The sequence below is a fragment of the Zootermopsis nevadensis genome, unplaced genomic scaffold, assembly GCF_977971745.1.
Source record: "Zootermopsis nevadensis isolate Lab colony 2312 unplaced genomic scaffold, Znev_1.0 Znev_ptg000065l, whole genome shotgun sequence".
NCBI lineage: Eukaryota > Metazoa > Arthropoda > Insecta > Blattodea > Termopsidae > Zootermopsis > Zootermopsis nevadensis.
In genome coordinates this window covers 425540-497628 of record NW_028259196.1, presented here as the reverse complement: position 1 = coordinate 497628, position 72089 = coordinate 425540, and the positions used below count along the sequence as shown (strand labels likewise).

The 72089-nt window shown below is 38.8% G+C and overlaps 1 protein-coding gene across 1 annotated transcript; it reads right to left on the bottom strand.

Annotated features, from left to right (window-relative positions):
- Window positions 1-36808: 36808 nt before the first annotated feature.
- On the bottom strand, window positions 36809-56117 carry LOC147871104 (transformation/transcription domain-associated protein-like). The gene is made up of 12 exons (XM_087341197.1): window positions 56106-56117; window positions 55891-56042; window positions 55321-55418; window positions 54736-54821; window positions 54244-54465; window positions 53698-53897; window positions 50734-50823; window positions 46451-46583; window positions 42979-43140; window positions 42612-42750; window positions 42331-42506; window positions 36809-37933 (listed from the first exon to the last, which is right to left on the bottom strand). Exons 1-6 carry the CDS (start codon window positions 56115-56117, stop codon window positions 53847-53849), a joined length of 621 nt encoding a protein of 206 aa, XP_087197323.1. The 3' UTR covers window positions 36809-37933; window positions 42331-42506; window positions 42612-42750; window positions 42979-43140; window positions 46451-46583; window positions 50734-50823; window positions 53698-53846.
- Window positions 56118-72089: the final 15972 nt, after the last annotated feature.

Here is a 72089-nt window from a genome sequence, read left to right as displayed (position 1 = left end):
CTCCCGATCTGTAGGAATCTGAGAGACAAAACTTATGTCACTTTGAGGGAACGTATATGTAAATTTCCTGTCAGAGTCATGTCAATGTATGTGCAAGGGTTTGGAGGATAGAGACATTTAAATTTTTAGAGATTATTCGAAAGTCAATTTTTAAATTGCAAATATCTCCCGATCTGTATGAATCTGAGATACAAAACTTATGTCACTTTGAGGGATCATATATGTCAACTTCCTGTCAGAGTCACGTCAATGTATGTCCAAGGGTTTGGAGGATAGAGACATTTAAATTTTTAGAGATTATTCGAAAGTCAATTTTTAAAGGCATATATCTCCCGATCTGTAGGGATCTGAGAGATAAACCTTATGTCACTTTGAGGGAACGTATATGTCAACATCCTATCAGAGTCACGTCAATGTATGTCCAAGGGTTTGAAGGATAGAGACATATAAATTTTTAGAGATTAATCGAAAGTCAATTATTAAAAGGCAAATATCTCCCGATCTGTAGGAATCTGAGAGACAAAACGTATGTCACTTTGAGGGAACGCATATGTCAACGTCGTGTCAGAGTCACGTCAATGTAGGTCCAAGGATTTGTAGGCTAGAGACATTTGAATTTTTCGACATTATTCCAAAGTCAATTTTTTAAAGGCAAATATCTCCCGATCTGTAGAATCTGAGAGACAACTCTTATGTCACTTTGAGGGAACGCATATGTCAACTTCATGTCAGAGTCACGTCAATGTATGTCCAAGGGTTTGGAGGATAGAGACATTTCAATTTTTCGAGATTATTCGAAAGTCAATTTTTAAAAGGCAAATATCTCCCGATCTGTAGGAATCTGAGAGACAAACCTTATGTCACTTTGAGGGAACGTATATATCAACTTCCTGTCAGAGTCACGTCAACGTATGTCCAAGGGTTTGGAGGATAGAGACATTTTAATTTTACGAGATTATTCGAAAGTCAATTATTAAAAGGCAAATATCTCCCGATATGTAGGAATCTGTGAGACTAACCTTATGTCGCTTTGAGGGAACGTATATGTCAACTTCATATCAGAGTCTCGTCAATGTATGTCCAAAGGTTTGGAGGATAGAGACATTTGAATTTTTCGAGATTATTCGAAAGTCAATTTTTAAAAGGCAAATATCTCCCGATCTGTAGGCATCTGAGAGACAAGCCTTATTAAACTTTGAGGGAACGTATATGTCAACGTCCTGTCATAGACACGTAAATGTATGTCCAAGGGTTTGGAGGATAGAGACATTTAAATTTTTAGAGATTATTCGCAAGTCAATTTTTAAAAGGCAAATATCTCCCGATCTGTAGGAATCTGAGAGACAACCCTTATGTCACTTTGAGGGAACGCATATGTCAACTTCATGTCAGAGTCTCGTCAATGTATGTCCAAGGGTTTGGAGGATAGAGACATTCAAATTTTTAGAGATTATTCGAAAGTCAATTTTTAAAAGGCAAATATCTCCCGATCTGTAGGGATCTGAGAGACAAACCTTATGTCACTTTGAGGGAACGAACATGTCAACGTCCTGTCAGAGTCACGTCAATGTATGTCCAAGGGTTTGGAGGATAGATACATTTAAATTTTTAGAGATTAATCGAAAGTCAATTTTTAAAAGGCAAATATCTCCCGATCTGTAGGAATCTGCGAAACAAAACTTATGTCACTTTGAGGGAACGCATATGTCAACGTCCTGTCAGAGTCACGTCAATGTAGGTCCAAGGGTTTGGAGGATAGAGACATTTGAATTTTTCGACATTATTCGAAAGTCAATTTTTAAAAGGCAAATATCTCCCGTTCTGTATTAATCTGAGAGACAAACCTTAAGTCACTTTGAGGGAACGTACATGTCAACTTCATGTCATAGACACGTCAATGTATGTCCAAGGGTTTGGAGGATAGAGACATTTAAATGTTTCGAGCTTATTCAAAAGTCAATTTTTAAAAGCCAAATATTTCCCGATCTGTAGGAATCTGAGAGACAACCGTTATGTCACTTTGAGGGAACGCATATGTGAACTTCATGTCAGAGTCACGTCAATGTATGTCCAAGGGTTTGGAGGATAGAGACATTTAAATTTTTCGAGATTATTCGAAAGTCAATTTTTAAAGGGCAAATATCTCCCGATCTGTAGGAATCTGAGATACAAAACTTATGAAGCTTTGAGGGAATGTATATGTCAACTTCATGTCGCAGTGACGTCAATGTATGTAAAAGGGTTTCGAGGATAGAGACATTTAACTTTTTAGAGATTATTCGAAAGTCAATTTTTAAGATTCACTTATCTCCCGGTCTGTAGGAACCTGAGAGACAAAACTTATGTCACTTTGAGGGAACGTATATGTAAACGTCCTGTCAGTGTCACCTCAATGTATGTCCTAGGGTTTGGAGGATACAGACATTTTAATTTTTCGAGATTATTCGAAAGTCAATTTTTAAAGGCAAATATCTCCCGATCTTTAGGAATCAGAGACAAAACTTATGTCACTTTGAGGGAACGTATATGTCAACTTCATGTCATAGTCACGTCAATGTATGTCCAAGGGTTTGGAGGATAGAGACATTTAAATTTTTAGAGATTATTCGAAAGTCAATTTTTAAAAAGGCAAATATCTCCCGATCTGTAGGCATCTGAGAGACAAGCCTTATGTCACTTTGAGGGAACGTATATCTCAACTTCATGTCAGAGTCTCGTCAATGTATGTCCAAAGGTTTGCAGGATAGAGACATTAGAATTTTTCGAGATTATTCGAAAGTCAATTTTTAAAAGGCAAATATCTCCCGATCTCTAGGCATCTGAGAGACAAAACTTATGTCACTTTGAGGGAACTTATATGTCAATTTCCTGTCAGAGTCACGTCAATGTATGTCCTAGGGTTTGGAGGATAGAGACATTTAAATTTTTAGAGATTATTCGAAAGTCAATTTTTAAAGGGCAAATATCTCCCGATCTGTATGAATCTGAGATACAAAACTTATGTCACTTTGAGGGATCGTATATGTCAACTTCCTGTCAGAGTCACGTCAATGTATGTCCAAGGGTTTGAAGGATAGAGACATTTAAATTTTTAGAGATTATTCGAAAGTCAATATTTATAGGCAAATATCTCCCGATCTGTAGGGATCTGAGAGATAAACCTTATGTCACTTTGAGGGAACGTATATGTCAACGTCCTATCAGAGTCACGTCAATGTATGTCCAAGGGTTTGGAGGATAGAGACATTTAAATTTTTAGAGATTAATCGAAAGTCAATTTTTAAAAGGCAAATATCTCCCGATCTGTAGGAATCTGAGAGACAAAACGTATGTCACTTTGAGGGAACGCATATGTCAACGTCGTGTCAGAGTCACGTTAATGTAGGTCCAAGGGTTTGTAGGCTAGAGACATTTGAATTTTTCGACATTATTCCAAAGTCAATTTTTTAAAGGCAAATATCTCCCGATTAGTAGAATCTGAGAGACAACCCTTATGTCACTTTGAGGGAACGCATATGTCAAATACATGTCAAAGTCACGTCAATGTATGTCCAAGGGTTTGGAGGATAGAGACATTTAAATTTTTAGAGATTATTCGAAAGTCAATATTTATAGGCAAATATCTCCCGATCTGTAGGGATCTGAGAGATAAACCTTATGTCACTTTGAGGGAACGTATATGTCAACGTCCTATCAGAGTCACGTCAATGTATGTCCAAGGGTTTGGAGGATAGAGACATTTAAATTTTTAGAGATTAATCGAAAGTCAATTTTTAAAAGGCAAATATCTCCCGATCTGTAGGAATCTGAGAGACAAACCTAATGTCACTTTGAGGGAACATATATGTCAACGTCGTGTCAGAGTCACGTTAATGTAGGTCCAAGGGTTTGTAGGCTAGAGACATTTGAATTTTTCGACATTATTCCAAAGTCAATTTTTTAAAGGCAAATATCTCCCGATTAGTAGAATCTGAGAGACAACCCTTATGTCACTTTGAGGGAACGCATATGTCAACTTCATGTCAAAGTCACGTCAATGTATGTCCAAGGGTTTGGAGGATAGAGACATTTAAATTTTTCGAGATTATTCGAAAGTCAATTTTTAAAAGGCAAATATCTCCCGATCTTTAGGAATCTGAGAGACAAATCTTATGTCACTTTGAGGGAACGTATATGTCAACTTCCTGTCAGAGTCACGTCAACGTATGTCCAAGGGTTTGGAGGATAGAGACATTTAAATTTTACGAGATTATTCGAAAGTCAATTTTTAAAAGGCAAATATCTCCCGATATGTAGGAATCTGTGAGACTAACCTTGTGTCGCTTTGAGGGAACGTATATGTCAACTTCATATCAGAGTCTCGTCAATGTATGTCCAAAGGTGTGGTGGATAGAGACATTTGAATTTTTCGAGATTATTCGAAAGTCAATTATTAAAAGGCAAATATCTCCCGATCTGTAGGCATCTGAGAGACAAACCTTATTTAACTTTGAGGGAACGCAAATGTTAACTTCATGTCATAGTCACGTCAATGTATGGCCAAGGGTTTGGAGGATAGAGACATTTAAATTTTTAGAGTATATTCGAAAGTCAATTATTAATAGGCAAATATCTCCCGATCTGTAGAAATCTGAGAGACAAACCTTTTGTCACTTTGAGGGAACGTATATGTCAACGTCCTGTCAGAATCATGTCACTGTAGGTCCAAGGGTTTGGAGGATAGAGACATTTGAATTTTTTGACATTATTCGAAAGTCAATTTTTAAAAGGCAAATATCTCCCGATCTGTAGGAATCTGAGAGACAACCCTTATGTCACTTTGAGGGAACGTATATGTCAACGTTCTGTCAGAGTCACGTCAATGTATGTCCAAGGGTTTGAGGAAAGAGACATTTAAATTTTTAGAGATTATTCGAAAGTCAAATATTAATAGGCAAATATCTCCCGATCTGTAGGAATCTGAGAGACAAACCTTACGTCACTTTGAGGGAACGTATATGTCAACGTCCTGTCATAGACACGTAAATGTATGTCCAAGGGTTTGGAGGATAGAGACATTTAAATTTTTAGAGATTATTCGAAAGTCAATTTTTAAAAGGCAAATATCTCCCGATCTGTAGGAATCTGAGAGACAAACCTTATGTCACTTTGAGGGAACGTACATGTCAACTTCATGTCATAGACACGTCAATGTATGTCCAAGGGTTTGGAGGATAGAGACATTTAAATTTTTCGAGATTATTCGAAAGTCAATTTTTAAAGGCAAATATCTCCCGATCTGTAGGAATCTGAGAGACAAAACTTATGTCACTTTGAGGGAACGTATATGGCAACTTCCTGACAGAGTCACATCAATGTATGTCCAAGGGTTTGGAGGATAGAGACATTTAAATTTTTAGAGATTATTCGAAAGTCAATTCTTAAAGGGCAAATATCTCCCGATCTGTAGGAATCTGAGAGACAAAACTTATGTCACTTTGAGGGATCGTATATGTCAACTTCCTGTCAGAGTCACGTCAATGTATGTCCAAGGGTTTGGAGGATAGAGACATTTAAATTTTTAGAGATTATTCGAAAGTCAATTTTTGAAAAGGCAAATATCTCCCGATCTGTAGGCATCTGAGAGACAAACCTTATGTCACTTTAAGGAACGTATATGTAAACGTCCTGTCAGTGTCACGTCAATGTATGTCCAAGGGTTTGGAGGATAGAGACATTTTTATTTTTCGAGTTTATTCGAAAGTCAATTTGTGAAAAGGCAAATATCTCCAGATCTGTTGGAATCTCAGAGACAAAGCATATGTCACTTTGAGGGAACGCATATGTCAACTTCATGTCAGAGTCACGTCAATGTATGTCCAAGGGTTTGGATAGAGACATTTTAATTTTCGAGATTATTTAAAAGTCAATATTTAAAGGCAAATATCTCCCGATCTGTAGGAATCAGAGACAAAACATATGTCACTTTGAGAGAACGTATATGTCAACTTCATGTCATAGTCACGTCAATGTATGTCCAAGGGTTTGGAGGATAGAGACATTTAAATTTTTAGAGATTATTCGAAAGTCAATTTTTTAAAAGGCAAATATCTCCCGATCTGTAGGAATCTGAGAGACAAACCTAATGTCACTTTGAGGGAACGCAAATGTCAACTTCATGTCATAGTCACGTCAATGTATGGCGAAGGGTTTGGATGATAGAGACATTTAAATTTTTAGAGATTATTCGAAAGTCAATTATTAATAGGCAAATATCTCCCGATCTGTAGGAATCTGAGAGACAAACCTAATGTCACTTTGAGGGAACGCAAATGTCAACTTCATGTCATAGTCACGTCAATGTATGGCGAAGGGTTTGGATGATAGAGACATTTAAATTTTTAGAGATTATTCGAAAGTCAATTATTAATAGGCAAATATCTCTCGATCTGTAGGAATCTGAGAGACAAACCTTATGTCACTTTGAGGGAACGTATATGTCAACGTCCTGTCAGAGTCACGTCAATGTAGGTCCAAGGGTTTGGAGGATAGAGACATTTGAATTTTTCGACATTATTCGATAGTCAATTTTTAAAAGGCAAATATCTCCCGATCTGTAGGAATCTGAGAGACAAAACTTATGTCACTTTGAGGGAACGTATATGTCAACTTCATGTCATAGACACGTCAATGTATGTCCAAGGGGTTGGAGGATAGAGACATTTAAATTTGTAGAGATTATTCGAAAGTCAATTTTTAAAAGGCAAATATCTCCCGATCTGTAGGAATCTGAGAGACAAGACTTATATAACTTTGAGGGAACGTATATGTCAAATTCCTGCAAGAGTCACGTTAATGTATGTCCAAGGGTTTGGAGGATGGAGACATTTAAATTTTTATAAATTATTCGAAAGTCAATTTTTAAAAGGCAAATATCTCCCGAACTGTAGGAATCTGAGAGACAAAAAAGATGCCGCTTTGACGGGAATGTATATGTCAACTTCATGTCGCAGTGACGTCAATGTATGTCCAAGGGTTTGGAGGATAGAGACATTTAACTTTTTAGAGATTATTCGAAAGTCAACTTTTAACATTCAAATATCTCCCGGTCTGTAGGAATCTGAGAGACAAACCTTATGTCACTTTGAGGGAACGTATATGTCAACGTCCTGTCAGAGTCACGTCAATGTATGTCCAAGGGTTTGGAGGATAGAGACATTTAAATATTTCGAGAATATTCGAAAGTCAATTATTTATAGGCAAATATCTCTCGATCTGTAGGAATCTGAGAGACAAACCTTATGTCACTTTGAGGGAACGTATATGTCAACGTCCTGTCAGAGTCACGTCAATGTATGTCCAAGGGTTTGGAGGATAGAGACATTTAAATTTTTCGAGATTATTCGAAAGTCAATTTTTAAAGGGGAAATATCTCCCGATCTGTAGGAATCTGAGATACAAAACTTATGTCACTTTGTGGGATCGTATATGTCAACTTCCTGTCAGAGTCACGTCAATGTGTGTCCAAGGGTTTGGAGGATAGAGACATTTAAATTTTTAGGGATTATTCGAAAGTCAATTTTTAAAAGGCAAATATCTCCCGATCTGCAGGGATCTGAGAGATAAACCTTATGTCACTTTGAGGGAACGTATATGTCAACGTCCTGTCAGAGTCACGTCAATGTATGTCCAAGGGTTTGGAGGATAGAGATATTTAAATTTTTAGAGTTTAATCGAAAGTCAATTTTTAAAAGGCAAATATCTCCCGATCTGTAGGATTCTGAGAGACAAAACGTATGTCACTTTGAGGGAACGCATATGTCAACGTCCTGTCAGAGTCACGTCAATGTAGGTCCAAGGGTTTGGAGGATAGAGACATTTAAATTTTTCGAGATTATTCGAAAGTCAATTTGTGAAAAGGCAAATATCTCCCGATCTGTAGGAATCTCAGAGACAAACCTTATGTCACTTTGAGGGAACGCATATGTCAACTTCATGTCAGAGTCACGTCAATGTATGTCCAAGGGTTTGGAGGATAGAGACATTTAAATTTTTAGAGATTATTCGAAAGTCAATTTTTAAGAGACAAATATCTCCCGGTCTGTAGGAATCAGAGACAAAACTTATGTCACTTTGAGGGAACGTATATGTCAACTTCATGTCATAGTCACGTCAAGTTATGTCCAAGGGTTTGGAGGATAGAGACATTTAAATTTTTAGAGATTATATGAAAGTCAATTTTTGAAAAGGCAAATATCTCCCGATCTGTAGGCATCTGAGAGACAAACCTTACGTCACTTTGAGGGAACGTATACGTCAACTTCCTGTCAGAGTCACGTCAACGTATGTCCAAAGGTTTGCATGATAGAGACATTTGAATTTTTCGAGATTATTCGAAAGTCAACTTTTAAAAGGCAAATATCTCCCGATCTGTAGGAATCTGAGAGACAAACCTTATGTCACTTTGAGGGAACGTATATGTCAACTTCATGTCAGAGTCTCGTCAATGTATGTCCAAAGGTTTGCAGGATGGAGACATTTGAATTTTTCGAGATTATTCGAAATTCAATTTTTAAAAGGCAAATATCTCCCGATCTCTAGGCATCTGAGAAACAAACCTTATGTAACTTTGAGGGAACGCAATTGTCAACTTCATGTCATAGTCACGTCAATGTATGGCCAAGGGTTTGGAGGATAGAGACATTTAAATTTTTAGAGATTATTCGAAAGTCAATTATTAATAGGCAAATATCTCCCGATCTATAGGGATCTGAGAGATAAACCTTATGTCACTTTGAGGGAACGTATATGTCAACTTCATGTCAAGTCACGTCAACGTATGTCCAAGGGTTTGGAGGATAGAGACATTTAAATTTTTAGAGATTATTCGAAAGTCAATTTGTGAAAAGGCAAATATCTCCCGATCTGTAGGAATCTCAGAGACAAACCTTATGTCACTTTGAGGGAACGCATATGTCAACTTCATGTCAAGTCACGTCAACGTATGTCCAAGGGTTTGGAGGATAGAGACATTTAAATTTTTAGAGATTATTCGAAAGTCAATTTTAAAGGGCAAATATCTCCCGATCTGTAGGAATCTGAGAGACAAACCTTACGTCACTTTTAGGGAACGTATATGTCAACTTCCTGTCAGAGTCATGTCAACGTATGTCCCAGGGTTTGGAGGATAGAGACATTTTAATTTTACGAGATTATTCGAAAGTCAATTTTTAAAAGGCAAATATCTCCCGATCTGTAGGAATCTGAGAGACAAGACTTATATAACTTTGAGGGAACGTATATGTCAAATTCCTGCAAGAGTCACGTTAATGTATGTCCAAGGGTTTGGAGGATGGAGACATTTAAATTTTTATAAATTATTCGAAAGTCAATTTTTAAAGGCAAATATCTCCCGAACTGTAGGAATCTGACAGACAAAACTGATGCCGCTTTGACGGGAATGTATATGTCAACTTCATGTCGCAGTGACGTCAATGTATGTCCAAGGGTTTGGAGGATAGAGACATTTAACTTTTTAGAGATTATTCGAAAGTCAATTTTTAAGATTCAAATATCTCCCGGTCTGTAGGAATCTGAGAGACAAACCTTATGTCACTTTGAGGGAACGTATATGTCAACGTCCTGTCAGAGACACGTCAATGTATGTCCAAGGGTTTGGAGGATAGAGACATTTAAATTTTTCGAGAATATTCGAAAGTCAATTATTTATAGGCAAATATCTCTCGATCTGTAGGAATCTGAGAGACAAACCTTATGTCACTTTGAGGGAACGTATATGTCAACGTCCTGTCAGAGTCACGTCAATGTATGTCTAAGGGTTTGGAGGATAGAGACATTTAAATTTTTCGAGATTATTCGAAAGTCAATTTGTGAAAAGGCAAATATCTCCCGATCTGTAGGAATCTGAGAGACAAACCTTATGTCACTTTGAGGGAACGTATATGTCAACGTCCTGTCAGAGTCACGTCAATGTATGTTGAAGGGTTTGGAGGATAGAGACAATTAAATTTTTAGAGATTAATCGAAAGTCAATTTTTAAAAGGCAAATATCTCCCGATCTGTAGGATTCTGAGAGACAAAACGTATGTCACTTTGAGAGAACGCATATGTCAACGTCCTGTCAGAGTCACGTCAATGTAGGTCCAAGGGTTTGGAGGATAGAGACATTTGAATTTTTCGAGATTATTCGAAAGTCAATTTATAAAATGCAAATATCTCCCGATCTCTAGGCATCTGAGAAACAAACCTTATGTAACTTTGAGGGAACGCAATTGTCAACTTCATGTCATAGTCTTGTCAATGTATGTCCAAGGGTTTCGAGGATAGAGACATTTAATTTTTTAGAGATTATTCGAAAGTCAATTATTAATAGGCAAATATCTCCCGATCTGTAGGAATCTGAGAGACAAACCTTATGTCACTTTGAGGGAACGTATATGTCAACGTCCTGTCAGAGTCACGTCACTGTAGGTCCAAGGGTTTGGAGGACAGAGATATTTGAATTTTTCGACATTATTCGAAAGTCAATTTTTAAAAGGCAAATATCTTCCGATCTGTAGGAATCTGAGAGACAAACCTGATGTCACTTTGAGGGAACGTACATGTCAACTTCATGTCATAGACACGTCAATGTATGTCCAAGGGTTTGGAGAATAGAGACATTTAAATTTTTAGAGATTATTCGAAAGCCAATTTTAAAAGGCAAATATCTCCCGATCTGTAGAATCTGAGAGACAACCCTTATGTTACTTTGAGGGAACGCAAATGTCAACTTCATGTCAGAGTCACGTCATTGTATGTCCAAGGGTTTGGAGGATAGAGACATTTAAATTTTTAGAGATTATTCGAAAGTCAATTTTTAAAAGGCAAATATCTCCCGATCTGTAGGAATCTGAGAGACAAACCTTATGTCACTAATAGGGAACGTATATGTCAACTTCCTGACAGAGTCACGTCAACATATATCCAAGGGTTTGGAGGATAGAGACATTTGAATTTTTTGACATTATTCGAAAGTCAATTTTTAAAAAAGCAAATATCTCCCGATATGCAGGAATCTGAGAGACAACACTTATGTCACTTTGAGGGAACGCATATGTCAACTTCATGTCAGAGTCACGTCATTGTATGTCCAAGGGTTTGGAGGATAGAGACATTTAAATTTTTCGAGATTATTCGAAAGTCAATTTTTTAAAGGCAAATATCTCCCGATCTGTAGGAATCTGAGAGACAAAACATATGTCACTTTGAGGGAACGTATATGTAAACGTCCTGTCAGTGTCACGTCAATGTAGGTCCTAGGGTTTGGAGGATACAGACATTTAAATTTTTCGAGATTATTCGAAAGTCAATTTGTGAAAAGGCAAATATCTCCCGATCTGTAGGAATCTCAGAGACAACACTTATGTCACTTTGAGGGAACGCATATGTCAACTTCATGTCAGAGTCACGTCATTGTATGTCCAAGGGTTTGGAGGATAGAGACATTTAAATTTTTCGATATTATTCGAAAGTCAATTTTTAAGATTGAAATATCTCCCGGTCTGTAGGAATCTGAGAGACGAAACTTATGTCACTTTGAGGGAACGTATATGTAAACGTCCTGTCAGTGTCACGTCAATGTAGGTCCTAGGGTTTGGAGGATACAGACATTTAAATTTTTCGAGATTATTCGAAAGTCAATTTGTGAAAAGGCAAATATCTCCCGATCTGTAGGAATCTCAGAGACAAACCTTATGTCACTTTGAGGGAACGCATATGTCAACTTCATGTCAGAGTCACGTCAATGTATGTCCAAGGGTTTGGATAGAGACATTTTAATTTTTCAAGATTATTCGAAAGTCAATTTTTAAAGGCAAATATCTCCCGATCTGTAGGAATCAGAGACAAAACTTATGTCACTTTGAGGGAACGTATGTGTCAACTTCATGTCATAGTCACGTCAAGGTATGTCCAAGGGTTTGGAGGATAGAGACATTTAAATTTTTAGAGATTATTCGAAAGTCAATTTTTGAAAAGGCAAATATCACCCGGTCTATAGGTATCTGAGAGACAAACCTTATGTAACTTTGAGGGAACGCAGTTGTCAACTTCATGTCATAGTTACGTCAATGTATGGCCAAGGGTTTAGAGGATAGAGACATTTAAATTTTTAGAGATTATTCGAAAGTCAATTTTTAAAGGGCAAATATCTCTCGATCTGTAGGAATCTGAGAGACAAAACTTATGACACTTTGAGGGATCGTATATTTCAACTTCCTTGCAGAGTCACGTCAATGTATGTCCAAGGGTTTGGAGGATAGAGACATTTAAATTTTTAGAGATTATTCGAAAGTCAATTATTAAAAGGCAAATATCTCCCGATCTGAATAAATCTGAGACACAAAACTTATATCACTTTGAGGGAACGTATATGTCAACTTCCTGTCAGAGTCACTTCAATGTATGTCCAAGGGATTGGAGGATAGGGACATTTAAATTTTTAGAGATTATTCGAAAGTCAATTTTTAAAAGGCAAATATCTCCGGATCTGTTAGAATCTGAGAGACAAAACTTATATAACTTTGAGGGAACGTATATGTAAAATTCCTGTCAGAGTCAGGTCAATGTATGTCTTAGGGTTTGGAGGATAGAGACATTTAAATTTTTATAGATTATTCGAAAGTCAATTTTTAAAATTGAAATATCTCCCGATTGTAGGAATCTGAGAGACAAAACGTATGTCACTTTGAGGAAACGCATATGTCAACGTCCTGTCAGAGTCACGTCATTGTAGGTAAAAGGGTTTGGAGGATAGAGACATTTGAATTTTTCGACATATTCGAAAGTCAATTTTTAAAAGGCAAATATCTCCCGATTTGTAGGAATCTGAGAGACAAACCTTATGTCACATTGAGGGAACGTACATGTCAACTTCATGTCATAGACACGTCAATGTATGTCCAAGGGTTTGGAGGATAGAGACATTTAAATTTTTAGAGATTATTCCAAAGTCAATATTTAAAAGGCAAATATCTCCCGATCAGTAGAATCTGAGAGACAACCCTTATGTCACTTTGAGGGAACGCAAATGTCAACTTCATATCAGAGTCACGTCATTGTATGTCCAAGGGTTTGGAGGATAGAGACATTTAAATATTTCGAGATTATTCGAAAGTCAATTATTAAAATGCAAATATCTCCCGACCTGTAGGAATCTGAGAGACAAACCTAATGTCACTTTTAGGGAACGTATATGTCAACTTCCTGTCAGAGTCACGTCAACGTATGTCCAAGGGTTTGGAGGATAGAGACATTTAAATTTTACGAGATTATTCCAAAGTCAATTTTTAAAAGGCAAATATCTCCCGATCTGTAGGAATCTGTGAGACAAACCTTATGTCACTTTGAGGGAACGTATATGTCAACTTCAAATCAGAGTCTCGACAATGTATGTCCAAAGGTTTGGAGGATAGAGACATTTGAATTTTTCGAGATTATTCGAAAGTCAATTTTTAAAAGGCAAATATCTCCCGATCTGTAGGCATCTGAGAGACAAACCTTATTTAACTTTGAGGGAACGCAAATGTTAACTTCATGTCATGGTCACGTCAATGTATGGCCAAGGGTTTGGATTATAGAGACATTTAAATTTTTAGGGATTATTCGAAAGTCAATTATTAATAGGAAAATATCTCCCGATCTGTAGGAATCTGAGAGACAAAACTTATGTCACTTTGAGGGAACGTATATGGCAACTTCCTGTCAAGTCACGTCAACGTATGTCCAAGGGTTTGGAGGATAGAGACATTTAAATTTTTAGAGATTATTCGAAAGTCAATTTTAAAGGGCAAATATCTCCCGATCTGTAGGAATCTGAGATACAACCCTTATGTCACTTTGAGGGATCGTATATGTCAACTTCCTGTCAGAGTCACGTCAATGTATGTCCAAGGGTTTGGAGGATAGAGACATTTAAATTTTTATAGATTATTCGAAAGTCAATTTTTAAAAGGGAAATATCTCCCGATCTGTAGGTATCTGAGAGACAAAAGTTATGCCGCTTTCTAGGGAATGTATATGTCAACTTCATGTCGCAGTGACTTCAATGTATGTCCAAGGGTTTGGAGGATAGAGACATTTAACTTTTTAGAGATTATTCGAAAGTCAATTTTTAAGATTCAAATATCTCCCGGTCTTTAGGAATCTGAGAGACAAAACTTATGCCATTTTGAGGGAACGTATATGTAAACGTCCTGTCAGTGTCACGTCAATGTATGTCCTAGGGTTTAGAGGATACAGACATTTTATTTTTTAGAGATTATTCGAAAGTCAATTATTAAAGGGCAAATAACTCCCGATCTGTAGGAATCTGAGAGACAAAACTTATGTCACTTTGCGGGATCGTATATGTCAACTTCCTGTCAGAGTCACGTCAATGTATGTCCAAGGGTTTGGAGGATAGAGACATTTAAATTTTTAGAGATTACGCGAAAGTCAATTTTTAAAAGGCAAATATCTCCCGATCTGTAGGAATCTGAGAGACAAACCTTATGTCACTTTTAGGGAACGTATATGTCAACTTCCTGTCAGAGTCACGTCAACATATGTCCAAGGGTTTCGAGGAAATAGACATTTTAATTTTTCGAGATTATTCGAAAGTCAATTTTTAAAAGGCAAATATCTCCCGATCTGTAGGAATCTGTGAGACAAACCTTATGTCACTTTGAGGGAACGTATATGTCAACTTCATATCAGAGTCTCGTCAATGCATGTCCAAAGGTTTGGAGGATAGAGACATTTAAATTTTTAGAGATTATTCGAATGTCAATTTTTAAAAGGCAAATATCTCCCAATCTGTAGGAATCTGAGAGACAAAACTTATGTCACTTTGAGGGAACGCATATGTCAACTTCATGTCATAGTCACGTCAATGTATGGCCAAGGGTTTGGAGGATAGAGACATTTAAATTTTTAGAGATTATTCGAAAGTCAATTATTAATAGGCAAATATCTCCCGATCTGTAGGAATCTGAGAGACAAAGCTTATGTCACTTTGAGGGAACGCATGTGTCAACTTCCTGTCAGAGTCATGGCAATGTAGGTCAAAGGGTTTGGAGGATAGAGACATTTGAATTTTTTGACATTATTCGAAAGTCAATTTTTAAAAGAGCAAATATCTCCCGATCTGCAGGAATCTGAGAGACAACACTTATGTCACTTTGAGGGAACGCATATGTCAACTTCATGTCAGAGTCACGTCATTGTATGTCCAAGGGTTTGGAGGATAGAGACATTTAAATTTTTCGAGATTATTCGAAAGTCAATTTTTTAAAGGCAAATATCTCCCGATCTGTATGAATCTGAGAGACAAAACTTATGTCACTTTGAGGGAACGCATATGTGAACTTCATGTCAGAGTCACGTCAATGTATGTCCAAGGGTTTGGAGGATAGAGACATTTAAATTTTTCGAGATTATTCGAAAGTCAATTTTTAAGATTGAAATATCTCCCGGTCTGTAGGAATCTGAGAGACAAAACTTATGTCACTTTGAGGGAACGTATATGTAAACGTCCTGTCAGTATCACGTCAATGTAGGTCCTAGGGTTTGCAGGATACAGACATTTTAATTTTTCGATATTATTCGAAAGTCAATTTGTGAAAAGGCAAATATCTCCCGATCTGTAGGAATCTCAGAGACAAACCTTATGTCACTTTGAGGGAACGCATATGTCAACTTCATGTCAGAGTCACGTCAATGTATGTCCAAGGGTTTGGATAGAGACATTTTAATTTTTCGAGATTATTCGAAAGTCAATTTTTAAAGGCAAATATCTCCCGATCTGTAGGAATCAGAGACAAAACTTATGTCACTTTGAGGGAACGTATATGTCAACTTCATGTCATAGTCACGTCAAGGTATGTCCAAGGGTTTGGAGGATAGAGACATTTAAATTTTTAGAGATTATTCGAAAGTCAATTTTTGAAAAGGCAAATATCTCCCGGTCTGTACGCATCTGAGAGACAAACCTTATGTAACTTTGAGGGAACGCAGTTGTCAACTTCATGTCATAGTCACGTCAATGTATGGCCAAGGGTTTGGAGGATAGAGACATTTAAATTTTTAGAGATTATTCGAAAGTCAATTTTTAAAGGGCAAATATCTCTCGATCTGTAGGAATCTGAGAGACAAAACTTATGACACTTTGAGGGATCGTATATTTCAACTTCCTGTCATAGTCACGTCAATGTATGTCCAAGGGTTTGGAGGATAGAGACATTTAAATTTTTAGAGATTATTCGAAAGTCAATTTTTAAAAGGCAAATATCTCCCGATCTGAACAAATCTGAGAGACAAAACTTATATCACTTTGAGGGAACGTCTATGTCAACTTCCTGTCAGAGTCACGTCAATGTATGTCTTAGGGTTTGGAGGATAGAGACATTTAAATTTTTAAAGATTATTCGAAAGTCAATTTTTAAAAGGGAAATATCTCCCGATTGTAGGAATCTGAGAGACAAAACGTATGTCGCTTTGAGGAAACGCATATGTCAACGTCCTGTCAGAGTCACGTCATTGTAGGTCCAAAAGTTTGGAGGATAGAGACATTTGAATTTTTCGACATATTCGAAAGTCAATTTTTAAAAGGCAAATATCTCCCGATTTGTAGGAATCTGAGAGACAAACCTTATGTCACATTGAGGGAACGTACATGTCAACTTCATGTCATAGACACGTCAATGTATGTCCAAGGGTTTGGAGGATAGAGACATTTAAATTTTTAGAGATTATTCCAAAGTCAATATTTAAAAGGCAAATATCTCCCAATCTGTAGAATCTGAGAGACAACCCTTATCGTCACTTTGAGGGAACGCAAATGTCAACTTCATGTCAGAGTCACGTCATTGTATGTCCAAGGGTTTGGAGGATAGAGACATTTAAATTTTTCGAGATTATTCGAAAGTCAATTTTTAAAATGCAAATATCTCCCGATCTGTAGGAATCTGAGAGACAAACCTTATGTCACTTTTAGGGAACGTATATCTCAACTTCATGTCAGAGTCACGTCAATGTATGTCCAAGGGTTTGGAGGATAGAGACATTTTAATTTTACGAGATTATTCGAAAGTCAATTTTTAAAAGGCAAATATCTCCCGATCTATAGGAATCTGTGAGACAAACCTTATGTCACTTTGAGGGAACGTATATGTCAACTTCAAATCAGAGTCTCGTCAATGTATGTCCAAACGTTTGGAGGATAGAGACATTTGAATTTTTCGAGATTATTCGAAAGTCAATTATTAATAGGCAAATATCTCCCGATCTGTAGGAATCTGAGAGACAAAACTTATGTCACTTTGAGGGAACGTATATGGCAACTTCCTGTCAAGTCACGTCAACGTATGTCCAAGGGTTTGGAGGATAGAGACATTTAAATTTTTAGAGATTATTCGAAAGTCAATTTTAAAGGGCAAATATCTCCCGATCTGTAGGAATCTGAGATACAACCCTTATGTCACTTTGAGGGATCGTATATGTCAACTTCCTGTCAGAGTCACGTCAATGTATGTCCAAGGGTTTGGAGGATAGAGACATTTAAATTAATAGAGATTATTCGAAAGTCTATTTTTAAAAGGCAAATATCTCCCGATCTGTACAAATCTGAGAGACAAAACTTATATAACTTTGAGGGAACGTATATGTCAAATTCCTGTCAGAGTCACGTCAATGTATGTCCAAGGGTTTGGAGGATAGAGACATTTAAATTTTTATAGATTATTCGAAAGTCAATTTTTAAAAGGGAAATATCTCCCGATCTGTAGGAATCTGAGAGACAAAACTTATGCCGCTTTCTAGGGAATGTATATGTCAACTTCATGTCGCAGTGACGTCAATGTATGTCCAAGGGTTTGGAGGATAGAGACATTTAACTTTTTAGAGATTATTCGAAAGTCAATTTTTAAGATTCAAATATCTCCCGGTCTTTAGGAATCTGAGAGACAAAACTTATGTCACTTTGAGGGAACGTATATGTAAACGTCCTGTCAGTGTCACGTCAATGTATGTCCTAGGGTTTAGAGGATACAGACATTTTATTTTTTAGAGATTATTCGAAAGTCAATTCTTAAAGGGCAAATATCTCCCGATCTGTAGGAATCTGAGAGACAAAACTTATGTCACTTTGAGGGATCGTATATGTCAACTTCCTGTCAGAGTCACGTCAATGTATGTCCAAGGGTTTGGAGGATAGAGACATTTAAATTTTTAGAGATTATTCGAAAGTCAATTTTTAAAAGGCAAATATCTCCCGATCTGAACAAATCTGAGAGACAAAACTTATATCACTTTGAGGGAACGTATATGTCAACTTCCTGTCAGAGTCACGTCAATGTATGTCCAAGGGATTGGAGGATAGGGACATTTTAATTTTTCGAGATTATTCCAAAGTCAATTTTTAAAAGGCAAATATCTCCGGATCTGTAGGAATCTGAGAGACAAAACTTATATAACTTTGAGGGAACGTATATGTCAAATTCCTGTCAGAGTCACGTCAATGTATGTTTAAGGGTGGAGGATAGAGACATTTAAATTTTTAAAGATTATTCGGAAGTCAAATTTTAAAAGGGAAATATCTCCCGATTGTAGGAATCTGAGAGACAAAACGTATGCCACTTTGAGGAAACGCATATGTCAACGTCCTGTCAGAGTCACGTCATTGTAGGTCCAAGGGTTTGGAGGATAGAGACATTTGAATTTTTCGACATATTCGAAAGTCAATTTTTAAAAGGCAAATATCTCCCGATTTGTAGGAATCTGAGAGACAAACCTTATGTCACATTGAGGGAACGTACATGTCAACTTCATGTCATAGACACGTCAATGTATGTCCAAGGGTTTGGAGGATAGAGACATTTAAATTTTTAGAGATTATTCCAAAGTCAATATTTAAAAGGCAAATATCTCCCGATCTGTAGAATCTGAGAGACAACCCTTATGTCACTTTGAGGGAACGCAATTGTCAACTTCATGTCAGAGTCACGTCATTGTATGTCCAAGGGTTTGGAGGATAGAGACATTTAAATTTTTCGAGATTATTCGAAAGTCAATTTTTAAAATGCAAATATCTCCCGATCTGTACAAATCTGAGAGACAAAACTTATATAACTTTGAGGGAACGTATATGTCAAATTCCTGTCAGAGTCACGTCAATGTATGTCCAAGGGTTTGGAGAATAGAGACATTTAAATTTTTATAGATTATTCGAAAGTCAATTTTTAAAAGGGAAATATCTCCCGATCTGTAGGAATCTGAGAGACAAAACTTATGCCGCTTTCTAGGGAATGTATATGTCAACTTCATGTCGCAGTGACGTCAATGTATGTCCAAGGGTTTGGAGGATAGAGACATTTAAATTTTTCGAGATTATTCGAAAGTCAATTTTTTAAAGGCAAATATCTCCCGATCTGTAGGAATCTGAGAGACAAAACATATGTCACTTTGAGGGAACGTATATGTAAACGTCCTGTCAGTGTCACGTCAATGTAGGTCCTAGGGTTTGGAGGATACAGACATTTAAATTTTTCGAGATTATTCGAAAGTCAATTTGTGAAAAGGCAAATATCTCCCGATCTGTAGGAATCTCAGAGACAACACTTATGTCACTTTGAGGGAACGCATATGTCAACTTCATGTCAGAGTCACGTCATTGTATGTCCAAGGGTTTGGAGGATAGAGACATTTAAATTTTTCGATATTATTCGAAAGTCAATTTTTAAGATTGAAATATCTCCCGGTCTGTAGGAATCTGAGAGACGAAACTTATGTCACTTTGAGGGAACGTATATGTAAACGTCCTGTCAGTGTCACGTCAATGTAGGTCCTAGGGTTTGGAGGATACAGACATTTAAATTTTTCGAGATTATTCGAAAGTCAATTTGTGAAAAGGCAAATATCTCCCGATCTGTAGGAATCTCAGAGACAAACCTTATGTCACTTTGAGGGAACGCATATGTCAACTTCATGTCAGAGTCACGTCAATGTATGTCCAAGGGTTTGGATAGAGACATTTTAATTTTTCAAGATTATTCAAAAGTCAATTTTTAAAGGCAAATATCTCCCGATCTGTAGGAATCAGAGACAAAACTTATGTCACTTTGAGGGAACGTATGTGTCAACTTCATGTCATAGTCACGTCAAGGTATGTCCAAGGGTTTGGAGGATAGAGACATTTAAATTTTTAGAGATTATTCGAAAGTCAATTTTTGAAAAGGCAAATATCACCCGGTCTATAGGCATCTGAGAGACAAACCTTATGTAACTTTGAGGGAACGCAGTTGTCAACTTCATGTCATAGTTACGTCAATGTATGGCCAAGGGTTTAGAGGATAGAGACATTTAAATTTTTAGAGATTATTCGAAAGTCAATTTTTAAAGGGCAAATATCTCTCGATCTGTAGGAATCTGAGAGACAAAACTTATGACACTTTGAGGGATCGTATATTTCAACTTCCTTGCAGAGTCACGTCAATGTATGTCCAAGGGTTTGGAGGATAGAGACATTTAAATTTTTAGAGATTATTCGAAAGTCAATTATTAAAAGGCAAATATCTCCCGATCTGAACAAATCTGAGACACAAAACTTATATCACTTTGAGGGAACGTATATGTCAACTTCCTGTCAGAGTCACGTCAATGTATGTCCAAGGGATTGGAGGATAGGGACATTTAAATTTTTAGAGATTATTCGAAAGTCAATTTTTAAAAGGCAAATATCTCCGGATCTGTTAGAATCTGAGAGACAAAACTTATATAACTTTGAGGGAACGTATATGTAAAATTCCTGTCAGAGTCAGGTCAATGTATGTCTTAGGGTTTGGAGGATAGAGACATTTAAATTTTTATAGATTATTCGAAAGTCAATTTTTAAAATTGAAATATCTCCCGATTGTAGGAATCTGAGAGACAAAACGTATGTCACTTTGAGGAAACGCATATGTCAACGTCCTGTCAGAGTCACGTCATTGTAGGTAAAAGGGTTTGGAGGATAGAGACATTTGAATTTTTCGACATATTCGAAAGTCAATTTTTAAAAGGCAAATATCTCCCGATTTGTAGGAATCTGAGAGACAAACCTTATGTCACATTGAGGGAACGTACATGTCAACTTCATGTCATAGACACGTCAATGTATGTCCAAGGGTTTGGAGGATAGAGACATTTAAATTTTTAGAGATTATTCCAAAGTCAATATTTAAAAGGCAAATATCTCCCGATCAGTAGAATCTGAGAGACAACCCTTATGTCACTTTGAGGGAACGCAAATGTCAACTTCATATCAGAGTCACGTCATTGTATGTCCAAGGGTTTGGAGGATAGAGACATTTAAATATTTCGAGATTATTCGAAAGTCAATTATTAAAATGCAAATATCTCCCGACCTGTAGGAATCTGAGAGACAAACCTAATGTCACTTTTAGGGAACGTATATGTCAACTTCCTGTCAGAGTCACGTCAACGTATGTCCAAGGGTTTGGAGGATAGAGACATTTTAATTTTACGAGATTATTCCAAAGTCAATTTTTAAAAGGCAAATATCTCCCGATCTGTAGGAATCTGTGAGACAAACCTTATGTCACTTTGAGGGAACGTATATGTCAACTTCAAATCAGAGTCTCGACAATGTATGTCCAAAGGTTTGGAGGATAGAGACATTTGAATTTTTCGAGATTATTCGAAAGTCAATTTTTAAAAGGCAAATATCTCCCGATCTGTAGGCATCTGAGAGACAAACCTTATTTAACTTTGAGGGAACGCAAATGTTAACTTCATGTCATGGTCACGTCAATGTATGGCCAAGGGTTTGGATTATAGAGACATTTAAATTTTTAGGGATTATTCGAAAGTCAATTATTAATAGGCAAATATCTCCCGATCTGTAGGAATCTGAGAGACAAAACTTATGTCACTTTGAGGGAACGTATATGGCAACTTCCTGTCAAGTCACGTCAACGTATGTCCAAGGGTTTGGAGGATAGAGACATTTAAATTTTTAGAGATTATTCGAAAGTCAATTTTAAAGGGCAAATATCTCCCGATCTGTAGGAATCTGAGATACAACCCTTATGTCACTTTGAGGGATCGTATATGTCAACTTCCTGTCAGAGTCACGTCAATGTATGTCCAAGGGTTTGGAGGATAGAGACATTTAAATTTTTATAGATTATTCGAAAGTCAATTTTTAAAAGGGAAATATCTCCCGATCTGTAGGTATCTGAGAGACAAAAGTTATGCCGCTTTCTAGGGAATGTATATGTCAACTTCATGTCGCAGTGACTTCAATGTATGTCCAAGGGTTTGGAGGATAGAGACATTTAACTTTTTAGAGATTATTCGAAAGTCAATTTTTAAGATTCAAATATCTCCCGGTCTTTAGGAATCTGAGAGACAAAACTTATGCCACTTTGAGGGAACGTATATGTAAACGTCCTGTCAGTGTCACGTCAATGTATGTCCTAGGGTTTAGAGGATACAGACATTTTATTTTTTAGAGATTATTCGAAAGTCAATTATTAAAGGGCAAATAACTCCCGATCTGTAGGAATCTGAGAGACAAAACTTATGTCACTTTGCGGGATCGTATATGTCAACTTCCTGTCAGAGTCACGTCAATGTATGTCCAAGGGTTTGGAGGATAGAGACATTTAAATTTTTAGAGATTACGCGAAAGTCAATTTTTAAAAGGCAAATATCTCCCGATCTGTAGGAATCTGAGAGACAAACCTTATGTCACTTTTAGGGAACGTATATGTCAACTTCCTGTCAGAGTCACGTCAACATATGTCCAAGGGTTTCGAGGAAATAGACATTTTAATTTTTCGAGATTATTCGAAAGTCAATTTTTAAAAGGCAAATATCTCCCGATCTGTAGGAATCTGTGAGACAAACCTTATGTCACTTTGAGGGAACGTATATGTCAACTTCATATCAGAGTCTCGTCAATGCATGTCCAAAGGTTTGGAGGATAGAGACATTTAAATTTTTAGAGATTATTCGAATGTCAATTTTTAAAAGGCAAATATCTCCCAATCTGTAGGAATCTGAGAGACAAAACTTATGTCACTTTGAGGGAACGCATATGTCAACTTCATGTCATAGTCACGTCAATGTATGGCCAAGGGTTTGGAGGATAGAGACATTTAAATTTTTAGAGATTATTCGAAAGTCAATTATTAATAGGCAAATATCTCCCGATCTGTAGGAATCTGAGAGACAAAGCTTATGTCACTTTGAGGGAACGCATGTGTCAACTTCCTGTCAGAGTCATGGCAATGTAGGTCAAAGGGTTTGGAGGATAGAGACATTTGAATTTTTTGACATTATTCGAAAGTCAATTTTTAAAAGAGCAAATATCTCCCGATCTGCAGGAATCTGAGAGACAACACTTATGTCACTTTGAGGGAACGCATATGTCAACTTCATGTCAGAGTCACGTCATTGTATGTCCAAGGGTTTGGAGGATAGAGACATTTAAATTTTTCGAGATTATTCGAAAGTCAATTTTTTAAAGGCAAATATCTCCCGATCTGTATGAATCTGAGAGACAAAACTTATGTCACTTTGAGGGAACGCATATGTGAACTTCATGTCAGAGTCACGTCAATGTATGTCCAAGGGTTTGGAGGATAGAGACATTTAAATTTTTCGAGATTATTCGAAAGTCAATTTTTAAGATTGAAATATCTCCCGGTCTGTAGGAATCTGAGAGACAAAACTTATGTCACTTTGAGGGAACGTATATGTAAACGTCCTGTCAGTATCACGTCAATGTAGGTCCTAGGGTTTGCAGGATACAGACATTTTAATTTTTCGATATTATTCGAAAGTCAATTTGTGAAAAGGCAAATATCTCCCGATCTGTAGGAATCTCAGAGACAAACCTTATGTCACTTTGAGGGAACGCATATGTCAACTTCATGTCAGAGTCACGTCAATGTATGTCCAAGGGTTTGGATAGAGACATTTTAATTTTTCGAGATTATTCGAAAGTCAATTTTTAAAGGCAAATATCTCCCGATCTGTAGGAATCAGAGACAAAACTTATGTCACTTTGAGGGAACGTATATGTCAACTTCATGTCATAGTCACGTCAAGGTATGTCCAAGGGTTTGGAGGATAGAGACATTTAAATTTTTAGAGATTATTCGAAAGTCAATTTTTGAAAAGGCAAATATCTCCCGGTCTGTACGCATCTGAGAGACAAACCTTATTTAACTTTGAGGGAACGCAAATGTTAACTTCATGTCATGGTCACGTCAATGTATGGCCAAGGGTTTGGATTATAGAGACATTTAAATTTTTAGGGATTATTCGAAAGTCAATTATTAATAGGCAAATATCTCCCGATCTGTAGGAATCTGAGAGACAAAACTTATGTCACTTTGAGGGAACGTATATGGCAACTTCCTGTCAAGTCACGTCAACGTATGTCCAAGGGTTTGGAGGATAGAGACATTTAAATTTTTAGAGATTATTCGAAAGTCAATTTTAAAGGGCAAATATCTCCCGATCTGTAGGAATCTGAGATACAACCCTTATGTCACTTTGAGGGATCGTATATGTCAACTTCCTGTCAGAGTCACGTCAATGTATGTCCAAGGGTTTGGAGGATAGAGACATTTAAATTTTTATAGATTATTCGAAAGTCAATTTTTAAAAGGGAAATATCTCCCGATCTGTAGGTATCTGAGAGACAAAAGTTATGCCGCTTTCTAGGGAATGTATATGTCAACTTCATGTCGCAGTGACTTCAATGTATGTCCAAGGGTTTGGAGGATAGAGACATTTAACTTTTTAGAGATTATTCGAAAGTCAATTTTTAAGATTCAAATATCTCCCGGTCTTTAGGAATCTGAGAGACAAAACTTATGCCACTTTGAGGGAACGTATATGTAAACGTCCTGTCAGTGTCACGTCAATGTATGTCCTAGGGTTTAGAGGATACAGACATTTTATTTTTTAGAGATTATTCGAAAGTCAATTATTAAAGGGCAAATAACTCCCGATCTGTAGGAATCTGAGAGACAAAACTTATGTCACTTTGCGGGATCGTATATGTCAACTTCCTGTCAGAGTCACGTCAATGTATGTCCAAGGGTTTGGAGGATAGAGACATTTAAATTTTTAGAGATTACGCGAAAGTCAATTTTTAAAAGGCAAATATCTCCCGATCTGTAGGAATCTGAGAGACAAACCTTATGTCACTTTTAGGGAACGTATATGTCAACTTCCTGTCAGAGTCACGTCAACATATGTCCAAGGGTTTCGAGGAAATAGACATTTTAATTTTTCGAGATTATTCGAAAGTCAATTTTTAAAAGGCAAATATCTCCCGATCTGTAGGAATCTGTGAGACAAACCTTATGTCACTTTGAGGGAACGTATATGTCAACTTCATATCAGAGTCTCGTCAATGCATGTCCAAAGGTTTGGAGGATAGAGACATTTAAATTTTTAGAGATTATTCGAATGTCAATTTTTAAAAGGCAAATATCTCCCAATCTGTAGGAATCTGAGAGACAAAACTTATGTCACTTTGAGGGAACGCATATGTCAACTTCATGTCATAGTCACGTCAATGTATGGCCAAGGGTTTGGAGGATAGAGACATTTAAATTTTTAGAGATTATTCGAAAGTCAATTATTAATAGGCAAATATCTCCCGATCTGTAGGAATCTGAGAGACAAAGCTTATGTCACTTTGAGGGAACGCATGTGTCAACTTCCTGTCAGAGTCATGGCAATGTAGGTCAAAGGGTTTGGAGGATAGAGACATTTGAATTTTTTGACATTATTCGAAAGTCAATTTTTAAAAGAGCAAATATCTCCCGATCTGCAGGAATCTGAGAGACAACACTTATGTCACTTTGAGGGAACGCATATGTCAACTTCATGTCAGAGTCACGTCATTGTATGTCCAAGGGTTTGGAGGATAGAGACATTTAAATTTTTCGAGATTATTCGAAAGTCAATTTTTTAAAGGCAAATATCTCCCGATCTGTATGAATCTGAGAGACAAAACTTATGTCACTTTGAGGGAACGCATATGTGAACTTCATGTCAGAGTCACGTCAATGTATGTCCAAGGGTTTGGAGGATAGAGACATTTAAATTTTTCGAGATTATTCGAAAGTCAATTTTTAAGATTGAAATATCTCCCGGTCTGTAGGAATCTGAGAGACAAAACTTATGTCACTTTGAGGGAACGTATATGTAAACGTCCTGTCAGTATCACGTCAATGTAGGTCCTAGGGTTTGCAGGATACAGACATTTTAATTTTTCGATATTATTCGAAAGTCAATTTGTGAAAAGGCAAATATCTCCCGATCTGTAGGAATCTCAGAGACAAACCTTATGTCACTTTGAGGGAACGCATATGTCAACTTCATGTCAGAGTCACGTCAATGTATGTCCAAGGGTTTGGATAGAGACATTTTAATTTTTCGAGATTATTCGAAAGTCAATTTTTAAAGGCAAATATCTCCCGATCTGTAGGAATCAGAGACAAAACTTATGTCACTTTGAGGGAACGTATATGTCAACTTCATGTCATAGTCACGTCAAGGTATGTCCAAGGGTTTGGAGGATAGAGACATTTAAATTTTTAGAGATTATTCGAAAGTCAATTTTTGAAAAGGCAAATATCTCCCGGTCTGTACGCATCTGAGAGACAAACCTTATGACACTTTGAGGGATCGTATATTTCAACTTCCTGTCATAGTCACGTCAATGTATGTCCAAGGGTTTGGAGGATAGAGACATTTAAATTTTTAGAGATTATTCGAAAGTCAATTTTTAAAAGGGAAATATCTCCCGATTGTAGGAATCTGAGAGACAAAACGTATGTCGCTTTGAGGAAACGCATATGTCAACGTCCTGTCAGAGTCACGTCATTGTAGGTCCAAAAGTTTGGAGGATAGAGACATTTGAATTTTTCGACATATTCGAAAGTCAATTTTTAAAAGGCAAATATCTCCCGATTTGTAGGAATCTGAGAGACAAACCTTATGTCACATTGAGGGAACGTACATGTCAACTTCATGTCATAGACACGTCAATGTATGTCCAAGGGTTTGGAGGATAGAGACATTTAAATTTTTAGAGATTATTCCAAAGTCAATATTTAAAAGGCAAATATCTCCCAATCTGTAGAATCTGAGAGACAACCCTTATCGTCACTTTGAGGGAACGCAAATGTCAACTTCATGTCAGAGTCACGTCATTGTATGTCCAAGGGTTTGGAGGATAGAGACATTTAAATTTTTCGAGATTATTCGAAAGTCAATTTTTAAAATGCAAATATCTCCCGATCTGTAGGAATCTGAGAGACAAACCTTATGTCACTTTTAGGGAACGTATATCTCAACTTCATGTCAGAGTCACGTCAATGTATGTCCAAGGGTTTGGAGGATAGAGACATTTTAATTTTACGAGATTATTCGAAAGTCAATTTTTAAAAGGCAAATATCTCCCGATCTGTAGGAATCTGTGAGACAAACCTTATGTCACTTTGAGGGAACGTATATGTCAACTTCAAATCAGAGTCTCGTCAATGTATGTCCAAACGTTTGGAGGATAGAGACATTTGAATTTTTCGAGATTATTCGAAAGTCAATTATTAATAGGCAAATATCTCCCGATCTGTAGGAATCTGAGAGACAAAACTTATGTCACTTTGAGGGAACGTATATGGCAACTTCCTGTCAAGTCACGTCAACGTATGTCCAAGGGTTTGGAGGATAGAGACATTTAAATTTTTAGAGATTATTCGAAAGTCAATTTTAAAGGGCAAATATCTCCCGATCTGTAGGAATCTGAGATACAACCCTTATGTCACTTTGAGGGATCGTATATGTCAACTTCCTGTCAGAGTCACGTCAATGTATGTCCAAGGGTTTGGAGGATAGAGACATTTAAATTAATAGAGATTATTCGAAAGTCTATTTTTAAAAGGCAAATATCTCCCGATCTGTACAAATCTGAGAGACAAAACTTATATAACTTTGAGGGAACGTATATGTCAAATTCCTGTCAGAGTCACGTCAATGTATGTCCAAGGGTTTGGAGGATAGAGACATTTAAATTTTTATAGATTATTCGAAAGTCAATTTTTAAAAGGGAAATATCTCCCGATCTGTAGGAATCTGAGAGACAAAACTTATGCCGCTTTCTAGGGAATGTATATGTCAACTTCATGTCGCAGTGACGTCAATGTATGTCCAAGGGTTTGGAGGATAGAGACATTTAACTTTTTAGAGATTATTCGAAAGTCAATTTTTAAGATTCAAATATCTCCCGGTCTTTAGGAATCTGAGAGACAAAACTTATGTCACTTTGAGGGAACGTATATGTAAACGTCCTGTCAGTGTCACGTCAATGTATGTCCTAGGGTTTAGAGGATACAGACATTTTATTTTTTAGAGATTATTCGAAAGTCAATTCTTAAAGGGCAAATATCTCCCGATCTGTAGGAATCTGAGAGACAAAACTTATGTCACTTTGAGGGATCGTATATGTCAACTTCCTGTCAGAGTCACGTCAATGTATGTCCAAGGGTTTGGAGGATAGAGACATTTAAATTTTTAGAGATTATTCGAAAGTCAATTTTTAAAAGGCAAATATCTCCCGATCTGAACAAATCTGAGAGACAAAACTTATATCACTTTGAGGGAACGTATATGTCAACTTCCTGTCAGAGTCACGTCAATGTATGTCCAAGGGATTGGAGGATAGGGACATTTTAATTTTTCGAGATTATTCCAAAGTCAATTTTTAAAAGGCAAATATCTCCGGATCTGTAGGAATCTGAGAGACAAAACTTATATAACTTTGAGGGAACGTATATGTCAAATTCCTGTCAGAGTCACGTCAATGTATGTTTAAGGGTGGAGGATAGAGACATTTAAATTTTTAAAGATTATTCGGAAGTCAAATTTTAAAAGGGAAATATCTCCCGATTGTAGGAATCTGAGAGACAAAACGTATGCCACTTTGAGGAAACGCATATGTCAACGTCCTGTCAGAGTCACGTCATTGTAGGTCCAAGGGTTTGGAGGATAGAGACATTTGAATTTTTCGACATATTCGAAAGTCAATTTTTAAAAGGCAAATATCTCCCGATTTGTAGGAATCTGAGAGACAAACCTTATGTCACATTGAGGGAACGTACATGTCAACTTCATGTCATAGACACGTCAATGTATGTCCAAGGGTTTGGAGGATAGAGACATTTAAATTTTTAGAGATTATTCCAAAGTCAATATTTAAAAGGCAAATATCTCCCGATCTGTAGAATCTGAGAGACAACCCTTATGTCACTTTGAGGGAACGCAATTGTCAACTTCATGTCAGAGTCACGTCATTGTATGTCCAAGGGTTTGGAGGATAGAGACATTTAAATTTTTCGAGATTATTCGAAAGTCAATTTTTAAAATGCAAATATCTCCCGATCTGTACAAATCTGAGAGACAAAACTTATATAACTTTGAGGGAACGTATATGTCAAATTCCTGTCAGAGTCACGTCAATGTATGTCCAAGGGTTTGGAGAATAGAGACATTTAAATTTTTATAGATTATTCGAAAGTCAATTTTTAAAAGGGAAATATCTCCCGATCTGTAGGAATCTGAGAGACAAAACTTATGCCGCTTTCTAGGGAATGTATATGTCAACTTCATGTCGCAGTGACGTCAATGTATGTCCAAGGGTTTGGAGGATAGAGACATTTAACTTTTTAGAGATTATTCGAAAGTCAATTTTTAAGATTCAAATATCTCCCGGTCTTTAGGAATCTGAGAGACAAAACTTATGTCACTTTGAGGGAACGTATATGTAAACGTCCTGTCAGTGTCACGTCAATGTATGTCCTAGGGTTTAGAGGATACAGACATTTTATTTTTTAGAGATTATTCGAAAGTCAATTTTAAAGGGCAAATATCTCCCGATCTGTAGGAATCTGAGAGACAAAACTTATGTCACTTTGAGGGATCGTATATGTCAACTTCCTGTAAGAGTCACGTCAATGTATGTCTTAGGGGTGGAGGATAGAGACATTTAAATTTTTAAAGATTATTCCAAAGTCAATATTTAAAAGGCAAATATCTCCCGATCTGTAGAATCTGAGAGACAACCCTTATGTCACTTTGAGGGAACGCAAATGTCAACTTCATGTCAGAGTCACGTCATTGTATGTCCAAGGGTTTGGAGGATAGAGACATTTAAATTTTTCGAGATTATTCGAAAGTCAATTTTTAAAATGCAAATATCTCCCGATCTGTAGGAATCTGAGAGACAAACCTTATGTCACTTTTAGGGAACGTATATGTCAACTTCCTGTCAGAGTCACGTCAACGTATGTCCAAGGGTTTGGAGGATAGAGACATTTTAATTTTACGAGATTATTCGAAAGTCAATTTTTAAAAGGCAATTATCTCCCGATCTGTAAGAATCTGTGAGACAAACCTTATGTCACTTTGAGGGAACGTATATGTCAACTTCAAATCAGAGTCTCGTCAATGTATGTCCAAACGTTTGGAGGATAGAGACATTTGAATTTTTCGAGATTATTCGAAAGTCAATTATTAATAGGCAAATATCTCCCGATCTGTAGGAATCTGAGAGACAAAACTTATGTCACTTTGAGGGAACGTATATGGTAACTTCCTGTCAAGTCACGTCAACGTATGTCCAAGGGTTTGGAGGATAGAGACATTTAAATTTTTAGAGATTATTCGAAAGTCAATTTTAAAGGGCAAATATCTCCCGATCTGTAGGAATCTGAGATACAACCCTTATGTCACTTTGAGGGATCGTATATGTCAACTTCCTGTCAGAGTCACGTCAATGTATGTCCAAGGGTTTGGAGGATAGAGACATTTAAATTATTAGAGATTATTCGAAAGTCTATTTTTAAAAGGCAAATATCTCCCGATCTGTACAAATCTGAGAGACAAAACTTATATAACCTTGAGGGAAAGTATATGTCAAATTCCTGTCAGAGTCACGTTAATGTATGTCCAAGGGTTTGGAGGATAGAGACATTTAAATTTTTATAGATTATTCGAAAGTCAATTTTTAAAAGGGAAATATCTCCCGATCTGTAGGAATCTGAGAGACAAAACTTATGCCGCTTTCTAGGGAATGTATATGTCAACTTCATGTCGCAGTGACGTCAATGTATGTCCAAGGGTTTGGAGGATAGAGACATTTAACTTTTTAGAGATTATTCGAAAGTCAATTTTTAAGATTCAAATATCTCCCGGTCTTTAGGAATCTGAGAGACAAAACTTATGTCACTTTGAGGGAACGTATATGTAAACGTCCTGTCAGTGTCACGTCAATGTATGTCCTAGGGTTTAGAGGATACAGACATTTTATTTTTTAGAGATTATTCGAAAGTCAATTTTTAAAGGGCAAATATCTCCCGATCTGTAGGAATCTGAGAGACAAAACTTATGTCACTTTGAGGGATCGTATATGTCAACTTCCTGTCAGAGTCACGTCAATGTATGTCCAAGGGTTTGGAGGATAGAGACATTTACATTTTTAGAGATTATTCGAAAGTCAATTTTTAAAAGGCAAATATCTCCCGATCTGTACAAATCTGAGAGACAAAACTTATACCACTTTGAGGGAACGTATATGTCAACTTCCTGTCAGAGTCACGTCAATGCATGTCCTAGGGTTTGGAGGATAGGGACATTTAAATTTTTAGAGATTATTCGAAAGTCAATTTTTAAAAGGCAAATATCTCCCGATCTGTAGGAATCTGAGAGACAAACCTTATGTCACTTTGAGGGAACGTATATGTCAACGTCCTGTCATAGTCACGTCAATGTATGTCCAAGGGTTTGGAGGATAGAGACATTTAAATTTTTAGAGATTATTCGAAAGTCAATTTTTAAGATTTAAATATCTCCCGATCTGTAGGAATCCGAGAGACAAACCTTATGTCACTTTGAGGGAACGTATATGTCAACTTCCTGTCAGAGTTACGTCAATGTATGTCCAAGGGTTTGGAGGGTAGAAACATTTAAATTTTTAGAGATTATTCGAAAGTCAATTTTTAAACGGCAAATATCTCCCGATCTGTAGGAATCTGAGATACAAAATTTATGTCACTTTGAGGGATGGTATATGTCAACTTCCTGTCAGAGTCACGTCAATGTATGTCCAAAGGTTTGGAAGATAGAGACATTTAAATTTTAGAGATTATTCGAAAGTCAATTTTTAAAAGGCAAATATCTCCCGATCTGTAGGAATCTGAGAGACAAAACTTATGTCACTTTGAGGGAACGTATATGTCAACCTCATGTCAGAGTCACGTCAATGTATGTCCAAGGGTTTGGAGAATAGAGACATTTAAATTTTTAGAGATTATTAAAAAGTCAATTTTTGAAAAGGCAAATATCTCCCGATCTGTAGGCATCTGAGAGACAAAACTTATGTCACATTGAGGGAACGTTTATGTCAGAGTCATGTCATAGTCACGTCAATGTATGTCCAAGGGTTTGGAGGATAGAGACATTTTAATTTTTCGAGATTATTCGAAAGTCAATTTTTAAAAGGCAAATATCTCCCGATCTGTAGGAATCTGAGAGACAAGCCTTATGCCACCTTGAGAGAACTTATATGTCAACTTCATGTCAGAGTCTCGTCACTGTATGTCCAAGGGTTTGGAGGATAGAAATATTTGAATTTTTCGAGATTATTCGAAAGTCAATTTCTAAAAGGCAAATATCTCCCGATCTGTAGGCATCTGAGAGACAAACCTTATGTCACTTTGAGGGAACGCAAATGTCAACTTCATGTCATAGTCACGTCAATGTATGTCCAAGGGTTTGGAGGATAGAGACATTTAAATTTTTAGAGATTATTCGAAAGTCAATTATTAATAGGCAAATATCTCCCGATCTGTAGGAATCTGAGAGACAAAACTTATGTCACTTTGAGGGAACGTATATGTCAACGTCCTGTCAGAGTCACGTCAATGTATGTCCAAGGGTTTGGAGGATAGGGAGATTTGAATTTTTCGAGATTATTCGAAAGTCAATTTTTGAAAAGGCAAATATCTCCCGATCTGTAGGAATCTGAGAGACAAAACTTATGTCACTTTGAGGGAACGTATATGTCAACTTCATGCCAGATTTAAGTCATTGTATGTCCAAGGGTTTGGAGGATAGAGACATTTGAATTTTTAGAGATTATTCGAAAGTCAATTTTTGAAAAGGCAAATATCTCCCGATCTGTAGGAATCTTAGAGACAAAACTTATGTCACTTTGAGGGAACGTATATGTCAACTTCATGTCAGAGTCACGTCAATGTATGTCCAAGGGTTTGAAGGATAGAGACATTTTAATTTTTCACAGTTATTCGAAAGTCAATTTTTCAAAGGCATATATCTCGCGATGTGTAGGAATCTGTGAGACAAACCTCATATCAGTATGAGGACACTTATATGTCAACTTCATGTCAGAGTCACGTCAATGTATGTCCAAGGGTTTGAAGGATAGAGACATTTTAATTTTTCACGGTTATTCTAAAGTCAATTTTTCAAAGGCATTTATCTCGCGATGTGTAGGAATCTGAGAGAAAGAACTCATGTCACTGTGGGGTCACGTACATGTCAACTTCATGTCAGAGTCACGACAATGTACGTCCAAGGGTTTGCAGGATAGAGAACTTTTACTTTTTCGCGGGTATTCGAAAGTCAATTTTTCAAATTCATATATCTTCCGATCTGTAGGAAACTGAGAGACAAAACTCCTGCCGTGTCTTCAAACTGTTGGTAACGTATCTGAAACACGCGTGTCATTGCTAAATGTACCTCTGCCTTGTCTTCACGGTGGTACTGTCTTTTCTCAATCTCGTACGTCATAGGTAAATGTACTCTTGTCGTGTCTTATGGAATTCATCGGAATAAAGTATAAATATCACAAAACAACGCACTTGCATACAGCACACCAGCTCAAGGAACACAATACATCATCATACAGTAGCGTATGACACAATAAATTGCCATTTGAAATATTATAAATTCTGTGTGATGTGTGACTAATTTTTGTCTTAACAAACAAAATACGAGCTACAAAACATGCATGATGTGGGTGGGTGCGTGTTTGGGTTAATCTTCGTATGTATACATAGATTGGTAAATACATGAACGGATGGATAGATATGTAGATGGGTAAATAGATAAATAGGCAGACACATAGACAGGAGACAGAGAAACAGATACACAGAGAGAGAGAGATAGAGATATTCAGATAGATAGAATAGATAGATTATATAGGTAGAGAAACCGAGATATCTAAAGCCGGCCTGATAATCTTTTATACTCCTACTATTCTGTGGCCTGAGTGAACAACCGTCTGTCATCAAATGTTATATGAGTAAGGATCGCTTTTCACTACATCCTCGAAGCTAATTCTGAAAATACCTAAACCCCATCTCTAATGAGTATTTGTATTCATAACATATTAATAATATAATTGGCTTCTTTCTCTAAATAACTAAACTAAAATATTTAATCCAAGAATGTATTCCACACATACTCAAGTGTATCCACTCATGTAGCCAAAAATCTATTATGTCATATGAAAAAAGTAACGCAGTCCTCATACACGCCATGTGGGACGCTTGGCTGGAGAGGCAGTACAGTGTATACACAAAAGAATGGTGCGGTTTCAAACGTTAATAAAAAAATTATTTACCAACTTACATGTGCACAACATACACCGTCAGCGGCGGCAACTCTCAAAGTTTCTCATGCGTTCATTACAATCCTTCAATGTGTGCATCCTGGATCACACGACACACATCCACATGGTAATCAAACTCATCCCACACCAGCGCTGTGGAAAGACATGGTTGAGAAGCACTCGTACATTCCTATGAAAATGTCCAGTTGTAGAATGTAATCGTCATAATTGGTATTCAGTTGGGGTAACAACCAGCTTTCCAACATGTCCAGAAATGAGTCGCTGTCTAAGTTGCTTCAGCGAAGAAAGATGAGCCGTGCACTTTTTTGCTGGCCACCGCACAGAAAACGTTGACTTTTGGAGAGTCACGCTGGTGCTCGGTTCCCCAGATACGGACATCGTGTATGTTCACCTTGCCACTGATGTGGAATGTGGCTTCATCGGAGAAGATCAGTCTTTCGACGAACCCATCTTCCTCCATTTTAAACCGCATCTCCTCGCAAAAGCCTCGCCTTTTCACTTTGTCTGATGGTTTAAGGGCCTGCACCAATCGCAATCTTGTACGGTTTGGCATGTCCAATTCCATGCTTCCTCTAGCCACTGACTTGCGGGGACTTCGCTGAAACGCCTCACGAACTCTTTCAATGTTGTCATCAGTCATACGAGGTCGACCAGGACTCTTGCCTTTACACAAGCATCCAGTTTCTACAAACTGTCGGTACCACCTGCTTATGTTATTCTTGTGTGGTGCGTCTTTTTGAAACCGTGCACGAAACTCACGCTCTGGACACCTCAAAACGGAGCACACAGAAAGCCTTCTCCTGCTGCAACGCCATCTTTGAAACTGGCCACGCAGTAAGCATGAGAAACTTGGACAGTTGCCATGTTCACAGCACCTGTTACTACTAGACACTATATTATCTTCACATCAAATTTTATGTCTTCCCTTCGGGGTTTTTTTCATACCCAAAATCCGTATTCACTTGTAATTTCTAAGTCATCCCCGATTTTTACCACGATTAATACTTTATTTCTGGATCCTCTGCAAGTCCGCGGTTCAACTACCGACAGCGACACAATCAAGTTCGGTCCAATTCAATAATATACACAGAAGATACCGTGAATTTTTCCTTCGGGTAAAACCGGCTGGAACGTGATGCTGTCCACGTATCTCTATCTAGCTAGCTGTTAAAGATGCACGTACCTAAACCTTCAATAACCCATACGCCTTCATGCCGTAGTGCGTAATTAAACACGGACGCAACTTATATTTAAAAAGAAATTAGTCTATCCCGTGTAAGTAATAAGATGATGAGAAAGAGCGAGAAGATGAAGATTTGCAATTCGTTTTCCTTCAAGGATGGAAACAAGGACTTCATTAGATAAAACCTCTCAACTACGGGATACTGGCAAAAACTAAGCTACAAACTACTTCTACTACAACATTGAAGAGATAAATTTCACCCACCAGCGATGAACTGGAGGTTTCTTAGATGACGTCGTCGCTGGACATGGCAATCGTCCGTTGTTTCTCGTGTCGTCTGCTACAAGTTCACTCACGTTTCAGAGCTACGCGCTGCCTCCATTCACAAAGCAATGAGCAATTTTAGTTGACTTCTTTTTTTGGGGGGGGGAGGCTCTCTATGATTTCTGTATTATTTGATTTATATATAATATGAGCGACGTTCTTTGCAAATGACTTGACAATGCAAGCTTTCATAACTCTGAAAGAACAAGGGAATTAATAGAAAGTGTCGGATGCAAAGTTGAATTTTTGCCACCAAACTCGCTAGATTTAAATCCAATTGAGAACTTTTGGTTTGCCATCAATGCACACTTTAATTTGCTAGTACGCTACTATATAATTAATAATTATAATGTAACAAGTCATGGAAATTTTAGCTGCTGTTAAAATCTGATCTCATTGAAAGTCAACTCATATGCGAAAATTTAAAGACGAAATAGTGACATGTCGTTCTTCTACCTGTTATAAAGGGAGATGAAAACAGAGGTATACAAGCAAGTGTTACAGTTTTCGATGTTTCTACAATCGGAAAAAATAAAAGTACAAGTTATTTATTTATTTATTTATTTATTAAATAACATCTTGAACATATAACAATCTGAAAACTTCATTTAAAATCTCAGTGGCGGCGTTTCAATTATTTCGGCTTCAAAAAGCCTGTATTATTTTATTCACATGTTATTTGTATGTGATTTCGTTGTCCACTACGTCTCGTCCCTAATTTCAGTGTGGATCTCCCATCAATCCACACTTTAATGTCATAGTACTGATGCCTACGATACCATAAATCTCAATCACTTTCACTGAATGAACTTTGTCTGCGTCAGAGGTGGTTAAATTTGAACTGTACGTCTGTCCTGCAATATGATTGTAATCTAAGGGCAAAGCTATGTAAATAAAGAACGATAATGTAGTTTTCAGCCCCATGAAATTTTCCAAATTTAAAATCTTCCCCGCTTTATAGTTTGTGTTAGCAGACGCTTAAGTCACCTCAAAATTACTTAACTTGAAAAGCTAGCCGTTACTCAGATCATCAAAACAGAAAATCCCCACTTTTTAAAATCCTCAATATCTTCTATATATGCTTTAGCAAATCCCACCACTGCAACTTAACGCATGGTCTGTGACCTCACACCCTCAACATTTCTAATATTGTGGGCAAACTAACTGCGTCTTTGCTGGATTCCGCTGATATTCCGTTGCAGCGCAGCGGCTGGACTGCAGGGTCGATGATGTTGTTAGTGGTTAAGAATGCATGCAGCTACAACTCTACTCTAACCCGTCCATCCTCTGAGGGTAGGAAGAAGGCGAAAAAGAAGAAAAGAAAGAAGAAGAAGAGTAAATAGAAAGAATCTGAATTCATTTTGCTCAAGGGATGGAACAAGCAAAACATTAATTGGAGACTCAAAATTAAGGAACATTGGAAGGAGTTTAACCCCTGCACCCCAGGCGTTAGTCGTGTGTTAATTTAAAATTAAAGTAATTCGTTTCACTCGCCAGCAAAGATGGTAGAAACGAAATATGCCGGAGAGATGACCGCCGACACTGGCAACACGACAAGAGTGCAGCGTCCGGGTTCCCCGGAGCGTGTACACGCAACCGCACGGGTGAAAATGCCATGAAGATCCTCCTCTGAGTTTCGGAACCACGAAGATTCACTTGCCGTTCCCCTGAAACCAGACAGAATGTCCCATATAATGACAAGAATTTATATGTAGGGTCTGAAGCTCCATATTATTCATATTAACATTAATTACGATGATAGCAAACCAAATTTAAACATAACAGTGTGTTGTTCATTAATATTTACAACTTTTATTTATCAGACTAGAAGACAAAAGATTCTAAATTCATGGTCAACGTTATTTTGATTAGAACATACAAACAGCTTGGTTGAAAGTTATCTCCTAAACACAACACACTCTTTTCTGAAATGCTAGACTAATTATAGAAAAAGCACTCATTAAAAGCAGCTTCGGGGGGGGGGGGATGCGGGTATTATCTGTCCCGACACTACGCCTCGGCCTCGCAAGATAGAAATTTGTGCCTTACATCTTCAATCTGCGCGTAAATTGTTATCTCCTGTTCTCACTGTGGTGATTGTGATGATTAATTTTACCGACGTTTAGGAAATGATATTGCTACCTCCATCATAACAGCGATGATGGTGGGCCCTTATGATGACGCAACATCACAAAAGACATTCATAAAACATTTTTCGGTTATGATTATTTGCTCCCAAGCGATTTTGGACCTTACGGGATAACATTTATAAATAACCGTTGCCATGGTAACGCTGCTAAGAGATGTTGGGTCTAATCGGATAATTCTTATGATTATTATTGTTTACTACTTACATTTTTGCCGTCATTCTTAGCGGGCAATTTATTAGTCTTAAAATTTTGTCCGTTATACCCCATAAAATGGCATGATTCTTCTAAAATATGAACTTGAAATTACATTGAATAAAGCGATAGCTGTCTACATTTAATGTGTCTTAAAATATGCTTCAGAATACTAAAAAGGACGAGAAAGATCTCTAACGATTGTCTGTCGACGGGGAGAGATTCGAACCCGAAACCTATCGAGTAGGACAACTCAATATTTATTTCTTGTATGTTTACTTACCCACCTCTCCTGATCTGTGGAACTAACCCTGACCGATCATTAAACAGACTACGTGCATGATGAGGGACCATACATCAAAGGAAGACAGTGATTTCTATCTACACCAAGACATTCCAACAGCACCAGGTTCTAGCCAGTGTGCTCAACGGTTAAACGGGTACGGGGTTACTGCGACCTGCTGTAAACATCTGACCAGTTAACGACGTATTACGGAACAGAGAATGACGTCCACATGTTCATAATCCCATGCTCTGGCAAAACAGATACGGGTGTAATTTGTCAATATTCGATTTAAAAGAAATTGGATAATAATCATTTTATGCGGAAAAGTTTACAAAGATATGAGAGACTCAAACAAGGAACAGAAATGTGATTAGTCCGTGAAACATTAAACAAGAATAATCTCTTTTAAAATTGACATATTGCAGAGGATATAGAGTCTGGATGTAATGACTCATACGACCCGGATTTAAAGAAATCAGATATTATTCGTTCAAGTATCATGTGGAGTAACAAATATTTCCGAGGAATATATTTCTTCCATCCTCAGGGCTAAAGATTGGTGAGCATTAATGTTACATTCTATAACATTAGGTGTAACTGGGAGGATAATATTAAAATTGTTCTTACGGAAGTACTTTTCAAGGTTGCGAAATGGATTAATATAGCTCAGGAAAGACACCAGTGACGGGATTTTGTGAACACTAAGCTGAACTTTCCATTCAAGGCGGATAATTTTACTGGCTGAGCCTATTGTTAGCTTCTAACTCCCACCTCAGAAATTCGCAAGACTACCTTTGATGGTCATATCGATGGCAAAGCATGTAAAATTTAAAAAAGAAAGTTGTATGGCATCTGGTGTCATTTCAATAAAATAAATTCTTTCTAAAATAATTAATAATGCCATACACGCATACGATAAAAATAGAAATTAAAGTCTCACTGATTATTACAGAAATTTGGACATATAATAATAATAATAATATTTGCATTAAAGGGTTATTTTGATCTGGGACCATGCACAGCTACTGTATAACTCACAGTCGAACGCACGTATATGTACGATGGTGTCCGACGCTACCAGAAGCTTGCTGGAATATCGACTGGATACCGGCCCTGCGATACGACCTTAAGGTCAAAACGTGCCCCCCATTTCCAAACAACCATTCGCAGTCAATACTCTTCGTTTCTAACACGTACTACTAACATTACACAGGCCGATTTTCGTCAAATTCGATATTAACTGTATGTCACTATCTGTTACCTTCCATTGGTACTATCAGCCATGACCCTCGTTATTAATTTATGTATTAAAAGTACAAAGCCACGATTAAGAATATCCATAAATTTAAACTTGCATGCATCTAGGACAAAAAATTCTGAATGGATTAGGCATTGGACAAGGCAGGTAGCTCCAAAATTGACTTTCGATATTACGCCCGTGCGCACAGACATGTTTCATTTGTTACCATGCACTTGGGCAAACATTACACGGATCCCTAGGGTCAAATCAACAGGTCACGCCGCCATTGTGCCAATTCTTTCAAGTACTGCATAATTTTTTGAAAGCGTCTCCACGAACAGCGGAGAATTTTATGGAAGTGCATTAAGACGCACTCTTTCAACCAAGGTCATCAGTTCATGACACGAAATAACAGAAAAAGATAATTATTTGTCTGAATTCGATTCCACAAGGAATTTAATCCATGGTTACACGTGATATGAGCAATGCGACAAAGTTGGAGAATGTGTAATATTCCTAAGAATTCCATTCACGCGGTGCATTTATTGAGACTATCTGCTGGTTTCTTCCAGCTTAAAACATGTTTTCAAACACGGCAGCAATTTCTTTCTCGTACTGAACACGTACACGTGTTCAACTTATTAAATGGGACACGAAGTGCTGGAAACAGCGACTTTTTCAAGTTTTGCTATTATTCTCGAGACAATGTTCAATGGCGCAACAAATATTCGAGCTGAGGAACGACTGGATTTTAGAGCAACACACACCTGAACGCGGTCCTAAATTCGTCAGAATCTGTCGAGAATCGATGAACCAATTTACTGTAACCTGAGTGTCAACCCATCCTAATCTTCGGAACTTATTAAAAACACAGACAGACAGACAGAGAGAGAGAGAGATGCTTCAACTAAGTTAACAGTCCTATAATATTTCTTGATGATTTAGACAGGCGTAATACTTCGTTTCTCACTCTGTAAGACAATCCGAACTTGAAAACACTTAGGGAAAGAGATTCAAGAAGATTATTTACAAGCGAGTGGGGCGAAGTAATACTGATAAAGAAAAAGGTATGTAAACGGTACATTAAGCCTTCAACAGAGAATGCTAAATACCAATTAGTTCAATTCTGAAAGTTTACTTCAACGTATGTACCAAGTGTTTTAATTATGATGCCTTTTATATTTATGGATTTTCTATGATTCTCACTATAAACAACGATCATTTCCTTAAACAGCGTTAACCAGTTGATCTTCGTAATGGTGAAGTGTTGTGTTTTCTTCGCGGTACGGACTGAATTCTTTAATATTAATCAGACGAACTATGATTCGCGGAATAAACAGCGATCATTTCCTTAAACAGCGTTAACCAGTTGATCTTCGTAATGCTGAAGAGTTGTGTTTTCTTCGCGGTACGAACTGGATTCTTAAATATTATTCAGACGAACTATGATTCTCGGAATAAACAGCGATCATTTCCTTAAACAGCGTTAACCAGTTGATCTTCGTAATGGTGAAGTGTTGTGTTTTCTTCGCGGTACGGACTGAATTCTTTAATATTAATCAGACGAACTATGATTCTCGGAATAAACAGCTCACAAAACTAGTCGCGTCCTTGGCAGACGGCAAATCCAAGCAATACAGACTCCGTACGCAATACTCGGTCCACCTAACACCAACAGCATTTCCTTACGAAATTTATCCAACAGAAATGAAGTAAGGACGACCAGTCAGTTTTTAAAATTTCTGTGTTTATACACGAAGAGAACGGCCTTGACCAGTTAAACGACTGTCAGCTACACGATGACTGCCGTACATGTTTACAAGACAGACGCAAGAAACTGGTCTCATACCGCAAGTGTGCGTGTCCATCACCGGACACGCAACGTCTCTGCGATTGTCTGCATTTTCTCCTTTTCCAATCTTTCCCATCAACAATTCTCAAATGATCTGTAACTTTTCCTTTCTGTTTCCAACTCATAAAAGAACTCGATTCCTTACCGTACGTAGGGGGTTTCAAACATTCTTTAATTTTTGACGATATCGGTACCTTCGCGAAATCCCATCCACGTAGACCAGGTTTTACTCAGACACTACATTACCGTCGAGACATACTAATTTCTAATTTCCCACAGAACACTATCTACGAAAGTCATTATAATTTTGAATCAACCTCGAAATAATACATCACCGTACTCACCCGAGTCCATCGCTCACAGGTGCCTCATCGTTTCAGACGTCTCGAGCCAGACGACGTCACAGAGCAGCGTCCAGGAGCGAGACGTGGAAAAATCTTCTGGTTCAGAGGTTCACGACGGCGATGAAGAATGATGATATCATAATCACCGTGAATGTGAAGAGGGCTCCGCCAATCACCTCAAAGCAGACATAATGACAAGAATTTATAATTACGTCGCTTCTGTACGTACGCTCTGAAACTCGATCAGTGGGCATTATCTGACAATTTCTCATTGTACTCACGGGAGTCCTTAGTTCGCTGCTGCTGTAATATAATTTTCGGGTTGTCGTGTTAGCGACCTCACGATGTAAACGGCCGTCATCCTCACCGCTCCGTAAACCTCAAGTCTTGAACGAGTGTCACGTGGTTGTTACCACTGACCTAGAAGGAGACGGAATGCGTGGGCAGAATCACAGAACAATCAAAACGTAAAATAAAATAATATCTCAGAATACTTAGTTCAGTATTGCAACGTCATTTCAGCCATCTTGTCTTGTGTGACGTAGGCCAAGTCACGTTGTATCGGTAACAGCACGCAATATAAGTTTTTCTCTCAACGTACTTTCAGAACTCTCTTCTTCAGAGGACGGAATATTTCATGCAACTCACCTTGAATGACTTAAGTAGGCTCGCGTTGTACAGGACGTAGCACCCGAGGACCCACAACAGGACACATGTACTCTCGCATGTGCGTTGTCACAGTCCTAGAGAAAAATATATAGACGATCTTATATCACTCCACTTTCTCCATGGAAAAGCGACGTAATTCACCTGTAAAGCCGCCAGACAGAAATGCCGATAAGTCAGGGTCGTTATCTATCCGACCAGGTTAAATCTGTATTCATTATGATAAGGTCAAATCCAGGAGTCAATTATAATCAATATTACAATTTTCATCGATTTGTGCTTACATTACACGTACAGTGAATGGCAAAAGAGGTGGAAATCCACACAATAAGAATTTATTATTATTATTTTCGCTTCAGATTTCAGGATTACATTTTCAATGGTGCAAGGGTTAATAAAATCTAACTCAAAGACGTTTGTAATTTCTAGAGAAAATCGGTTAGTATTTTCAATATCACGAAATCGCCTGCATTCTTTAGAGCCTCGTACTACCACCACGAAACCTTCAACAACTCTTTGGCTGTCGAATAAATCGAGAATTAAACCAAATACAAGCTGAGACGTAATATCAAAATGGCCGACTGAAGCCCCAACTTACGTAAAGACTGCGTACATACGCGCTGTACCGAAGCAGGAGACAGACAACCGGAAAAAACTCAACTTGTCCGTAGGAAACAAGTTTCGCGGAGCATGCTGGGAAAGGCAAAGATGAAAAACTCATCCAACGCGCGTCGGCAGAGATGACTAAGGGGCAGATAAAATTATACGTCCAGTAATAAAACACTAGAAGCGAAAATACTACGAGCAGCGAAAACTCAATGATTTAATCGAATGAAACTAAATCGCGGGACGGAGGGTCAGCCTCAGACTGTAAATGGTCGTAGAGAATAAAACAAAGCTTAAAAACATAAAATAAACGGCAGCGTCCTCTGTGCGGGAACATCGGGACCCACCACAAGCGCCGTCCCGCACAGAGGGCGCAAGTTATTATTTTGCTTTAAGAGGTTTGTTTTAAGTTCCTATGACCACTTAGCGGCTGCGGTTGAGCCCCCCTGTCGGTATTATTCCATATCAATTACTGCGCTTTCGCTGATGGTACAATTTTCGAATTTTGAGTGGTCCTTTCATTATACCTAATCTTACTATGCTCTTGCTATATCCCCTAGACAAGATCTGTTGCCAGGTCGGTTAGTCGAAAGACTTGGACGACTCGCCTCGCCCACAAGGTTCTGTTTTCCGTAGCGTGCGAGCGCAAAGCCAACGAGTTGGACTCGTCCGACTCGGGCGGTTCGTTGGAACCCGCCACCAGGCGCCCGGCGCCCAGGCCATTGTCCGGATCCGGGTCCGCGCCTCTGCTCGCTCAAGAAACAGCCTGGGCCTCCACCTCCCTTCGTGGGTCGCGGGGGTTAGGGCGCGGGGGTTAGGGCGCGGGGGTTAGGGCGCGGGGGTTAGGGCGCGGGGGTTATGGCGCGGGGGTTATGGCGCGGGGGTTATGGCGCGGGGGTTAGGGCGCGGGGGTTAGGGCGCGGGGGTTAGGGCGCGGGGGTTAGGGCGCGGGGGTTAGGGCGCGGGGGTTAGGGCGCGGGGGTTAGGGCGCGGGGGTTAGGGCGCGGGGGTTAGGGCGCGGGGGTTAGGGCGCGGGGGTTAGGGCGCGGGGGTTAGGGCGCGGGGGTTAGGGCGCGGGGGTTAGGGCGCGGGGGTTAGGGCGCGGGGGTTAGGGCGCGGGGGTTAGGGCGCGGGGGTTAGGGCGCGGGGGTTAGGGCGCGGGGGTTAGGGCGCGGGGGTTAGGGCGCGGGGGTTAGGGCGCGGGGTTTAGGGCGCGGGGTTTAGGGCGCGGGGATTAGGGCGCGGGGGTTAGGGCGCGGGGGTGAAATTTTTTTGGGGTGGCGGCCCCTCGTTTTGAATTCTGGTTGGGGATCCTATGTGGGATAATATGGGAATTTTTGGTGGGGAATCCTGCGGGATCGTGGGTTGCGACCGTGGGAAATTCTGTTGGAAATGTTTGGTGGCAGATTCTGCTAGATCTGGGTAGGGAATCCTTGGTGGGGATCCTAGGAAATCTGTGGGGAATACTAGGATGGTCATGGGGAGTCCTGGTAAATCCGAGGAATCCTGGAGGGGGTTATAGGGGATTCTAGAGGTGATTGTCTTCGGGGATCCTGCCGTGGTCCTAGAGGGCAGTGTCCCTGGAGTTCATCAGGGAATCCTTGGGTCCTAGGGGATGCTGTGGTTCCTGGGATATGGTGATGCTGAAAGGATCCTAAGGGGATGGTCCCGGGGGGGGGGCGATCTTGGGTAGGGGTGATCATGAGGGTTGGCCCAAAGAAGGGGATAGCCCTGGGAAGGGGTGCGACTGGGGTAGTGGCCCTGGGGTAAAGGGTGTGGCCCTAGGGTGGCTGGCTAGCAGAAATATTGGTGAGAAGATATAACCTTGAGATTTTTTAAGACCAGTATCTACGAAACTATTGGGCCGAATTTGTCGTGGCTTCCTTGACCTATACGTGACCTCATTTTGACATGAGTATGGTCAATCAGGTATTCACCGTTTGGCATAAATACGTATGACCTTGAGAATTTTAAAGACCTCTATCTGGCAAACTATTGGGGCGATCTTGTCTTGACTTTGTCATGACCTTGACCTAACAGTGACATCAATGTTACAAGAGAATAATCACTCTGATAACTGATGAAGATGTGAGGGCGAAATAATGTACAACAGTGGTCCCCAACGCGGTGCCCGCGTTGATACGGAAAGAGGTTATACTGAATAATAAAGGCCGTTCAACCATGAACATTATAAAATCAAAGCACAGTTCTCCACGTACTAATGCCCATCTTGACGATTGCGAGCAGCAACATCATCCTACTCTCCCAAATTTGTAAAACTGGCCGCTGAAATGCAGTGCCAAACATCACACTGACTTCCCACTTGGGTAATAATAATTGTACTTATAAAAGTACGTATTTTTGATTGCGTGGTTTCTTGTATCAATAAACGTCGTGTTCTTTTGTGTATTATTTGGTGTCCGTATCTTATTTGTCCAGAGAAAACAAAATTTGGCTTTGTTAATTGGTTGGTGCCCGCCACAATCTCATAAACTCTCAAATGTGCCCTTGGGCAAAAAAAAGGTTGGGGACCACTGACATGCCAAACATTATCATCAGTGCGTTTGGTGTAATCACGCACGTCTGCTGATATCGAAGTTTCAACGTTCCTACGTGCGGATATCCGTATATCCCATGTACACATAAGATCGAGATTAGATACATTTCTTTTGTACATTCATATTTATTTATGACGGACTTTGCTCGACTGTCTTAACTACCACGCACCGTGGGACATAGCCGCAGAGCTCGACCGTCCATGTACGACGCAGTGCGAAGAATGAAACAATAAGAGAAGGGGGGAACTCCAAATTAAAATATAAATAAACATCACGTACAAGCAGCTTACCGTGTCTCGTTTGTGTGCGGTAGTTGGCTGCCTGAGTCAAAGTCACACGGTGCGTAATATCTGACTGGCTAACTTCTTCGGTGCGTGCTACTTTCCGCGTTGCCTGACAGCACAAGTCCCTCGGCGATACCGACTACATAAGAATAAAATTAAGAATATATAAATACGCATGTGTATATAAATATGCATATATATTTTTGAGAGAATAAGAAATTTTGGTAGAATCAAAAAAGAGTAAAAACATAATATAATAAGAAATCACATAAAGTACGTTGCCGTGGCTTCTGTGTGCGCGCGCGAGTGCGGTGCATGCTACTTGGTCGGTCGAGTTCCGAGTCAATGTCCGGCGGTGCGTCGTAGTTTTCTGTAATGCTTGGCACCACAAACCCCTCGGCGATACCGACTTGATAAGAATAAAAAATAATATATATATGCATACATACGTTTTTATGTACGTATTTATATATATTTTTGCAAATAAGTGTTAGTGAGCTGTCAAGGGGAGGCTGCCCGTGCCTCTGGCGGCAGCCGAGGAGCCGACTGCCGGCCTGCGGACCCCGACGACCGGCGATTGCTGATTTACGGGTGGCTCAGAACGCAGTGCCGCGAGCGAGGCAGGCCTCGAAGAGGGGACAGATACAATGGTCGGCCGGTCGCCGGGAACTCTTTCGCGGGAAAGGCCCCATGGCCAGCCGGGCCGAGACCGTGAGAAGCAGAGATTGGGTGCTGCACAGACGGAGTCTCGCATGGACTGGGTGTCATTCAACGTTTCTGGTAGGTATAGAATGGGAAAAATTTCGACATTTTCATAATTTTTTTAATTTTTTTGAAAAAACTAAAATTGCTGGAAATTGTCAAAAAAAACAACACAAAACCCAAAAATTTTGAAATTTTTCAAAATTTTTTGAAGTTTACATTTTTCAAATTCTTTAAGCTTTCTGCGTCCTTTCAAAGTAAAGAACTATATTGAGGAGACTTTATGGCCTTACAATTTAATGACATTGCACATTAAACAACAAAGGTCCTAATACAGATCCTTGAAAGTTACCAGACAATAAATCAAAAGGAAATGACAAAACTTCAGAATAACGTACTTGCGAATGTCTGCTGGTTAGGTAACTAAGAAATCAATCATATATCCAGCAGACAGTTCATAGTCACCAAGTTTGTGCAAACGTAAGACATGCAAAACAACACTGATAAATGTTTTAATATTTGCCGTCAAATCACAATTTTTAATAAGATGATAAAATATAAAATATTTAAAATATCATTTCACGTTCCGCATCGAATGATCGATTTACAAATTGGAACGTCTCTTACGACATGTTTCGGTTATATTTAACCGTCTTCAGGTATAAATTAGATTGGTAAATTTAAAACTCGAATTACAATCCTTTACAATGTTATGCAGTTTATGAAAGATGTTCTTATCAGATTACTCTTATATATTAGAACGAAGGTATTGTTTTTTATATGGCGTGGTTCATCTGATGTTCAATATTAGTCTGTAAAGCAATGATTTAAAGAAAACATTAATAAATATGGAGTAATATAGAAAACAAAATGATAAAATCAACATAAAAGGCATCATGTACACATAAGATCGAGATTAGATACATTTCTTTTGTACATTCATGTATGTCTGAAGGTTGATATGGGTTGCCATTATCCACACATTGAAGGCAGATTCATATTTATTTATGACGGACTTTGCCACAGTACGTACGTGTTTGCCGTGTGGTATTCTACGTCCATACAGCATCCAGTTGATGTGATGTGTCCAGATGGGGGGGGGGAGGGAGGAGATCATAAATGCAGAGGGAGTTAAAGAGAGAAAAGTAATGCCGCACCAGCTTGGCCCAAAAGTTATATTCTGAGCAAAAAATTTCGAAAAGGAATTCCCACAGTGGCAAAGCGTGACTTTTTCAAAAGTGTTGGCCAAATCCCACTCCGGGATGGGGGTCAGGGGAGTTAAAACTTTGGTAGTTGAGTTTTTGGATCGTAATTTATCTTCCATGATGAACAATTAAGTGTTAGCAGTCGAGGTTTGGCTAGCATCTTAGCTTCGTAGGTCATGTAATCCTCTACTTACCCCCTCAAACCAGAACTATATTGTAAGATTTGAGGTTTCCACAGCAGATATTGTTTCTGTCATAATTGCGTTTGCGCAAATAGACTGGGAGCTTACGCCTGAATGAGGTACCCATCAACGCTTGTAGGGGAAGGTATTCCCATATGTCATTTCAGATAAATCCATTAAAACAGAACACCCAAGTTACTGCTATTCTTATGGGCACACACTCCAGAAGCATCTATACGTTAATGTGATTAAGTCAAGGTTCTTTACAATGTCTTCCGTGGTTTAATGCGTCACTGGGACATACGATTGTGTGGGTCGTATTAACCCGGCCAGTATCGCACTCCATTGCAGCACGCTGCCACTACAAACAGTCCTACATATCGGGTGGGATATCTAGTTGCTACAGGTTGCAGCGTGAACTTGTAACTTAATCAGTACACGAACTGTAAAGAAGTTCTTGACATAATCTCGCACAGTGCTAGGACAATGGATGTAAAATAAAATGTCGTACCTTTAGTTGTAACGAAGGTAACTGTTGCGAGCAGCGACAACTGGGACAATCATAATTAATAAGGAAGCTGGCCATGTCGTTGACCGATTGACTAACTAACTAGATGGCTTACCGAACCCGAAGGTTCATCACCGAACTAACCAAAGCTCTGTCCTGGGCCAACAAAATCCAGTCTCCTTCAAATCCTATCTCCCATAGATCCCGCCTGACATTATCCTCCCATCTACGTCTAGGTCTCCCCAGCGGTCTCTTCCCTTTAGGCTTCCAAACCAGTACCCGGTGCACACCTCTTGTCCCATCCATGCGCGCTACATGCCCAGCCCATCTCATTCTTCTCGACTTAATCAGCCTGACAATATTGGGGGAGGAGTACAGATTTTTAAGCTCGTCATTGTGCAGTTTTCTCCACGCCCCATCGTCTTCCCTCCTAGGCCCAAATATCCTCCTCAACACCCGATTCTCAAACACCTGCAATCTGTGTTCCTCCCTCTGAGTGAGAGACCATGTTTCGCACCCATACAAAACAACAGGCAGGATTATTGTTTTGTATACTTTAATTTTCAGGTTCTTAGAAATCAGACGGGAAGACAAAATATTTTGGACTGAGAAGTTGCAAGCATTTCCGGAATTTAGTCTCCTCCTAACTTCGTCGTGAGCATCATTTTGAATCGTTTTTGTTGTTCCCAGATATTTGAACTTTGTAACCCTTTCAAAGGATTTATGAGCCACCTTAATGTCTGTCGGGTACATCATCGTGTTCACAAAAGTCCGCCACCGGGGTCTATCCTGAGTCAGTTGCATCCAGTTCACTCCATTGAGACCCCATCTCCGTAAGATTCGTGTTAATGTTATCTTCCCACCTACGCCGAGGTGTTCCCTTCAGGCCTTGTAAACTTTCAACTCGCCCTAAAAACATCGGCTGAGGAGCTCGTCATGCATTTTTCTCTATTATCCGTCCCACCTTCATTTTGGGTCCAGACATCTTCCTCGACACTCTGTTCTCAGAGCTCCTCAGTCTATGTTCCTCCCTCAATGTGAAAGACCACGTTTTGCACCCATAAATACTTTGCACTCAATAATAGCAAGCATTCCCCGGATTTAATCTGCTGATGTAGGAGATAATGAGAGGGAGATTCTTCGATATTTATTCCTCTAAATCCGGAATAAAAATTTCTTTCAGCTCCCTAAAACGCTTTAATAATGTCCATGTATCAAGAGATGTAAAGTGTTAGAATTATTGTTCAGAATATAAACCCCACTTCTTAAGATCCATTAATTTTTATTAAGATTCTGGGATACGAAACACCTTTCATTCCTTTAAAATATTAATTGCCTACTGGAATATTCTTTTATTATCAATGTTGCCGTGAACAAACAGAAGTCAATCTAATGTTACTTGAAATTGTGTTAAAAAAGTTTAATTCTCTTACAAGAGTTCACAAATTCAGACGAAAACATTAAATGTGATGAACATTAATAATAAATAGGAATCCCTTATCTCAAACTTTGTTCAATTGTAAGAGACCATGACGTCCACCGTCAATGATCGATCTAATCAAAACTAAAACGGAGAGAGTGGAGGGCAGGAGCACAGATTTCTTAATAATTCTTTTATTAGATAAGAACTTGTGATATTCTATATTAGTAAGAATTGCCACAAACAACATATTCCCTCCACCTAACATTTACCTGGGCAATACTCGTTACAGCTGAATCTAAATGGTGACAAGCCGCTGCATCCAGTCTGTACAAAAAGTCATTATTTCAAGGTCACCAACTCTGAAATGACAAATGTTCGTGTAAAAGACAGATCAATGAAAATGTCACCTTATATTTTAAACTGCGACAGTAGCTCAGTCTCTTGTGTGGAAGGAAACAATCTTGGATGAAGATAAGTGCAAAATTCCTCTGACAGCATAGCCGAGTTTCCAGGAAATTCCAAAGTGCAATGTCTGTGACATTCCGCATGAAACCAGGTTCATTCAGAATGGAGTTGCCTCTTTCCACATCCTACGTCATTAGGAACCCTGCATATTCCAAACTGCATTACAACACTGATATTTAAACACCGCAACCTATCTGCTGTCACACCACAGCGACCAGAATGGCATATCCAGATCACATCAGGTGTTCCGAGTAAAGGTGACGATTCTGAAGAAAAAGTAACACACACATCGCGAAGACAAGTTTACTGCAATTACTGTCATCATCATTATTGCCATCTTCTTCCAAACATCTAATCTGCCATATGCAACTTCCGTGCTCATTCTTTCCCTTTCTGACTGCCTCACTAGAATCGTAACAAACTGGTAATATTACCAACTACAAAACATCAGTGCCTTCCTGGACAAACACGTAGTAACTAGTTTTAACACTTTTCTTAGTATTCAAATTGAGCTGAGTTGTTTTTTAAAGATTACGAGGACGAACAAGACCTCAAAACAATGTAGAAATACACGAATTCTGTCGGCCAATGTACAAACGTTCTAGGCTACGCTTCAGGAAGTTGTCAAATGTCACTTTCATAAATTACAAAGGGACCCTTTCCCCCCCCCCCCCCCAGTAACGTATCCAACGCAACGAATTATGGTCGTATTACGTAGGAAAATGGTGGGGACAAACGAAGTCAAATCAGACTACAAAACGATGAAGTAAAGCAAACGCGAAAAGCCGTTCAATATGACCTTCGTGACTGTGTGTTCGTAAATAATTTGTTTCGGCTACGGTAAAAAAAATGATCATTTCCTTGTTAACCAAAGCAACGCGCCATTCATTATGCTAAACTACGTTCAATTTTTCTGCTACCCTTTTTAAAACAATCCGCACACCTACGCCCACATCTTGGGGAAGATTTTTATTCGAAGTCTTGGTTACTCGTATGGTCACATTTCCAGCAATTACAGAACCAGCAGACAACTGCCTGCCTTCTCTCTGTCGCTCCACACCCAATTCACATAACATGATGGAAGGATGACTGTAAGTGCTAAAGAAACTGGCAGGGTGCTGGGGCCACCAACCCGGTCGCAAATACTTAGACACTCTGTACTGTGGACATGGGGATTCCCCACTAAGTAAAGGAGAGCCACCAAAAATTTCTTACTTTGAGGAAACATCTCTCCATGACACCAGCAGCAGCACTCTCAATGTAACAACTTTAACAAGTAGAAACACAACAAAATAAAGAAAGCAATTCTACAAAACAATATTTTGCATCTGACATTACGTCAATAAACAGTTTTACGAGATGAGTTTTAGTGCACGCTGATTACTGAATTGCCAGCATGTCTACATGAGAATTTCTGATTGTGGTCACAATGTTTATTAAGATCCCGGGACCCCTTCAACATCGTCATCGTATGTTGACTGACTACCCAATAACAAGATCAATAAAACGTGCAACAAACAAAGCTACGTTCTGCCTCCAAGAATCATACGCAAAGGAATCTTCACTCACAGACGGCTCGAACATCTAATATTTTAACAAACATCCTGCAAAAGAGCTGTACCACTTAAAGTCCTCTCCCTTCCATTTCAGCACAGATTCTTACAGTAGTAATACGTTTTAGAAATGAAAGGAGGGGAGACACGGGTTTCGTATTGTATGCATTTCCTTCCTGATTTCTGCCCTCTAAAAAAAATAACTGAGGGTTTCGTGGGTGCGATATGGGAGCCCAAGATGAGAGGAAGGAGGGGTTATGTAAAAATATATTTATGAGGGAGCAGCCAAGGTGGTCAACGAACACCAAACAGACATCATATATCATTTCATTTCCAGGTCAACAATCTTTAACCAAACTAAATGGTCAATAACTCTACATTCTTCCTATAAACAATCTGACTGACAAGACTAACAAATTAGTCTTTCCTAAGCCAAGAACTCTTCACACCATTTTACACACATAATATAACAATCCTGACAACACCAGCACTGGTACATTGTGACCCACATAAGTGGCACTGCCTTTCTATACTTGGTTCCAACCAACCACACCACTCCTCGATCCTAATGCAAATCCCATCCCCACCCCCAACCATGAAATATACCAGAAGTAATACTGAGCCTCATCACATGTCCATGAGACTGACACCTGACAACTCTCAACTTATGGTTAAGTCTCAAATAAATGGAACCTCTGACAGTCATCTCCATTTTTGCAAGCAAATCCAAATTCATAACGAATACCACACCACAAACTTACAAGTTTTGTAACCGATCCCCTTGCTCAACACAGCAAACTCTCAAAATTAACCAAAAGCACAGAAAATATCCCGGCAGCTCCGCTCACTGTGCACAAAACTAAATTACTTACACTGGCAAATGCTCACTTATTAATTAGTAAACAGACCACATTAAAGGCTCCTCAGCACTGCACACATCTCACATGTAACAAAACCTTATCACAAATAGTCACCACCCTCGTCTAAAAAGGATAAATAAACCTCACATTCTGATATCCTATGAACAATATCATGAATGCCTCTAGCGTACCACAGATACTGCAATAATGCCAATCCCTCACCACATTTACGTCTTTCAACATATCAACTCTCACACTTACAGTCACAACATCTAAAGTACCTAATAAAATTGGACAGACTCATCTCTCTCACACAACAACCACATCAAATACATTCTAATGCTCATGTACTCACACAACGAATGCCTGGTTCAGACCGATATCAGTCTCTTGCGGATACGAGGTTCCTTCTTTGTCCCAGCAGGTTTAATCTTCTGACATCAAGTCGGTCTGCCAACTGTTGCCGCACGTACTTCAACGCTTCTCTGGCTGGCAGTACGCGGATCACGTGGTGCTCAGTAGAATCTGAAGGATCATTCTGTTTCTCGTAATCTGCTACTCCCAGAAAGAGAAAATACATTCACATTCAAGAAATCAAGACATCACACTCTTCTAAGAACACACAGTTTTACTTCACCAAGCAGTTAACACTCCCACCTTAGCCAATGAACAAGGACCTTCCATTTTCAGAAGACAAATTCTGTCAAGTTCATTACAAACCCATTCACAAGTTAACTTTAAATACGGGTCACAACCAGCGACCTGACAAATTCTTAACTCCCTCGCTCACAGATTCATACTGGAGCCTTTCTTTCCTCCTCCCCAGCAAATTTAAAACATTCGCCAAGTGGGCCATTATTCCACACGTCATAATACTGCAACTACAAACTCTACAACTCACACACGTCACGTCAGTCCCACGCAACTTCCCTTGCCACTGATTCAGTGGATATTTAACGAACAGTTCGCTTGCCGTCTGTCTGGAGCCGAGGATGTTGATCGCTGTCTCCAAGATAGGAACAAGTGCCAGGTGTCCCGGCTTACACGGCTCCCTCTCCTCGTGCCCCATTATGACAGCAAGGGAGTCTATAAACACCAGTCGGTCCATGCCCTTCAGGTTCGCCTGTTTTGATGTCATAAAGAAAGGACGTAAATGAAAGATTAAGAAATGGCAAGCCACTACAACACAGCCAACATCTGTAGCACTTCTACTACTAAGGTGAATTCAACCGACAAGGGGCAAGAGGTAGCCGTATCAATTAGATTTATTTTCCATATCACCATCAGTAATGCCACTTTATAATGCCTTCTGGAAGCAAAGGTGGAAACTTCACCAACAGTAATATAAATTGTTTCAATGTTGAACAATCTAAATTTATAAAACTGAACTCACCAGCTTCCTGTGATATCGCCACCATTGTGCAGTGACACACAAGGAACACCGTCGTAACTCTTTCATGGCTGCAGCAACAAACACACCTACCAACATACACAACAGGCCTTACTGGCTGTTCCAGATATGAAGCAGACGCTTTCAACAAGTTCACGTACTAAATGTGGTTTTAAGAGAGATTTCAGGTTCTCACAGTGGTCTTTGGGTTCTAACACCACTTGGACTTACAGAAAACCAACACCGATTATGGTTTTTAAACATTTAATGGTTCGCTATATCAGCTGAAGTTATCCTTGTGACTAAGCGCAATGCCATGAGGCAGTGGGAGCATGGAGGTAAACTCCATGCATTCTCAATTATAGAACTATGTGGAGGTCAGCCTCAAAATGTGGTTCCTTAAACTGGCAAAGAAAAATCACGTTCTTCATTGTTTCTTTGTAGTCTCAATAGAAGAAATAGACAAGTTCTTTATTTCATTAAAACCATTTACTACTTTTCAGGACAAAAGGTCTTCTTCCTTCAATAATGGCATTGTAATTCAGAAAAGAAGTTTATTAAACAATTTACTCAAATGGATGAACTTACCTGTGACTGCCATCTGGTGAGTGGCTCTGTCTTGCTTGTCCTGCAATCTGAACGGAATCCCATGGACTGCGGAGATCTCCACATGTAGATCATCAAAACTGCAACAGCGAATCACAATGAGTACAGATAATTACACTCACATCCTAATGTTCAATGGTCACAGCAGTGGCCAATGCAGTAGCTGCTTCCTAAATCAGCAACTGATGTAAGAGGCACAGAGCAAATGGGAAAACTGGGTTTATGATATGACAAAGAAATACATTACTTGTAGAAGCCTCCTGGTACTGGCAGGATACTAAACACAAACTAATTGTGATACAGCCTCTAACGGGCTCACTGTACCAGTAAATAATGAGTTCTGGGTGCTCAGAGAAAAGTCTATAACAGTGTCTCATAGACTGCCTTGGGACTCGCTTACAATTCTGCGAAGAAAAGCCAGTGATTAACAATCTGTTATGTCATGTTAGTACCATCAGGCTGGAAAAACATCTTTTATTTTGTACACTATTTTAATATCAAGAATGAGGTTAGTTTGACAATAATCTTCTGCCTCCAACTGCTCTTATATACCTTGGACAGGAGAAAAGCTGCTGCACTCTATTCTCATCATCATTAAAATTCAGGGATGCCACCAAGAAACAGCAAATTATTTCCCAGCACTGACGACGGTAGAACGGATCCGTCGTGCTTGACTTCTGAGCACTAGATGCTGTCTCCACGAACTGGAAAACACAACCGACAGTTTCAAGTTATAACGAGTAAGGAAAGTCAAATGTTTTAGTTACAGTAACTTCCATGCGGCATTGTTATAATACTTTCACGTACTGCACTTACTGTAATACTCTAAACACCTTTTCTCCACATCAGGGCGCATGTCATATTTATTTCCAGAAACTTTGGGTTTCATGGACACCTAGACTTTTATTTTGCAAGTGGAAACAAGTTTGACAAATCTCAACAACACTGAAATAAAAATTAACTACAAGCATATAATTTTTGTATAGTCTATGCTAACCCTAATAAACGTCAAAAAGGAACGTACTATACGCGTACCAAGTTATTTAATAATCTTCCACCAACAATTTAAACTCTAAATGATTTAAAGGTGTTCAAGCGTGCATTGAGAGGTCACCTCATCACTCACACTTTCCATTCTGCAGTTTATTTCACCTCTGCTGAAATTTCTTCAGTTTTATGTATATCTATAATCTATATTTAAAGTGGTTTTGCATTTCTATTTAAAATTCTGAGGTTTATGTATATTAATTTGTAATTTTTTTTAATACCTGTATTGCAGAATCTGAAGGTTATGTACATTCACATATGAAACACGTCCTTGCATTGTGTCAAAAGTACTGAGGTTTACATATATTGAATGAAGTCCTGAAGTTTATGTTTATTGTATGAAATGACTTGTACTGCATCCTTTGGATTACTCCTAAGAAGGATCTATGGAATGCAAAGAAACTCTACTCTCTAACATACCTGAATAATGCAATTCCTTATCACACACACTAATAAGGCTTTTTACATGCAAAAGAAAATAATCACAACAATGGCAGGTGTCAAAAGCTGCTTACCTTATAGAGAATAATTTCGTAAATTTAATATACTTCCACTTGCAAGTGAATTTATATTCTGCTTGCTATCATTTGTGGTGGAAAAGTTGGATAATTTTAAAAGAAATACAGATGTACATAATTTAATTACAAGATGTAAACCCTGCTAAATGTCAAAGAGGAGTGTACTTTACACGTGTCAAGTTATTTAATAATCACCAACCAACAATTAAAACTCTAAATTGTGATATAAATGTATTCAAGCCTGCACTGAAATTAGCTTTCATACTTGAATTGCAAAATCTGAAGGTTATGTACATTCATATGTGAAACACGTTCTTGTAATTGTGTCAAAAGTATATTGAATGAAGTCCTGAAGTTTATGTTTACTGTATGAAATGACTTGCTCTGCATCCCATGGTTTAGTCCTAAGAAAGATCTATGGAATGCAAAGAAACTCTACTCTCTAACATACCTGAATAATGCAATTCCTTATCCAAGTCACAAACACTCCAGGTGCTTCGTTCTGTCTGGTTCTTCACAACTCCAACTCCAAATAAGCTGCTTCCCCATCACGCACACAACTGATCTTCTGAAACACTGATATTCAGACAAATTGGTCCTCCATGTCTTCGTTGATGCCAGTAAACACACACTACAGCTACAGTTCACATGAAAGTTGCTACTCAGCACATCCCCTGATCTCAAACTCCTCTTTGAGACAGACTAGGCACTCCCACTAAATCTATAACAGTACACCTCCTCGGAAAGCAAGGTATATAATCGCACGAGGGCCTGAGGTCTTCCTTGTGGCATTGTGAGGCATGCTACGAACACCCCATACTTGGTCACTAGGAATCAAAAGTGGGCAACTGTGGTGTGGTGTGGTGTGGTGGCCACATAACCAACATTACAACCTGTAACCCTAGCTGCTTACTTCTACCTTCTTCACTGCGATAAGCTCTTGCACAAAGTTAAATCAACAGCTACTGAATTTCCACATGCAAGTCACAAAAACAGAGGCTGCCACCACGAGTCTGTGGGTCATCCCAACCGCATCGACTGATGAATTGTGTCCATCATGCACAGTGGTCATGTCAGCTACCGGAGCAAAGTCTTGCTACCTCCGTAGTAATGATGGACTCGAAACTGCATAACGGCTGAAGTATCCCATATGCTTGCATTCACGCCTACCTGAAACAAAACCATGTACAGAAATAAACATCCGCATTGAGAGACCAGTATTAATTCTTACTACGAAGGCACTCTACACCACATTAATAACCTACTGGCAACTAATCCGGCCTTTCGTGCAACCAAAATATTTCCCACTTTACGTACTTCACACAGGAGAAAGATGACAAACATCAGTTCAAATAAACTTGCAAGCATTGGAAATATAAGAGAGTAAAGCTGCACTCGACTGGCCATGCATCCTACCATCACGCCGTCCGAAGTAAACAATAACAGCAGAGGAGCTGCGCCATTTTCTCGCACGCAGGGACGGCAACGTCTGAAAAACAGCGAACACATCCCGCCACCGGCGGAGCATGAGGGATATTCAATGATCAATATGTGCGCACCCTGACGAACTGTCCTGTCATCTACCGACAATACACCTGAGGTACATGCCCGTCCGCGAACACTACACGGCACTGACGAACCAAATGCTGACTGAAATACCACTCCAAAGACTGTAAAATTATGAAGACCTCAAACTTTATTCCGTGAATACCATTAGTGACACATCTTCTCCTTTAAAAACGACAGGAAGTAAAGAAAAAAATTAAGGCGAAACGAGCTACCAACTTCGCCTATAAGAAACCAACTACCAATCACTTCCATCACCTCAAAAATCATAAAATAATTTATGGATCCAACCACACCCAATAAACTACAGCTCAATCAACTTAGCACGAAGCACTATGAAACAAGTAGCCCACAATTTGCATCTACATCGCCTACATCCTAGGGCACATTTGTCACATAACCTGTCGGTCGCCGTTATGTTACTGCTCAGATTGATACCAGACACAACTCTTGAATACCTGCACGTCTACCTATAAATCACCCAGTGAAATCGTCCACGTCCTTTCCAACACGAACTTATCCTCGTCACATTTCATGTTGGCACTCAAGACATCACGCAAATTCAGCACAGACATTCTCCCTGCGCGATAATTTCTCACAAGTAATTTTGCAGAAGGGCGAAAATGTCTCGCGAGCTGAGTCATTTGAAAAATACGACCAACATCACCTATAAGACACCAACTAATAAACATTTCCATAACCTAAATATCTTCCATCATTTATGAAAACAGGTGGGATTTCGTAAACTACAGCTCAATGAACGAAGCACTATAAACGATTATTGCATATGTCGCCACTACACAGCCCCTCTGCCACCAGGTTGTACTTCACGAGCATCTATAACACACCCAACGACCCAGCCCACTGGTGACCGTACTTCAACAACACCAACTTCACTTCGTCAGACTTCATTTTGGCACATGCAGCAATCAACACTTAATACACTACCAACAAAATTAATGCCGGCAATATTCGCTGAAAACCACTTGCAGAAAAACACACACAATCCATAAAACTCATTGCACTTACCTGACTTACAAAAAGCAATCTCATCACTGGCAAGTCACACTTTTCGATCATAGGACAACTGCTATTGCGCATCTCCCGTTAAAGACTGTTTGGAAACTCCCTCTCGGTGATGATCACCAAGTATTCCCGTTACCTCCCGCTTTGACATCACTTTACAGATTTACATGAAGAAAATACAAACTAAGTAATGCGTGGTCAGCACACTTTTAAAGCCCTCCTGGGTCAGAGAACGGACACCCACTATTATCAAGACTGTCCGGTATAGCTATGCCAGAGATCTTCATCACCGCACTTCCTAAACGAGTGAAACTGCAGAGCCCCCCCCCCCCCATCTGCTTCCGAACATATTCACAATGACTGACGTTTTGAAGATCTTTCTGTGGTATTAGCTTGAACTGAGAATGTGAAATGGGATGAAGCAGATAAAAGGAAATAACATATTCTTTCCAGGAAGCAGACTCTTATCAACGCAATGTGATTGCGGCCGACATTTCTACTATTTTACTACACTCCGTAGAACACCCCACACACATAACTAGACATCCACACCTTACACGTTCACATAATTCATATCTAAGTTGCTATCACACTTGCAACACAATTACCACAACAGAGCAAGCCCCTGTCAATGGGTTAAATTTTTAGAAATTATTCGAAAGTCAATTTTCAAAAGGCAAATATCTCCCGATCTGTAGGAATCTGAGAGACAAACCTTATGTCACTTTGAGGGAAACTATATGTCAACTTCCTGTCAGAGTCACGTCAATGTATGTTCAAGGGTTTGGAGGATAGAGACATTTTAATTTTTCGAGATAATTCGAAAGTCAATTTGTGAAAGTCAAATATCTCCCGATCTGTAGGAATCTGAGAGACAAACCTTATGTCACTTTGAGGGATTGTATATGTCAACTTCCTGTCAGAGTCACGTCAATGTATGTCCAAGGGTTTGGAGGATAGAGATATTTTAATTTTTCGAGATTATTCGAAAGTCAATTTTTGAGAAGGCAAATATCTCCCGATCTGTAGGCATCTGAGAGACAAACCTTATGTCACTTTGAGGGATTGTATATGTCAACTTCCTGTCAGAGTCACGTCAATGTATGTCCAAGGGTTTGGAGGATAGAGACATTTTAATTTTTCGAGATTATTCGAAAGTCAATTTTTGAAAAGGCAAATATCTCCCGATCTGTAGGAATCTTGAGAGACGAAACTTATGTCACTTTGAGGGAACGTATATGTCAACTTCATGTCAGAGTCACGTCAATGTATGTCCAAGGGTTTGGAGAATAGAGACATTTTAATTTTTCACTGTTATTCGAAAGTCAATTTTTGAAAGGCATATATCTCGCGATGTGTAGGAATCCGAGAGACAAAACTTATGTCACTTTGAGGGAACGTATATGTCAACTTCATGTCAGAGTCACGTCAATGTATGTCCAAGGGTTTGGAGGATAGAGATATTTTAATTTTTCGAGATTATTCGAAAGTCAATTTTTGAAAAGGCAAATATCTCCTGATCTGTAGGAATCTGCGAGACAAACCTTATGTCACTTTGAGGGAACGTATATGTCAACTTCATGTCAGAGTCACGTCAATGTATGTCCAAGGGTTTGGATGATAGAGACATTTTAATTTTTCGAGATTATTCGAAAGTCAATTTTTGAAAAGGCAAATAAGTCCCGATGTGTAGGAATCTGAGAGACAAAACTGATGTCACTTTGAGGGAACGTATATGTCAACTTCATGTCAGAGTCACGTCAATGTATGTCCAAGGGTTTGAAGGATAGAGACATTTTAATTTTTCACAGTTATTCGAAAGTCAATTTTTCAAAGGCATATATCTCGCGATGTGTAGGAATCTGAGAGAAACAACTCATGTAACTATGAGGTCACGTATATGTCAACTTCGTGTCAGAGTCACGACAATGTACGTCCAAGGGTTTGGGGGATAGGGACATTTGAATTTTTTGAGATTATTCGAAAGTCAATTTTTGAAAAGGCAAATATCTCGCGATCTGTAGGAATCTGAGAGACAACACTTATGTCACTTTGAGGGAAGGTATATGTCATAGACATGTCAGAGTCGCGACAATGTAAGTCCAAGGGTTTGGAGGATAGAGACATTTTAATTTTTCGAGGTTATTCGAAAGTCACTTTTTCAAAGGCATATATCTCGCGATGTGTAGGAATCTGAGAGACAAACCTCATTCAGTGTGAGGACACTTATATGCCAACTTCATGTCAGAGTCACGTCAATGTATGTCCAAGGGTTTGCAGGATAGAGGCATTTTAATTTTTCACGGTTATTCGAATGTCAATTTTTCAAAGGCATTTATCTCGCGATGTGTACGAATCTGAGAGAAAGAACTCATGTCACTATGGGGTCACGTACATGTCAACTTCATGTCAGAGTCACGACAATGTACGTCCAAGGGTTTGCAGGATAGAGAACTTTTACTTTTTCGCGGGTATTCGAAAGTCAATTTTTCAAAGGCATATATCTTCCGATCTGTAGGAAACTGAGACACAAAACTCCTGCCGTGTCTTCAAACTGTTGGTAACGTATCTGAAACACGCATGTCATTGCTAAATGTACCTCTGACTTTTCTTCACGGTGGTACTGTCTTGTCTCAATCTCGTACGTCTTAGGTAAATGTACTCTTGTCGTGTCTTATGGAATTCATCGGAATAAAGTATAAATATCACAAAACAACGCACTTGCATACAGCACACCAGCTCAAGGAACACAATACATCATCATACAGTAGCGTATGACACAATAAATTGCCATTTGAAATATTATAAATTCTGTGTGATGTGTGACTAATTTTTGTCTTAACAAACAAAATACGAGCTACAAAACATGCATGATGTGGGTGGGTGCGTGTTTGGGTTAATCTTCGTATGTATACATAGATTGGTAAATACATGAAGGGATGGATAGATATGTAGATGGGTAAATAGATAAATAGGCAGACACATAGACAGGAGACAGAGAAACAGATACACAGAGAGAGAGAGATAGAGATATTCAGATAGATAGAATAGATAGATTATATAGGTAGAGAAACCGAGATATCTAAAGCCGGCCTGATAATCTTTTATACTCGTACTATTCTGTGGCCTGAGTGAACAACCGTCTGTCATCAAATGTTATATGAGTAAGGATCGCTTTTCACTACATCCTCGATGTTAATTCTGAAAATACCTAAACCCCATCTCTAATGAGTATTTGTATTCATAACATATTAATAATATAATTGGCTTCTTTCTCTAACTAACGAAACTAAAATATTTAATCCAAGAATGTATTCCACACATACTCAAGTGTAACCACTCATGTAGCCAAAAATCTATTATGTCATATGAAAAAAGTAACGCAGTCCTAATACACGCCATGTGGGACGCTTGGCTGGAGAGGCAGTTATTAAGTACAAATTTATTTCTGCAGTAATTTTTAACTAAATTATGATATCAATCTTATACCGTATTGAATCAAAGAAGCTACTCAGGCACCTAGTCTACAAATTATGTCTACCGATGTTCATTCCCATGTTCACAGCAGCTGTTACTAGACACTATATTATCTTCACATCAAATTTTATGTCTTCCCTTCGAGGTTTTCTTTTACAGACCCAAAATCCGTATTCACTTGTAATTTCTAAGTCATCCCCGATTTTTACCACGATTAATACTTTATTTCTGGATCCTCTGCAAATCCGCGGTTCAACTACCGACAGCGACACAATCAAGTTCGGTCCAATTCAATAATATACACAGAAGATACCGTGAATTTTTCCTTCGGGTAAAACCGGCTGGAACGTGATGCTGTCCACGTATCTCCATCTAGCTAGCTGTTAAAGATGCACGTACCTAAACCTTCAATAACCCATACGCCTTCATGCCGTAGTGCGTAATTAAACACGGGCGCAACTTATCTTTAAAAAGAAATTAGTCTATCACGTGTAAGTAATAAGATGAGAAAGAACGAGAAGATGAAAATTTGCAATTCGTTTTCCTTCAAGGATGGAAATAAGGACTTCATTAGATAAAACCTCTTAACTACGGGATACTGGCAAAAACTAAGCTACAAACTACTACGACTACTGCAACATTGAAGAGATAAATTTCACCCACCAGCGATGAACTGGAGGTTTCTCTGATGACGTCGTCGCTGGACATGGCAATCGTCCGTTGTTTCTCGTGTCGTCTGCTACAAGTTCACTCACGTTTCAGAGCTACGCGCTACCTCCATTCACAAAGCAATGAGCAATTTGAGTTGACGTCTTTTTTTTTGGGGGGGGGGGGGGAGGCTCTCTATGATTTCTGTATTATTTGATTTATATATAATATGAGCGACGTTCTTTGCAAATGACTTGACAATGCGAGCTTTCATAACTCTGAAAGAACAAGGGAATTAATAGAAAGTGTCGGATGCAAAGTTGAATTTTTGCCACCAAACTCGCTAGATTTAAATCCAATTGAGAACTTTTGGTTTGCCATCAATGCACACTTTAATTTGCTAGTACGCTACTATATAATTAATAATTATAATGTAACAAGTCATGGAAATTTTAGCTGCTGTTAAAATCTGATCTCATTGAAAGTCAACTCATATGCGAAAATTTAAAGACGAAATAGTGACATATGTCGTTCCTCTACCTGTTATAAAGGGAGATGGAAGCAAAGGTATACAAGCAAGTGTTACAGTTTTCGATGTTTCTACAATCGGAAAAAATAAAAGTACAAGTTATTTATTTATTTATTTATTAAATAATATCTTGAACATAAAACAATCTGAAAACTTCATTTAAAATCTCAGTGGCGGGCGTTTCACTTATTTCGGCTTCAAAAAGCCTGTATTATTTTATTCACACTTTATTTGCATGTGATTTCGTTGTCCACTACGTCTCGTCTCTAATTTCAGTGTGAATCTCCCATCAATCCACACTTTAATGTCCTAGTACCGATGCCTACGATATTATAAAATTTCAATCATTTCTCAATTACTTTCACTGAATGAACTTTGTCTACGTCAGAGGTGGTCAAATTTGGACTGTACGTCTGTCCTGCAATATGATTGTAATCTAAGGGCAAAGCTATGTAAATAAACAACGATAATGTAGTTTTCAGCCCCATGAAATTTTCCAAATTTAAAATCTTCCCCGCTTTATAGTTTGTGTTAGCAGACGCTTAAGTCACCTCAAAATTACTTAACTTGAAAAGCTAGCCGTTACTCAGATCATCAAAACAGAAAATCCCCACTTTTTAAAATCCTCAATATCTTCTATATATGCTTTAGCAAATCCCACCACTGCAACTTAACGCATGGTCTGTGACCTCACACCCTCAACATTTCTAATATTGTGGGCAAACTAACTGCGTCTTTGCTGGATTCCGCTGATATTCCGTTGCAGCGCAGCGGCTGGACTGCAGGGTCGATGATGTTGTTAGTGGTTAAGAATGCATGCAGCTACAACTCTACTCTAACCCGTCCATCCTCTGAGGGTAGGAAGAAGGCGAAAAAGAAGAAAAGAAAGAAGAAAAAGAGTAAATAGAAAGAATCTGAATTCATTTTGCTCAAGGGATGGAACAAGCAAAACATTAATTGGAGACTCAAAATTAAGGAACATTGGAAGGAGTTTAACCCCTGCACCCCAGGCGTTAGTCGTGTGTTAATTTAAAATTAAAGTAATTCGTTTCACTCGCCAGCAAAGATGGTAGAAACGAAATATGCCGGAGAGATGACCGCCGACACTGGCAACACGACAAGAGTGCAGCGTCCGGGTTCCCCGGAGCGTGTACACGCAACCGCACGGGTGAAAATGCCATGAAGATCCTCCTCTGAGTTTCGGAACCACGAAGATTCACTTGCCTTTCCCCTGAAACGAGACAGAATGTCCCATATAATGACAAGAATTTATATGTAGGGTCTGAAGCTCCATATTATTTAACAGTTTATTAACATTAATTACGATGATAGCAAACCAAATTTAAACATAACAGTGTGTTGTTCATTAATATTTACAACTTTTATTTATCAGACTAGAAGACAAAAGATTCTAAATTCATGGTCAACGTTATTTTGATTAGAACATACAAACAGCTTGGTTGAAAGTTATCTCCTAAACACAACACACTCTTTTCTGAAATGCTAGACTAATTATAGAAAAAGCACTCATTAAAAGCAGCTTGGTGGGGGCGGGGGGATGCGGGTATTATCTGTCCCGACACTACGCCTCGGCCTCGCAAGATAGAAATCTGTGCCTTACATCTTCAATCTGCGCGTAAATTGTTATCTCCTGTTCTCACTGTGGTGATTGTGATGATTAAGTTTGCCGACGTTTAGGAAGTGATATTGCTACCTCCATCATAACAGCGATGATGGTGGGCCCTTGTGATGACGCAATATCACAAAAGACATTCATAAAACATTCTTCGGTTATGATTATTTGCTCCCAAGTGATTTTGGACCTTACGGGATAAAATTTATAAATAACCGTTGCCATGGTAACGCTGCTAAGAGATGTTGGGTCTAATCGGATAATTCTTATGATTATTATTGTTTACTACTTTACATTTTTGCCGTCATTCTTAGCGGGCAATTTATTAGTCTTAAAATTTTGTCCGTTATACCCCATAAAATGGCATGATTCTTCTAAAATATGAACTTGAAATTACATTGAATAAAGCGATAGCTGTCTACATTTAATGTGTCTTAAAATATGCTTCAGAATACTAAAAAGGACGAGAAAGATCTCTAACGATTGTCTGTCGACGGGGAGAGATTCGAACCCGAAACCTATCGAGTAGGACAACTCAATATTTATTTCTTGTATGTTTACTTACCCAACTCTCCTGATCTGTGGAACTAACCCTGACCGATCATTAAACAGACTACGTGCATGATGAGGGACCATACATCAAAGGAAGACAGTGATTTCTATCTACACCAAGACATTCCAACAGCACCAGGTTCTAGCCAGTGTGCTCAACGGTTAAACGGGTACGGGGTTACTGCGACCTGCTGTAAACATCTGACCAGTTAACGACGTATTACGGAACAGAGAATGACGTCCACACGTTCATAATCCCATGCTCTGGCAAAACAGATACGGGTGTAATTTGTCAATATTCGATTTAAAAGAAATTGGATAATAATCATTTTATGCGGAAAAGTTTACAAAGATATGAGAGACTCAAACAAGGAACAGAAATGTGATTAGTCCGTGAAACATTAAACAAGAATAATCTCTTTTAAAATTGACATATTGCAGAGGATATAGAGTCTGGATGTAATGACTCATACGACCTGGATTTAAAGAAATCAGATATTATTCGTTCAAGTATCATGTCGAGTAACAAATATTTCCGAGGAATATATTTCTTCCATCCTCAGGGCTAAAGATTGGTGAGCATTAATGTTACATTCTACAACATTAGGTGTAACTGGGAGGATAATATTAAAATTGTTCTTACGGAAGTACTTTTCAAGGTTGCGAAATGGATTAATATAGCTCAGGAAATACACCAGTGACGGGATTTTGTGAACACTACGCTGAACTTTCCATTCAAGGCGGATAATTTGACTGGCTGAGCCTATTGTTAGCTTCTAACTCCCACCTCAGAAATTCGCAAGACTACCTTTGATGGTCATATCGATGGCAAAGCATGTAAAATTTAAAAAAGAAAGTAGTATGGCATCTGGTGTCAGTTCAATAAAATAAATTCTTTCTAAAATAATTAATAATGCCATACACACATACGATAAAAATAGAAATTAAAGTCTCACTGATTATTACAGAAATTTGGACATATAATAATAATAATATTTGCTTTAAAGGGTTATTTTGATCTGGGACCATGCACAGCTACTGTATAACTCACAGTCGAACGCACGTATATGTACGATGGTGTCCGACGCTACCAGAAGCTTGCTGGAATATCGGCTGGATACCGGCCTTGCGATACGACCTTAAGGTCAAAACGTGCCCCCCATTTCCAAACAACCATTCGCAGTCAATACTCTTCGTTTCTAACACGTACTACTAACATTACACAGGCCGATTTTCGTAAAATTCGATATTAACTGTATGTAACTATCTGTTACCTTCCATTGGTACTATCAGCCATGACCCTCGTTATTAATTTATGTATTAAAAGTACAAATCCACGATTAAGAATATCCATAAATTTAAATTTGCATGCATCTAGGACAAAAAATTTCTGAATGGATTAGGCATTGGACAAGGCAGGTAGCTCCAAAATTGACTTTCGATATTACGCCCGTGCGCACAGACATGTTTAATTTGTTACCATGCACTTGGGCAAACATTACACGGATCCCTAGGGTCAAATCAACAGGTCACGCCGCCATTGTGCCAATTCTTTCAAGTACTGCATAATTTTTTGAAAGCGTCTCTACGAACAGCGGAGAATTTTATGGAAGTGCATTAAGACGCACTCTTTCAACCAAGGTCAACAGTTCGTGACACGAAATAACAGAAAAAGATAATTATTTGTCTGAATTCGATTCCACAAGGAATTTAATCCATGGTTACACGTGATATGAGCAATGCGACAAAGTTGGAGAATGTGTAATATTCCTAAGAATTCCATTCACGCAGTGCATTTATTGGACTATCTGCTGGTTTCTTCCAGCTTAAAACATGTTTTCAAACACGGCAGCAATTTCTTTCTCGTACTGAACACGTACACGTGTTCAACCTATCAAATGGGACACGAAGTGCTGGAAACAGCGACTTCTTCAAGTTTTGCTATTATTCTCGAGACAATGTTCAATGGCGCAACAAATATTCGAGCTGAGGAACGGCTGGATTTTAGAGCAACCCACACCTGAACGCGGTCCTAAATTCGTCAGAATCTGTCGAGAATCGATGAACCAATTTACTGTAACCTGAGTGTCAACCCATCCTAATCTTCGGAACTTATTAAAAACACAGACAGAGAGAGAGAGAGATGCTTCAACTAAGTTAACAGTCCTATAACATTTCTTGATGATTTAGACAGGCGTAATACTTCGTTTCTCACTCTGTAAGACAATCCGAACTTGAAAACACTTCGGGAAAGAGATTCAAGAAGATTATTTACAAGCGAGTGGGGCGAAGTAATACTGATAAAGAAAAAGGCATGTAAACGGTACATTAAGCCTTCAACAGAGAATACTAAATACCAATTAGTTCAATTCTGAAAGTTTACTTCAACGTATGTACCAAGTGTTTTAATTATGATGCCTTTTATATTTATGGATATTCTATGATTCTCACTATAAACAGCGATCATTTCCTTAAACAGCGTTAACCAGTTGATCTTCGTAATGGTGAAGAGTTGTGTTTTCTTCGCGGTACGGACTGGATTCTTAAATATTAATCAGACGAACTACGATTCTCGGAATAAACAGCGATCATTTCCTTAAACAGCGTTAACCAGTTGATCTTCGTAATGGTGAAGTGTTGTGTTTTCTTCGCGGTACGGACTGAATTCTTAAATATTAATCAGACGAACTATGATTCTCGGAATAAACAGCGATCATTTCCTTAAACAGCGTTAACCAGTTGATCTTCGTAATGGTGAAGTGTTGTGTTTTCTTCGCGGTACGGACTGAATTCTTAAATATTAATCAGACGAACTACGATTCTCGGAATAAACAGCGATCATTTCCTTAAACAGCGTTAACCAGTTGATCTTCGTAATGGTGAAGTGTTGTGTTTTCTTCGCGGTACGGACTGAATTCTTTAATATTAATCAGACGAACTATGATTCTCGGAATAAACAGCGATCATTTCCTTAAACAGCGTTAACCAGTTGATCTTCGTAATGGTGAAGAGTTGTGTTTTCTTCGCGGTACGGACTGAATTCTTAAATATTAATCAGACGAACTATGATTCTCGGAATAAACAGCGATCATTTCCTAAAACAGCGTTAACCAGTTGATCTTCGTAATGGTGAAGTGTTGGGTTTTCTTCGCGGTACGGACTGAATTCTTAAATATTAATCAGACGACCTACGGCTTCATGGGGTTAATGATGCTTATTTTTTCATTTCAAAGAGCACACATAAAGTTAATTTATGAACCCTCTTAGGAAGGGAATGAATTATTTCGGAAGATTTATTAGCGGTGAGACTTAATATTAAACTGTGTTTTTGTATAAAGAGTATCCAGAGCTGTGAATCAGACTGCAGTGACTCACGATAGACTCAAATTTCGGTTTCCTTGCAGTTGTAACCCTTCAGTTTCCATAACAGAGGAATTTCATTGATTAGGAAAATACATCAGGTACTCAATTTGACGATATTTTATATTACTATACACAGAATAAACTGAAAGTCCACAAAACTGCAATTTGTATTAGCGAAGAGTAATTATAACTGTTATAAATTACGCCTTCATAGCTTTCTGACTCGAGATACTGTAAACTGGTGCAGCTTTAATTCAATATATATCTCTACTGTGTTGCTACAAGTGGACTTGAATATCAACGCACTTCCTCTTGGTCTACGCTCCTGTATCCCATCACCATCCTTCGGGATACAACGCAGAACGATACTTCGTTCTGATGACTGCCTCAATCAAGCAAAGGATGTTGAAAATGTTTCTCCATATTTTGGGAACCTCTGCTCTATACAGCACTACATTCTAGCAGCTCTGTCTAATTCCATCACCGCGTAAAGAACGCCTACTCAGTCGCGTCCCTGGCAGACGGCTAATCCAAATCAATACAGACTCCGTACGCAATACTCGGTCCACCTAACACCAACAGCATTTCCTTACGAAATTTATCCAACAGAAATGAAGTAAGGACGACCAGTCAGTTTTTAAAATTTCTGTGTCTATACACGAAGAGAAAGGCTTTGACCAGTTAAACGACTGTCAGCTACACGATGACTGCCGTACATGTTTACAAGACAGACGCAAGAAACTGGTCTCATACCGCAAGTGTGCGTGTCTATCACGTCTCTGCGATTGTCTGCATTTTCTCCTTTTCCAATTCTCAAATGATCTGTAACTTTTCCTTTCTGTTTCCAACTCATAAAAGAACTCGATTCCTTACCGTACGTAGGGGGTTTCAAACATTCTTTGATTTTGGCGATATCGGTACCTTCGCGAAATCCCACCCACGCAGACCAGGCTTTACTCAGACACTACATTACCGTCGAGACATACTAATTTCTAATTTCCCACAGAACACTATCTACGAAAGTCATTATAATTTTTAATCAACCTCGAAATAATACATCACCGTACTCACCCGAGTCCATCGCTCGCTGGTGCCTCATCGTTTCAGACGTCTCGAGCCAGACGACGTCACAGAGCAGCGTCCAGGAGCGAGACGTGGAAAAATCTTCTGGTTCAGAGGTTCACGACGGCGATGAAGAATGATGATATCATAATCACCGTGAATGTGAAGAGGGCTCCGCCAATCACCTCAAAGCAGACATAATGACAAGAATTTATAATTACGTCGCTTCTGTACTGAACCCCCAGAGGAGGAAATTGCCAGATTACGTTACTGAGGCCACGATCGTCCCAGGCCGTGAGGTGGTACGGCTTGGGGGGGGAGGTAAAGCGGTGAAAAGTCAAAAGAAAACCAAATGAAACTACTTCGAATAACTCCGGCTGGGTATCCAACTCCAGACGCCCAACTCAACCCCCACAAACCCTGACTTGCCTTCAGACTTTCTCCTCGAGTCGTTCTCTCTCCGGCGGACACACACAGACTGTCCTAACTGCCCTGCTGTCTGATCAGGGTCTCGAACTCGCCGACTCCAAAGAACTTAGAAAGGGGAGATAAGCCACTTCGAGCCATGAGGCATGGCTCAGTACGTACGCTCTGAAACTCGATCAGTGGGCATTATCTGACAATATCTCATTGTACTCACCGGAGTCCTTAGTTCGCTGCTGCTGTAATATAATTTTCGGGTTGTCGTGTTAGCGACCTCACGATGTAAGCGGCCGTTATCCTCACCGCTCCGTAAACCTCAAGTCTTGAACGAGTGTCACGGAGACGGAATGCGTGGGCAGTATCACAGAACAATCAAAACGTAAAATAAAATAATATCTCAGAATACTTAGTTCAGTGTTGCAACGTCATTTCAGCCATCTTGTCTTGTGTGACCTAGGACAAGTCACGTTTTATCCTCAACGTACTTTAAGAACTCTCTACTTCAGAGGATGGAATATTTCATGCAACTCACCTTGAATGACTTAAGCGGGTTCGCGTTGTACAAGACGTAGCACCCGGGGACACACAACAGGACACATGTACTCTCGCATGTGCGTTGTCACAGTCCTAGAGAAAAATATATAGACGATCTTATATCACTCCACTTTCTCCATGGAAAAGCGACGTAATTCACCTGTAAAGCCGCCAGACAGAAATGCCTATAAGTCAGGGTCGTTATCTATCCGACCAGGTTAAATCTGTATTCATTATGATAAGGTCAAATCCAGGAGTCAATTATAATCAATATTACAATTTTCATCGATTTGTGCTTACATTACACGTACAGTGAATGGCAAAAAGGTGGAAATCAACACAATAAGAATTTATTATTATTATTTTCGCTTCA

What these genes read in the sequence shown, in the direction of transcription:
- LOC147871104 (XM_087341197.1), bottom strand. An exon ending in TCACCAGATGGCAGTCACAG is followed by an intron (nt 54,822 to 55,320) that starts GTAAGTTCATCC and finishes GTATGTTGGTAG; the next exon opens with GTGTGTTTGTTGCTGCAGCC. An exon ending in GGCGATATCACAGGAAGCTG is followed by an intron (nt 54,466 to 54,735) that starts GTGAGTTCAGTT and finishes ACATCAAAACAG; the next exon opens with GCGAACCTGAAGGGCATGGA.